This window comes from Silene latifolia, chromosome 10 (genome assembly GCF_048544455.1).
Source record: "Silene latifolia isolate original U9 population chromosome 10, ASM4854445v1, whole genome shotgun sequence".
Classification (NCBI taxonomy): domain Eukaryota; kingdom Viridiplantae; phylum Streptophyta; class Magnoliopsida; order Caryophyllales; family Caryophyllaceae; genus Silene; species Silene latifolia.
The window spans coordinates 122,709,685-122,781,773 of NC_133535.1; the positions used below are offsets into that span (position 1 = coordinate 122,709,685).

The window sequence follows — 72,089 nt, forward strand, 5'->3', positions numbered from 1 at the left end:
TATAATTGCTTAATTGAATTCTTATTAGTTCATCACCATGTTCAGTCTTAATTATCTGGTATTTGTAATTGTTAATCCGACGATTATGAGTAGCTAATTTCCCTATGCTAAGACTATAGGGGATCCATAATATGAAGGGAGAGTAATCGATTTACTAGGTTAATGCTGGTGCCGTCTTTGTTGTTTAAATGCTACAATTAATTGTAATTGCCTAATTGAGTCGGCGCAGTTAGACCCTTATTCTTAGTGAACCTTGACCTGGACCGAAAGGTTGGAAGAGGCAGACTAGTGGCGAACAATAGAGTATTGCAGCGAGGGCGAAAGTTAAACTGTTTACACTTTAGGGTGAATTAAGGACCGAAAGGTGACGTTCGCTACCCCTTAGACCGTCATCGCATTGACTGGGACCTAGATTACTCGACCAGATGATTATGGTGAACCGTTTGTCTTAGCTGTTCTCCTTTATCTGTTAAACTCCTTCCTTTTATTTCTCTTCTCCTTGTTCTTTTTAGTTTAGAAATCACATTTTATAAACCCCCAATTTGGTTACTTGACGAACTTAGATTTAGCCGACAAATTCCTACCTCTCTGTGGATTCGACCCGACTTCCCTAGCTATTTTAGTTGGAGCCAGTTGGTTATTTTTGACAGGTACGCGACAGCCGTGACAAATTTTGGCGCCGTTGCCGGGGAGGTGGCGCAAACTTGTTGCTTTAATTAAGTTTGTCTCTCGTCTCAGGGAATTTATTCCTTGAGGCCGATCTCATTTCTGCAAAGCTTTGATTGGTTTTGCAGGTTAGTTGTTGCTTTGAAAGTTTAATTGCCAAAATGCCTACGATTACAGAGCATATAGAGCCATGTGGTAGATGTGGCGAGGAAGGGCACGACCTTTATGAATGTATGGCAAGTGTAGAGCGCGCCCTTGCTTATAAGAAGTACAAGCAAGGGGTCCCTTTCTCTCAGCTATATGAAGAGATAAAGAGCGTCTCTGCCCCCTCCACGCCAGCTCCTCTACCGATTCCTCCCTCTGCAAACGAAGAAATTGCCGAGTTAAAATCCATCATGTTGAGTATGTCAAAGATGTCACAAAGAATCAAAAGCTTATTATCGGAATTGAAAGAACAAGTCGCGCGATTGACACTCGCGACAGACCAAGCCAAGCTTCTTCCGGTTTGTGATCCGGTCGGTGCGGTGAATTTTCAAAATGACCTCATTCATGAAGAAGACGAGGTTTTGATAGGCGATGATAACTCCTCGGATGATGATTTAGACGAGTTTTTGAAGGAAATACTTGCTGCGTGTGCTGTAACCACTCGATCGAGTGACTCTTCTACTCGATCGAGCGGTTTTAATCATCCAGTCACTCGATCGAGTGACTCTGGCGGTCGATCGAGAAGTGCAGAATTCCAAGTTGGTCGATCGAGTGGTAATCTTACTCGATCGAGCAACCATGCTGAAGAAACCACTCGATCGAGTGTTGAACATGGTCGATCGAGCGATAAAAGTACTCGATCCAGTACTTTTAAGTGGCGGAAATCCTAATTCATTATCTAATACCGCCACCGTGTCATCTTCCCCTGCTGTGGAGACGTCACGCATTGGTAAGGGTAAAGGAGAGGTTGCGGGACCGCTCGTCGCTACCAGGATACCCTTCCCAAGTCGTCTGAAGGACGCAAGGATCGAGCAACAGTACAGTAAGTTCGTGGACATCGTGAAGAACCTCCAGGTAACTGTCCCTTTTTCCGAACTTGTTACTCAGGTACCCACTTACGCTAAGTTTATGAAGGATATCGTGACGCGTAAGAGAAATTTGAGTGAATTTGAGACGATTTCATTTATGGAAGAGTCTAGTAATTTACTGTTGAATAAGGCCCCTCCAAAAATGAAAGACCCGGGCAGCTTTTCTATCACTTGTGTCATAGGCAATATGGTTATTAATAAGGCCCTTTGCGATTTAGGTGCCAGTGTTAGTGTCATGCCCCTTCCTGTCTGCAAGAAACTGAAGATGAGTCATTTCAAAGTGACTAACATTACCCTACAAATGGCTGATAGATCTGTTAGGAGACCCTTAGGTGTCTTAGAGGACGTGCCTGTGAAAATAGGCAAGCTCTACATCCCTGTAGATTTCATTGTTATAGATATAGCTGAGGACACCCGGACCCAAATTATCTTAGGAAGACCATTCCTTTGTACAGCTGGGGCTGTTATTGATGTCGACACAGGGCGTCGACTCTTGCGAGGGGATGACGCTATCACATTCAGTTTGCCCAGTACTTTAGCCCACCCGATGATAGAGGACACTTGCTATTCGGTCGATATCATTGACGAGTCTATTTACGACTTCTGGTCGGGTTCTTTTATGAGGGACCCACTGGAAGCTCTCATGCTTTTTGATGAGTGTGCAGATAGCCCAGACGACGATGACGCTGCGTTGGATTTGCTCCTTGATGATTTAGATGAGCATGAGGGAGAGCAGGTGGAACAAATGATTAGCACTCTTTGCTCCATTGAGGTAAAGGTACCGGAACGTAAGCCTCTCCCTTCTCATCTTAAATATGCTTTCCTAGACGATACAGAGCAATATCCAGTCATTGTCGGTACCAAGCTTAGTGATGAGCACCTCTTTGTTAGTCAGTACTTAAGAAAAACAGGAAGGCAATGGGCTATTCATTGGACGATATCACGGGGATTAGTCCCGATATTTGTATGCACAGGGATAGAGTGGAGGAGGATCACAAACCTTGCGAGACAGGGTCGGCCGCCTGACAACCGAAGATGCAAGATGTCGTGACACCGAGGTAATGAAGTCTGCTGGATGCGGTATTATTTATTCGTCGGTAATTCTAGATGGGTGAGTCCAGATGCAGTGGTCCCGAAGAAAGGAGGGACAACCGTAGTTAAGAATGAGAAGAATGAATTAATACCTACTCGAGTGGTAACCGGTTGGCGGATGTGCATAGACTACGAGACAAATGAATGCCGCCACTAAGAAAGATCACTTTCCCCTTCCTTTTATTGATCAAATGGTAGAAAGGTTAGCTTCTCATAAAATTTTCTGCTATTTAGATGGGTATTCAGGGTTCTTTCAGATCCCTATCCACCCAGACGATCAGGCTAAGACTACATTTACCTGTCCTAAGGGCGTTTTTGCGTACCGCAGAATGCCTTTTGGTTTGTGCAATGCCCCTGCCACCTTCCAAAGGTGTATGATGGGGATATTTTCAGAGTATATTGAGTCTATCATGGAAGTTTTTATGGATGATTTTAGTGTATATGGAAGTGATTTTTCTAACTGTCTGCTAATCTTGAGAAAGTGTTGCGTATTTGTATTGAGGTTAATCTTGTCTTTGAATCGGGAGAAGTGCCACTTTATGGTCAACGAGGGAGTTGTCTTAGGGCACTTGGTTTCTGATAGGGGAATAGAAGTTGATAAAGCAAAGGTGGAAGTGATTCAAAGAATTACCACCTCCTGTTAATGTTAAGGGGGTGAGGAGCTTCCTTGGTCACGCCGGCTTTTATCGCCGGTTTATCAAGGATTTCTCCAAAATTGCTAAACCACTTACACGATTCTTTGCTTAAGGATGCCCCTTTTGTGTTTACGATGCTTGTCTTTACGCTTTTAACAAAGTTAAAGCATGCCTTAGTCTCCGCGCCGATCATACAACCTCCCAACCGGGACTTGCCGTTTGAGATCATGTGTGATGCGAGTGACTATGCACTAGGAGCGGTGCTTGGCCAGAGGAAAGACAAAGCTTTGAATGCTATCTACTATGCGAGCCGAACTCGGATGAGGCTCAAGTGAAGTACACTACCACGAGAAGGAGCCGTTAGTCGTAGTTTATGCCTTAGAGAAGTTTCGTACTTATTTAGTTGGGTCATAAGTCACCATTTTTTACCGACCATGCAGCTTTGAGGCATCTCCTTGCTAAGAAGGAGGCCAAACCACGGCCATCGAGATGGATACTCCTCCTTCAAGAGTTTGATTTGCGATTAAGGATAAGAAAGGAGCTGAGAACGTTGTAGCTGATCACTTGTCGCGATTGATGCGACAAGAAGGGGAAGATTCTCTACCCATTGATGATTCTTTTCCCCGACGATACTTTGATTGCTTTATATCGTCTATTGTTAACCAAGAACCTTGGTATGCAGATATAGCTAACTTCGTTGTCGGTGGCAAGTCGCCGCCGACCTTTCTCATCGCCAGGAAAGAAGCGTTTTACGCTAACGCTAAAGATTCCGGGATGATCCTTACTTGTTTAAGGAATGTGCAGACGGTCTCTACAGACGGTGTATTCCGCAGTAGGAGACCAAAATAGTCCTAGAAGGCTGTCACTCCTCTTCATATGGAGGTCACCACGGTCCATCGCGCACCGTGACTAAGGTACTTCAGTCTGGTTTTTACTGGCCTTCCTTGTTTGCTGACGCTAAGTCTTTTGTTTCAGCTTGCGATGCTTGCCAACGATCAGGGAACATTTCAATGAGACATGAGATGCCACAAAACGGCATCCTAGAGGTTGAGGTTTTCGATGTTTGGGGCATCGATTTCCAAGGACCGTTCCCATCTAGTAAAGGTAACAGGTACATCTTAGTAGCTGTAGACTATGTGTCAAAATGGGTTGAGGCAATCGCTTCACCCCATTGTGATGCTAAGACCATGATAAAGATGTTCAAAAAGATCATATTCCCCCGTTTTGGTGTCCCTAGGGTCGTCATTAGCGATGGGGGGATGCATTTTAAAGAAAAGAAACTAACTTCCATACTGTCTAGAGTTGGTGTCCAACACCGGCGTGGTTTGGGGTATCATCCCCAAACTAGTGGTCAGGTAGAGGTCTCTAATCGCGAGTTGAAAGAGATCTTGTCTAAGGTAGTTTCTAAATCACGGAAGGACTGGAGTCTTAAGCTTGATGACACGTTATGGGCTTATAGGACTGCCTTTAAGACACCAATTGGTGCATCACCTTATAGGTTAGTTTATGGGAAATCGTGTCACTTACCTGTTGAATTGGAATGTAAGGCCTGGTGGGCAATTCGTGAGCTTAATTATGATCCTAAGTTGTGTGGTCAGAATCGTCTTTTGCAGCTAGATGAATTGGAGGAGTTTAGGCTTAATGCCTATGACAGCTCGCGCATTTACAAGGAAAAGACGAAGAGATGGCATGACAAGAGAATCCTACCTCGGGAGTTCCATGTTGGGCAAAAGGTGCTGCTGTTTAATGCCCGGCTGAGACTATTTCCTGGCAAGCTGAAGTCCAGATGGAGTGGTCCTTATACGGTGACAGTTGTTACCAAATTTGGATCTGTGGAGCTTGAAGATTCCGAGGGGCGTAGATTCAAGGTGAATGGCCAATACGTGAAGCATTACCATGAGGCGAGTGAAGTGGACAATCGCGTTGAAGTCTTGCGTTTCGACGAGCTCGACGCGCGCTTAATCGATGCCGAAAGGTCGTGCGGGACCTCTTAAACCGCGCTCTCCGGGAGGCAGCCGGATCGTTTTTTATTATGCTTTTGTCGAACCTTTTATTTTCCCTTGGCTTTACATTGAACTTTAGACACTGCTTTATGAACTTCCTACGTTGTTCTCTTGCTTTTTATGCGTCTTTTGCAGGTCCAGTACTCGATCGAATGATTTTGTGTTCGATCGAGCACTTTCTGACGCAGCTGTTACTCGATCGAGTAATATGCTCCTCGATCGACTAGATTCACACCCGTGCTTACTCGATCGAGTGGTTCTTCACTCGATCGAGCTCTTCTAATGCATCGTTCACTCGATCGTTTGTTCCAAGTGCTCGATCGAATGGTTTCGACCTCCAGCTGTTGTTTTACGTCTATGGAGCCACTGCTTGATTTCCTTTGACCTCCCATGTTCATGGTCGGTTTGGGGAGGTCCCTCCTTACGACGTTTTGTAAGTTTTCCGACTCCACTTTTCCTTTTCCTGTCAGTTTGCATTTCTTTCCCTGTTTTTAGTACAATGAGGGCATTGTACGGTTTGGTTTGGGGAGGTATGCATCCATATCTGTGTTTGCATGTTTTCTTGCATTTATGCTTCCATATTTATTATTTCCGCATGCATTGTTGTTGTTTCATAAAATTCAAAAATTTTCAAAAATTTCATGTTTAATTTGAGTCGGAACGTTTGAACATTGACGCTAGTTTGAACCCTTACTTGAGCCCTGCACATTCTTGACATTTAGCTGGCGTGACTATGTGCATAATCTACGAGTTTTTGTTTCTCCCTTATCTGAACGAATAGACTTGACTCATTATGTCGGCAAGCTACATTACATTCTGAGGTTAGAGCTTTATAAACTGGTGACATTCATGACCGGTTTCATTTAGGATGTGAGTAGTACTCTCTCTAAGACATGTAACATCAATTCGCATAAGCATGAGTCTAGTCTTCTTAATACCTGTATGCATTCGGTCTGTGGATGGTGACACGTGTTAGGAGAGGCAGTCCCCTTTATTTCATTCTACCCATGAGCCTCACATAGCCAAATTGCCCTTTTTGTCCTATCAACTACTTTCTATAATACTTCCTACCCTAGCTGAGCTAGTAACGAGTAGTTCTTGGAATGTTTATTGCAATATGGTTATATTATCTGATTTCCAAAGATGGTGGAAGATTGAAGGGAAAGAAAGAAAGAAGGAAAATGTCGAATTGTTGAGAAAAAAAGAAATGAAAAAAAAAAAGAAAAAAAGAGAACGAAAAATTGCGAAAAGCAAAGAAGAAAAAAAAAAAAAGAAAAAAAAAAGACAGAAAAGTTACATACGAAAAAGAATCAGAATTGTACAATGATTCACACTCCCATGCCTTATCTATATTTTATGGGGAGTCGACGACCTTGGTGTTTGTGAGCTTAGTGCATAATTTTGCACCGTTTCATTTTGCTGCCATGAGTACGAAGTTGGGATGCAGTTTATATTTGGATCCGATGTTGCTAGCCTGGCTACTAACCCCACATATCCAAATTCATTTTAGCCCCTTCTTACCCACTACCTCACTTACCCAAATGTAAGTCCTCAGCACGTGTCTTGGTCATTAGTATGGTTGGAATGCATATGTACGGTTGTAGAGACTTTAATCATGTTAACTGCATGCATGTTCTTATAGGTCGAGTTAGGTGAGTGTCTTACTTCCTTCTATCTTTCACATATATACTCACCTTGTGCCTGATTTTGAGTGACGAGCGACCCGTGAGAGTCCGATATCTTTTGAGTCTTGCAAGGTCGACGGTTCAGTAAGTTTGAAACATTAATTTAACTCGTTTGCACTTTTCACTGCCATTTTGTCATGTTATCGCATTAAATTGGTTCTAGTGGATGATTTGTAGCCGATGCGTTAGTCCCGTTCCACTGTCCATCCTTAGTTACATTCATATTTGCTTGGGACAAGCAAAGGTTTGGTTTGGGGAGATTTGATGCGTGTCTTTTATATAAGGTTTTCACCTCATTTTTACACGCATTTCTGTGTTTTTTATGTAGCATCTAGCTACAAATACCCCCGAATGTTCTACTTTGGTCCATCTATTGTAATTTGCAGGAATCGACCGAAGAGGAGCTAAATCGAGCCTTAATCGTCCCAATTGTATGCATTCATGGAAAATAAGGAGCTGGAGCTTGGAAATCTAACACTTGGAAGACGCGTGAGCTGAGTTTGGGAAGCAATTCAAGGTCTAACGTGCCTATGTAGCTCGATCGAGTGGTTAACTGCTCGATCGAATGCTTTATACACTCAAGATTGATCGATCGAGCTGTTTGAGGGGTCGATCGAGGAATTTATGCAAGTGGTGCTCGATCGAGTGGGTCATATCTACTCGATCGAGTGGTTTGGTGATAATTCGCTCGATCGAGTGGATTACTTCTATTCGATCGAGCGGTTTCCTGTGCTACTGTTAATTTCCGCCTAATTATTTATGGGCTTTTGTAATTAGTCCAGGGATTAGGTTTGGAGAGTGGAATTTTAGTATAAGACTGAGGGAGAACATCACGTTACGCTCTCTCTTCACTTCGTGGGTTTCACTGTCACTTTTTGTCACTGTTCCTTGGATTTACTCTTTACACTTTGCTACTCGGATTCGGTATTATCAATCTAGTTTATTTCTTAATCTTATTTACTGCTTTAAATCCTTCTTCTCTTGTTGCTATAATTGCTTAATTGAATTCTTATTAGTTCATCACCATGTTCAGTCTTAATTATCTGGTATTTGTAATTGTTAATCCGACGATTATGAGTAGCTAATTTCCCTATGCTAAGACTATAGGGGATCCATAATATGAAGGGAGAGTAATCGATTTACTAGGTTAATGCTGGTGCCGTCTTTGTTGTTTAAATGCTACAATTAATTGTAATTGCCTAATTGAGTCGGCGCAGTTAGACCCTTATTCTTAGTGAACCTTGACCTGGACCGAAAGGTTGGAAGAGGCAGACTAGTGGCGAACAATAGAGTATTGCAGCGAGGGCGAAAGTTAAACTGTTTACACTTTAGGGTGAATTAAGGACCGAAAGGTGACGTTCGCTACCCCTTAGACCGTACTGCATTGACCTGGGACCTAGATTACTCGACCAGATGATTATGGTGAACCGTTTCTCTTAGCTGTTCTCCTTTATCTGTTAAACTCCTTCCTTTTATTTCTCTTCTCCTTGTTCTTTTTAGTTTAGAAATCACATTTTATAAACCCCCAATTTGGTTACTTGACGAACTTAGATTTAGCCGACAAATTCCTACCTCTCTGTGGATTCGACCCGACTTCTCTAGCTATTTTAGTTGGAGCCAGTTGGTTATTTTTGACAGGTACGCGACAGCCGTGTCAGATGCTATGAATAACCGTTTTGGTTAAGGGATTGGTCTCCCGGACCTCGCACACTTGTTTTCGGTCAGGTCCCTTGCTCGGGGTCAAGTGACCATTCGGGTTCGAGACGGGGAAAAGAATTGCATTATCTTCCCCGTGAAGCCGGACGACAGCAAGTGGTTTTCCCGCTTTATTTTCGCGAAAATTGAAACTCTTCCTGCTCCTACTGACTACATTGTCAGTGTCTGGCGATCAACAGACGGTATTTGCATGCCCCTTATTCCTGTGTATTTTCCTTTGATGCTCATATTTCCTTACTTGGCTTTTTGTGCAGGTTTGTGTCCCTTGCCTTTATCTCCTGACAAAACCGCATCTCTTTCCAAGCTATTCAGTCCACCTCCAGAAAATAGGACTTTCCCCAATCTGGTTCAGGATTCTGCTGCTGTGGTGAAGAAAACAGCTGCTGAAGAAAAAGACTCAATGTCGACTAGTGCGTTGTTCTTCCTTTTTGACTAGTTTCTGTTTCTGGGCATTTCATATATCTGGTTTTGACTTGATCTTTGCTGCTTCCAGGTTCTGCAAAATCTAGAATTTCGCTGGACGATGTTCTGGCTCAGAAGGTAAAGGAGCAGGTTGCGGTTGCCCCCAAGTCTGCTGAAAAAAGAATGTCTACCCCTGCCCTTGGTTCTGGACCTCGTCCCAAGAGGAGGTCTGCTGCTGCTAGCCAGGCCAAGGAGCAGACTCCTATCGAGGCTACTCCTCTAGCTGTGCGGCCTCCACTACCTGGGCACGGGTCATCTGCTTCTGGGGGTCCCCCGGTTCCTAAGCCTATTCCTGCTTCTGTCCCAGCCAAGTCTGCTTCTGGCCCAATCCCAATGTCTGATGCCCTTCCTGCTTCCGGAGCTACCCCTGCTTCTGGGGCCGTCCCTGCTTCTGGGGCTGCCTCGGGTTCCAAATCTGCTCCCGCTTCTGAGGTTATTGTCTTCACGCTTCCAAATGATTTTGGAAGGGCTAGGTCCGCGAGTAACTTGGACTTAATGAACCAGATGCTTCTTCCAGCTCCTAGGTCTGCGTTGGATAGCAAACCTTTGCTTGACTCGGTGGACCGTGCAGCTGAGCATTCTTTTGAGATAAACGACCGTTGGATGCTGCCATTCTTCTCTTTTCTTTTCTTTCTTTTCTTTTTTTTTTTTGACGCTTGGCTCTGGTGCACCAGTCCTTCCAGATGGCTTTGTACCTGCGGGAGAAGGTGTCTCTCCTGGTAGCAGAAAATGCGAAACTCCAGAAGCTGGCGAAAGAAGCCAATGAGGATAGGCTCAAGACTCAGGCTGATCTAAACAAGTCCCAGAGTTTGCTGCTGGAGGAGGCCACTCAGAAGCAGAGTTTGCGGAACAGTCTCTCTATTGCTGAAGGGAGGATTTCTGGTGCTGAGGGGAAGGTTGCGATCTTTGAGAAGGTGCCGATCTTTGAAAGCGTGCCTCAGAAGCTGAGGGACGTACTTCTGAGGTGGAGAAACGTGCTGCAGATGCTGAGAAACGTGCTTCAGATGCTGAGGCTCGTGCTTCAGATGCTGAGGCTCGTGTTGCTCAGATCCAGGAGGAGAAGGCTTCTGACGTGCAAGAGTTGAAAGAGACTTTGGTGAATGCTCTGTCATATGCTGCTCTGGAGACGAAGATCAAATGTATAAAGATGTTCCAGAAGGGAGAGCATTTGGCCTGGGACTTAGGAGCTGAAGAGGGGAAGCTCGCTACTGCTTTCCCGGATGGTCTGAATCTGGATGTGCTGGCTGGCTTGGTGGAACCCGGTACTACTTCTGTTGATGATCCGGGTGCTGAGGATGAGGTGAAATCTCCTGCTCCTGATACTCAGGCAGCTGCTTCTGAGGCTGTGGAGCATATTGATATAGATTAGCTTTTTCCTGCATCTGAAAGACTTTTGCTATATTTAGTTAGTTTCTGGCCCTACGGGGCATAACATCTTTATTTTAAACAGTTGATGTACTTTGGTCTAGCTCTGGTGCCAGACGTACTTTGCTTTTACAACTTAAGTATTTTCCAATGGTTATCTCTTTGTGTCGTACCGTTTCTGGTGCTCTGATTTGTGCATGCACGTCGTTTGTTTGGCAATCGCTGTTAGATTTCTGGCTAAGGGGTCTAGTATGCCCACTCATCCAGAGAAGCCAGGCTTGCGTGGGTGCTAATGCATCGCGGGAGGCTGGTTGTCCCGGTTGTACGTGCTTAGCCACGGACACACGCCTTCTGTAATGAATACGGGCTCTGCCAGATTAGTTTGCATTTTATTTACTTGGCTTTTTTGAAAAATTTAATTTATTCAGGGTGGTTTTACGACTTAAAACTTGTTAGGATTAAAATACGAGCAAGGCTATTAGAAGCAGAAATGTTGAATTCAGAAATAATGTTTTAGAGCCAGAAAACATTCAGAATCAGGAGATATTCAGACCCAGAAAAATATTTAGGAATAGAAAAATATTTTTAGAAGCAGGAAAATATCTTATGGCCAGAAAAATACTTGGAGACATAAAAATACTTAGAGACAGAAAAATATTCAGAGCCAGAAAATATGTAAGGCAATATCTAGAACCTGGTGAATCAGATCCGTAGACTCGAGTACCCAGTTGTTGACCATCTTTGGTGACTTAAGTAAAATATTTTTTCAAGTGGGTGATATTCCGGGATCGGGAACCATTTGCCCTTCCATAGTCATGAGTCGGTAGGCTCCATTTCCAACCGTGCTTTCTACTTGGTATGGCCCCTCCCGATTGTAGGCAAATTTCCCCTTGCTAGTTCTTGGTGTTCGGAAGACTTTCCTCAGGACCAGATCTCCCACCTGTAGAGTTCTTACTTTTACGTTCTTGTTGTAGCTTCTAGCCATAGTCTGTCGGTAGGAAGCCATCCTGATCTGGGCGCTGGTTCTGAGTTCATCTATCGTGTCCAGGTTGCTTGCCATTTCCACCTGGTTCCGGTCTTCTGTGATGCATCCATATCTGTGGGTTGGGACCCTAACCGGATGGGATGATCGCCTCGCTCCGAACACCAGGCTGAAGGGGGTCTGCCCCGTTGCAACCTTTGGTGTGATTCTGTCAGCCCAGAGAACCAGAGGTAGCTCTTCTTCCCATTTGCCCCCAATCTCCTCTAGTTTCTTTTTCAAGTTTTCAATGATAATCTTGTTGCTCGATTCGGCTTGTCCGTTGGACTGGGGGTTCCTGGGAGTAGATTTCTGCAACGAGATATTCCACCTAGCACAAAAAGCTTCCGTCTTATTTCCAATGAATTGGGACCCATTATCACATATAATCTCAGATGGAATGCCAAACCTGCATATGATATTGCGTTTAATGAAAGATATCACCTGGGTTTCTGTAACCTGGGAGAATGATTCTGCTTCTATCCATTTGGAAAAGTAATCCGTCATGGCGAGCATGTAGACTTTGTTTCCTCGTGCTCTGGGTAGTGGTCCCACGATATCCATCCCCCACTTCATGAAGGGCCATGGTGATATAACCTGGTGCAGAGGCTCTGTGGCCGGTGGGCGACATGGGCGTGCCTCGGCAAGCGTCGCATCTTTTGCGAATTCCATGGCATCTTTGCGCATTGTGGGCCGAGTATTCTGCCTCGGTGCCTTGTTGGACAGGCTCCTGCCCCGCATGGTTTCCACATTCTCCACTTTGTGGAGAGCATGCAAAACACTGAGACTCTTCCCGATCCAGGCATCCGAGGTAGGGTCCAAATGAGGGATTTCTGAAAAGAACATCATCAATTAGTATGAATCTGGATGCTCTCATTTTAAAGTTCCTTACCTCCTTTTATCTGCTGGTAGGACGTCATTCTGCAACCAGTCTAGGTAGGGTTTCCTCCAGTCTGGAGTATTTTCTTCATCGCTTTGGTGCTTTGCACACTTTTTCGCTTCTCTTTGAGATTTTAGTGTTCTTTGCTCCAAAGACGTGGACAATTGGTATCGTGGAGATAGTTCCCGTTTTGAAGGTTGCCCCCGAGGGTGGCTAGTGCGTCTGCTCCCGCATTCTCGCTCCCGGGGATTTGCTTGATGTTGAATGTGACAAATCGATTTTCACTCCTTTGCTACATCTAGATATGCCATCATCCTGGGATCCCCGGCCTCATAGCATCATTAACATGGTTAACTATAAGCTTAGAATCACTGCAGACACAAGGTGTCGATTTTCATATCCGAGCCGCTTCGGACCCGGGATTAGTGCCTCATACTGCGCCGTTGTTTGTGGCTTTGAATTCGCATCGTACGGCCTGGACTATGAGGTCTCCCTGGGGTGATTTGAGGACCAGCCCTACTCCTGCTCCTTTAGCGTTGGAGGCTCCGTCCACATGTAGCTCCCATATTTGCTCTCCTTTGTCTTCTTCCAGATTCAGGATGTCTTGTTCGGCCTGGGTGCAGGTGTTAAGCGAAGTCGGACACAAAGTGCCGCGAGCCCGAGACTTTATGGCCGTACGGGGTTCAAACTTCAAATCGTACCCGCTCAAATGCACGGACCATTTAGCCATTCTTCCTGACAATTCTGGTTTTCTCATGATAGTTTTAAGAGGATAATTAGTTATCACATAAATTGTATGAGACTCGAAGTAGGGACGCAATTTATAGGATGCAGTAACTAGTGCAAGGACAAGTTTTTCTAGTGACGTGTACCTGGTCTCTGCCGGAAGCAGAGACTTACTGATGTAGTATACTGGATGCTGTGATCCTTCCTGCTCTCGTACTAGTCTTGCACCGATCGCTTCTTCGTGACCGATAGATACGAGAACGCAGTGGTTCTCCTGCTCTGGTTTCGACGGGAGGGTGGGGTCTTTGAGATAACGCTTCAGCTCCTGAAATGCCTTCTCGTGGTCATCCGTCCACTCAAATCTTTGGCTTTTTCTGAGTATATCATAGAACAGCCTGCATCTGTTCGAGGATTTGGATATGAATCTGTTTAAGGCTGCCACTCTTCCAGTCAGACGCTGGACGTCTTTTGGTTTCTGCGGTGATTCTAGCTGCAGAATTGCTTTTATTTGCTCGGTGCTGGCCTCTATCCCCCTCTGGGTTACCATATACCCCAAAAACTTTCCACTGGATACTCCAAAGGTACACTTCGTAGGATTCAACTTCATTTGGTATTTCCTGAGGGTATTGAAAGTTTCTGCCAGATGCTGGTGGTGCTGTGAAGCCTGCTTCGATTTAACGACAATATCGTCTATGTATACTTCCATAGTTTGGCCTATTTTCTCTTTGAACATCATGTTTACCAGCCTCTGATAGGTAGATCCTGCATTTTTCAGCCCAAAAGGCATGACATTATAACAATAGATACCTCTCTCGGATCTGAATGTTGTCTTTTCCTGGTCACTGGGGTGCATCTTTATCTGGTTATATCCGCTCCAGGCATCCAGGAATGTCAACATCTCGTGGCCTGCAGTAGCATCCACCATGGCGTCTATGTGTGGTAGAGGGAACAGATCCTTTGGGCAAGCTTTGTTTAAATCCGTGAAATCGACGCAGACCCTCCACTTGCCATTCTTCTTTGGGACCACTACCACATTGGACAACCACTCCGGGTACTTTACTTCACGAATCTTTCCTGCAGCAAGCAGGTTATCTACTTCTTGATTTATGACCTGGTTTCTTTCAGAAGCAAATTTTCTTCTTTTCTGTTGCACAGGTTTATAGCTTGGATCCACACTTAGCTTGTGAGTTATCACACTTGGGTCTATCCCTATCATATCATCATGTGACCAAGCAAAGCAATCTATGTTAGTTCTTAACAACCGAACGAGTTCTTCACGAATTTTACCTGTACACTCAGATCCAATGAGAACAGTTCGTTCTGGGTGCAGCGCGTCCAGGATGACTTCGTCTAGTTCTGCCTGCTGAGGCTCAATGTAATCGTCCTGGATGCGCTGGCTCTGTAATTGCTATGCGGGCGAACCGGTTGTTGGCTTCAGAGCCACCTTGTAGCAATCCTTAGCTTTTTCCTGATCCCCGCGTATTTCTTGCACCCCCCAAGGTGTTGGAAACTTCAGGCATTGGTGGTACGTTGAGGGAATTGCTTTCATCTCGTGGATCCAGGGCCTGCCAAGGATTACATTGTAAGTAGAGGGCCCATCAATAACCAGATATCTTACCTGTTTGTTTACACCCCCGGCGTAGGTTGGGATGATGATTTCTCCTAGGAAGTGCTTTGTTTCGCCGCTGAAACCAACCAAGGGAATTGCCTTCTTTGCTAGATGTTTCTCGGTGAATCACATTCCTTTGAGTGTTTCCATCATGATCAAGTTGACGGAGCTTCCGGTATCCACCAGGATCTTTTTCACCTTGCAATTTCCTATGGGAAGCGTGATGATTAGAGCATCGTGGTGCTGCTCAGGAGCAGATCCTGCGTTTGTTTCGTCGAAGGTGACTGACGGCAGATTCTGGTGGTTAACCCTGCAAGAGCTTTCTGGTCTGTCTCCCTTAGTCCTAGTTGCGTGCCTCTTACCTGCTGAGTAGGTCAGCCCACACAGCTCTGATCCACCTGTAATGACATTCACAGTTCTAGAGCAATGAGGAGGGGGAGATGGCAGAACCTGATCCGCTGAATTTACTCTGGTTGAGTTTCTGGGTAGGAGGTGATCCAGGTTTCCTTGGTCGTAGTGGAATTTGACTTCCTTTCTGAGGGAGTAACATTCATCGATGTTGTGGGTGTTGTTGCCGTGGAACTCACACTTCTTGCCTGTGTCTCTGCTGCTGGGGTTTCCTTCTGGAAGTTTTGGCCATCTGACTCTGCGTCCCAGCTCCTTCAAGGCTTTGAATAGTCCTGCAAGATTGGTAGTGAAACCATACTCACTTACTTTCGGAGGCAGATCTGCTTCGCCCTTTCCTTCAGAATTTCCAGAAACTTTATTCACGCTCCTGCTGTAGGGTTTGGATCTTTCGCTCTTCTTCTCTACTGGAGCCTTTCTGGATACTGGGTCTGAATCATAAGTGCCTCTTACAGGTGCAGAATCTTCCTCCAGCCTCATGACAGCAATTGCCTTCGATTGTACCTCCTCAAAGGTGGTGCACGGATGCATGGTTAGGTCTTTGTATAGCTGTGAATCCTGGTGCAACCCTCGGCGGAAGGCTTGTATAGCGGTTGCTATATCGCACCTCGGAATTGACACCTTCTCTTTGTTGAACCGGTTCAAATAATCACGGGTAGATTCCTCAAACCCTTGCACTATCCGGTAGAGGTCACTGGTTTGCTTCTCTGGCTTTCTCTTCTTTGTGCGAATCTAATCTGGTTGAAGGCATTGACTAGGTCGGCGAAGCTGGATATGCTTTTATTAGGTAGACCGACGAACCACTGCAGGGCTGCTCCTGACAGCGTTGACCCGAAACCCTTGCACATACAAGCTTCCTTTAGAGATCCAGTTGCGGTTATCACCATCATTTTCTGCTTGTAGTGGTTGATATGGTCAAGTGGATCTGTGGTTCCGTCGTAGAGTGTCATAGCTGGCGGCAGACATCCTTTAGGAACACCGATTAGAGCTATATCATCCACGAAAGGTGAGTCTGCGTAGCTATCTCTGGCTGCTTTCTCCAGCGGACGGGCAACGCCTGGTATCTTATACATTAGCTCCCTCAGCTCCTAGTATTGCTGCTCCAGCGAATTACCTGCTCCTGCAAGAGGGTTAGAAACAGGCGGGAAGGAACCAGCAGGTGTACCTCCTAGCCAGGGTGCTCCAGAAAGTTGGCCTGGTGCTGGATGACTGGTTACTGGTATTGCACTAACTATGGATCCAGACTGCCATCCTGGTGTCTGCTGTGATCCGCCGATCCGTGCTCCATCAGAATGAATCCAGTTGCGGGTGGGAATTGCTGCATGCGAGGACAGTCCAGTTGCCATCCTGGTGTCTGCGTGTGCGGGGTACACGAAAAGAGTGGAAGGTCGAACTTGACGGGGTGCTAAACGGTGCGTTACACTGTTGTCTGTTGCAGAGATCGGGTGGATTATCGAATGACGAGACATCCCAATCCTCTTGGCTCGATTGTTTCGCTGGGTGCTACCCCTGCAAGATCCAGCCTGGTACCTAGTTCTGACGGGATTGGTCGACCCGATCCTCCACTGCTGGTTCTGGCTGGAGCCTCTAGTGTTGATGCTGGTTTGGACTGGACTGCTGTCACGATTTGAGCCATCATGTTCTGGTTGTCCTTCCTCAGGTCCTCAACGGCCCGACGCAGTGTTCATCCCCCTGAATCATCACTGCGCATCGGATCGAGCGCCGAGATCCTGCGCCGGAGAACTTCGCGCCGAGCTTTCTGGTCGGGCTTCGGATCTTGCTTCGCCTCCTCTGCTGGGGCTGCTTTCCCTATTGGATCTGGACTGACTGGGTGCACCTGCTGCCTTCGGAATCTGTGGTGGCTTCTGAGGCTGGGGCATGGCTCTGGTCGACATGCTGACGGGGACCGTCTGGCCGACGCTGGGATGCATCACGATCCTGCGGATGCGAAGTAATTCTGCTCCGGAAGAAGATGGGGCCGACATGCTCTGGCTGCTGGATGGGTTCTGGCTGGTTCCAGACATGGTGACGGCTGGTTCGGTCTTGCGAGATTTGGCTATAGAAAATGATCACTATGCCCCACGGTGGGCGCCAAACTGTTTTGGTAAAAATTTACCGGTTATGAATATTTTATGTGAGTGACAGTGATTAATCTAATGCCAATTATGTTTTAAATGCGACGATAAGAACAACGAAATAAAGACGAATGAAAAAGAATGACACGGAGGATTTTTGGTGACGCGGAAAACCCGGTGTGGGAACAACCGCGGGGGGAGTCGGAATCCCACCAAATTTGCACTATGATCGAGAATAATATGCCCAAGTAAGGAAATACAAGAATGATTTTAGCTAGTGAATTATTGCCAATAGTAGACGGGAATTTTGAAGGAATTGTGTTGATTCTGCTCGAGTTCGAATGCCTCCAATGTCTCTTCTCTTTGCTTTATATAGTCTTTAGGAATAGGTTTGAAGTGGGTAAGCTTCCTCCTGCCTCTGCTCCTAGATTCTTGGTCGGTTGCCATGAAAATAGGTAGTGGTTATTTGAAAAGGTCAAAACCTAATCCTTTTCTTTCTTCCATGCGTGTGATTTTACTTGGCCCAACTTGTGTATGTTATTATTTTGATCCTGTGGTCTTGAACGCGCCACCTCAGCTATCCCTCTCTCTTTTCCTCTACCAACTATTGTATGCCACGTCGTCCCTTGATTGCCACCCTTTTCGCCAGTAAAACACTGCCATGTCACGGATAATAAAATTCCATTTTTATCCCTAACAATGGTCTTCACCCCCATGTTCGTCCCTTGTGGCTCCCGTCACAAGGGATGTGCACATTAATGATCTGGGTTCACTCGTTGCGTTGAACGGGGCTTTAGGTGACAAGGTTGTGGTCTACCACTGGCTAGGGTGGGTTAAATGTTGCGATGGGTAATATGGCAGGGCTACTCACTGCGGGGTGTAGTCGTGACCGGGCTGCGGTTCGGTCAATGTTTCTTGAAGTTGGAATTTGTGATTGTTACAGGGTTGGATTGGATTGGCTTTATTTTCTGTTGATTATAATTGATTGTATGGTTGACTGACCTCTTCAAATGTTTTCAAAACTGAGGTGTGAAGGAAACCACCCATATATTCCCACATGTGAGTGTCCCATATTGATAGAATGGGAGATGAGTGACCACTTTATAAGGCAATGGGTTACTCCCTCTATTGCCAATTGGTTTTAATTAGAGTGGAACCTCCTTGGGCTTATGAAGCGAACTCTCTGTCCTTCATTTGGGTGCGGCCCAGGCCTGTTACATGATTTACATGGTATCAGAGCCCGCGGTTATTATCCTGGGTATAATGAATAAACTGGGCCTATTATTCGCAACCGTTGAAAAATAACACGGTTTGCTTTAATGGTTGGAAGAGAGGCCTAATTGTCCCCCATACCGATTTAACTGGGCCTCACATATGAGGGGGGAGTGTGGAAAAAAACCACTCATATATTCCCACATTGATAGAAGAGGAGAGGAGTTACCACTTTATAAGGCAAAGGGTTATTCCCTCTATTGCCAATTGGTTTTAGAGTGGAACCTCCTTGGGCTTATGAAGCGAACTCTCTCTCCTCCATTTGGGTGCGGCACAGACCCGTTACATGATTTAACATGAGGTAATCCATTGGAGAATGGCGAGCAGTGGATTGAGCAGATGTGATATGTTGAGTTAGCTGCGGGCATGGATGGGACACCGACGATTCACTTAACTAGCTTCCACTGTCATGTTAAACATTAGATGATCACTTTATTTTGGAGTTGAATTTCAGTATTAGATTGTCGTATTTTGGCTTTCTAATCGGCTATTTATTTTAATTAAACGTTCTTTTATGATCTATTTGATATACTTTACCTCGGGCAACCGAGATGGTAACACTTTCATTTGCTAAGGTAGGCCTTGGTAAGACACTTTGGTAGATGAGGGTGATACAACCCATGTAAAGCCTGACCCGCCTCAAACCCGAACCCACCGAAAATCTGCAGCGGGAGCTAGGGGCGAGCGCCTTTCTTTTTCAAGCCAAGAGAACGTTCTATGGGACTGTGCAAAACAATGACACACTTGGAAGCATTTTTGGATCAAAGTGAAACTCAGGAAACCTAAAAAACTCACAACAGTCTCAGAATTTCAGGTCTAACTTCAGATAATCATATCTGGAGTTTTACATGGCTAAAATTTATGTTCTTTATATGGATAAAATTTTGAAGAAGTATAATTTCCTATGGAGTTGTAATCAGCAACTTTAATTGAGTATATGTTTTACAATCAAGCTTCAAAGACTGCCACGCAGGAATATAATGCTGTTTTCTGAAATGACCTCTCAGTGTTTAAAATTCAATAACTCAAGATTTACTCAATAATTTTGGTTTCTTCTTTTTTGGAGGGGGACGCTAACTTCCTTATCATTCATTTGAGATATCATGGGTATTTTTAGCCAACGTGAGTTGGGAGATATGAATTTTCAAAGTTGCTGCTACTGCACAAGAGGAAAACATCCAAATCTGACATGTTCTTACACAAAAATCTAAATCTCAAGTTCTAGGCCACTTCTGGGGCTAATTCTTTTTGGAGATGAAAGCTAACATCATTATCTTTCATTTGAGCCATCATAAGATATTTAAATGAACCTGAGAGAAGAGATATAATTTTTTGAATACAAGGCAGATGTGTGAAAGTTGTTGTACAGTTCAGCCCTGACCCGAACTCACTCAGAGGCCTATAACTGAAGATCCAGACATGACCTTTGAATTATTCAAAGTGGAGGAGAGAGCTATTTAATTTAGCTTTCATTTGGTATATGGGAGGCTTCCTAGTTCCTCCTGAAAATCAAGTTATGGCTCCTACAAGAAATGTCTGATTCCAGAATGCTGTGAAAATGTATGTGTGGCATTTGTGTGCAGCAAGGGCCTTCTTGTCCATTTGTCCTAGCTTGAATGTCACGTCCAGGACCCTTAAATAATCTCAAGTATTTGAGCATCAGAAAACAAGAAAAGGAGACTCTTACATGTGATCAAAAGCAGTTTACTTTTGAGGAGACACAATGAAAGTGACAGCTTGTCCTCTTCTTCTCCTTGTCTCCTCTTTTAATTTTTGTTCTCTACTGTAAGTACCAGCTTTGGGTCATAAAAGAAGACACTACAACAGCACTTATTTGTCCTTAATAGTTGACATTCGAATTCTATCAATTTGTCCTCTTACTTTATTCAAAATCAACCCTTAAATTAAAGGAGTTTTACATCAATGGTTAGATTTCTTCTTAAGGTTTTTATAAAGGGTCATTCTCCATTGTAATATTTAGATTATGATTAAATTAAAAAAAAACTGAGAATTTCTTCTCAAAACCAAATCTTTTCAACTTGTGCTAGTTTGTAGTTGAGAGTCAGGTATGATAACATCATGTGCTTAGAATGTGGGTGTTGATCAAAGTCTGTTAGTGAAGATAAACAATTCTGTGCTTTGACTGTGAATTGTTGTTTTAAATTGGGTTTACCTGTGCTTAGTCTGTGGTAAATTTAATTTAATTTGTCCAAATTGTTAACTTATTTTCCTGTGAATCTTCTGTGGAAATTAAGTTGATAATTATATCCTTTTATTTGTTGCATTATATACCAAAAAAATCCCACAAAAAGAGTGTTTTATCTTCTGTTTTCAGCATTCACATTTCAGATTTGCAATAGTCATGTGGATTGTTGCATCCCATTGAGCAAACCTCTTAAAATATAAGAAACCCCCACCATGACACTACAAAAGCCCCTTCTCGTGTCACCTTTTGCCTGGCTGACCCACCCCCCTATCAAGCTGGTTCCAGATCCCCCAAGCCCAGCCCGTCCCCTAGCCCGTTTGGCCCGCATGCTTAACCGCCCCAAGTGCCTATCTCTTCAAGTATATATTATTTACTTTATTTTATATGCTATACGGTTTTCCGAATATAATTCATCCTCCAATAAAAACCTTTGTCAAAAAATTATGGTGAACTATTAGGGTGAGATTATCAGTAAGACTCTTCCAAGTCTTAAGACTCTGTCACATCAGCTTTCCACTAACTTTTATTATTTCTTTATTGTTCAGACTCACCTCGGGCTTACCTTAAACTTTATACATTATCCGTCAGACTCACCTCAGACTCTACTTTTCCACTTTACTCCTTTTTTTCACAAAAAAGAAATGACACATGGGATTCATTCATTGATTAATTTTCCTTTAAGGTGGGGTCATGACTCACCCAAAGTCTTAAGTTGAGTCTTGATTTCCAATACTCAACTTAAGACTTTATAAAGACTAAGGTAGATTATTAGTAGCCTTGAGTGAGTCTTGTCTTAAGACTTACCAAAGTTTTGTCTCAAGATTACCAATAATTTTACCTTTAACTTATGGACTTCATGCAGATTTGTTATTCACCTCTTAAAAGAGAAATAAACAATTATACTCATTTGTTTTTTTATTTTGTGGATTGGAGCTAGTTTCTTAAAAAGAAAAAAAAAGGAAAAAAACAACTATATTGGCCATATTTATTAACTACTAATCATGGTTTTAACATCTATTTGATTGTAATGTTACCCACCTATTGTAAATGAATTAGTAACTACTAATCAAGTACATCTACATGACTACATACAACCTACGTATAAGAATGCACAAATGAGATAGTGGGCTTATAAACAAGTCTACTTCACAAATCGGTAGTATCCCTTAAGATTCACGATTCCTTAGCAAACCACAAAAACCAACCCATATTTGGACCCTACCATCTCCACGTTATTGAAGTACAGTATAAAGTAAAATACACACCAATTACAAAGTTAACCAAAACAGATCATCAATCATCATCATCATTTACTTAATAATCATATGCTCCACGCACTTCAACCAAACAAATTAATTAACACAAATTCAACCCTTAACATAATCCTCATATTTTTCCAAAAATATAGAAACAAAAAAAAAGGATTATGAAAATGGGAAGCCATGAAAGCAATACAGAAACTCCTCTTCTTCATATCCATGATCCTGATAACAAGCAGCACAAATTTTGGGGAAAATTTGTGTTTTTCCTTCTTGCATTGCTAGCTATAACAAGTGAGTTTTTCATTTTATTATTATTTTGTGTTTCATCAAATATACACACTTTTTGAGTATAGTTTGACTTTGGAGTTGTTGTTGTTGATGATGATATAATACATAAGCACTGGTATTAGCTCACTCCGTCCTATTCAGTTGTTACTTTTTTATATTAGGAATGTCTTTGATGGGTAACTTGATCCTACACACTCAAATTGTTCCACAAACCATAGGTAAACAAATAATCGGGATGAAAGGAGTTGGATGTTAAAATTTTAGCTCGAGGTACAACTTCATGATTTTCTCTATTTTTTTCCGATTTACATAGAAAAATTGGAACCCGGCGTATTTAATATCACCCCTTTCATTTCGCCACTGATGTGTCTAGGAATCAAGGGAAGGGAAGAAAAGGTATTGATTCTTTTGGGTTTGGATTTGTGTATATACGTTCCTATATTTTTGGAAAAGTGATGATTATGAATTTCTGATTTTAATTTATGTGCTTGTTTACTTGAGCAAATTGTCATGTCATAGTGCTTTTTATCAAGTCCAGATACATTCTGAGTTAATCAGCCTATCCAAATTCTTCTTTCACACTCATGGAAATAAGACGGACAAATATGTAACTATTCTAAGTTAAAACATACTCCCCTCGGTCCCGTTATTTGTTGTCATTTTTTATTTTGGTAGGTAGTATTATCAATTTTTTTGTTTTGGGTTAAAAAGTGACAACTTTAGTTCTAATATTTTATCATTAAATGTGATAAAATGATCACTTTTTATCATAAAATATTGACATTTTCTTGTTTTATGTTGAGACCGTTTTAAGGGAGACGTAATCCCATAGTATATTGCTGATTAAATTTCTGATGGAATCTGAAATATGACAATCAAGGTGGCAGTTGAAAGTTAGGTGCCAGTCTCCACCTTTTAACCAACTAGTATTGGAGATTCATCAAATTAACCTTGTAACTTTGTAAGTATGAAATACTATACTGTATGAGAGTTAAACGGGTAGTTTGGCGGTTCGGGTCTTGCCTAGGAACGGTTTGAGATTTGGCTACTATTGGGTCGACATCATTGTTAGGGTTGAGTCAATTTAACTTCATCATTTGTGCAAATTCTTGTTTAAGACGGTAATATTCGACTTAAATTTAAACCTAGTCAAATAAGATAGACAAGATAAAAGGAGGATGCATATAGAGTAGCTAGAATCCTCTCCCGTTACTTGACAGTCCAGTACTCATTTAACAAAGGAAGGAAGGGTAAGGTAATCATTTCAACACGTGTGTAATCTCTCCTCTCTCACACAAAAGTATTGGACCTCTCGTTAGACTATCTCCAATCATGATTTTTTCCCTCCTCATTTCACTATGTCTTATCACTTTTTACTCATCCACCTCATTATTACTCAATTTTTCAATTTACAATCAAAACACTCCTTCAACCATAATTTACTCTTATTCCTCATCCAATTATTTTTTATCATTTCTCTCTCTCAAAAATCTATTCCAAATACCATCAATATTGATTTCTATGTGTAGAGAAAAAAGAAATGAATATTTGTGCAATATAATTTTCATAATTTTTATTTACAAATTTTAGAAGTAAAAAAAGATGTAAAGAAAAATAAAAGTCCTACATTATCTCTCCACTGCACACCTCACTCTACTTATTTACTCTCACATATTCTATAGCGGAGCCCCACACACACTGCACGTCCTCTTCAGCTAATTGTTGAGCTGCTCACATATCCTCAACAAAATGAGGATACGTCCTCATGATTGGATGCTGTAATTTAGCATTCCTCAATATTTAGCCTAGTGTGAAACTCATGGTTGGAGGTGCTCCTAATGGAGAGAATCCTATCACCATATAGAGTTATAGAAGATTTGTCTTATATATGCAAGTAAAAGTATATTTGAATCGTTTTCATTTAAAGACGGATACTGCGTGCTAAGTTCAACTTACCGTATCATTTATGGGTTGGTTAATTTTTGTGTTTAACCATTATTGGATCTCCTTACTCTCCAGTTACGGACATGTAATTTGGAATAACATTGGTTAAATCAATTGTTTTCTCAAGATAAAATTACTAGCAAACTCAATTGACTGAAATCTACTTCATTGCCTCGGAACCTCGTCGAAAGTCGGTTCAGCATTGGGCTTACTTGAAAGGGAATAATCGAAACAATCTATTTATATATGCAATTATGCATATGAATTTGCTAAAGTTAAGAGTCCTTAAAGATAAGCAAATTCTCATTGTAGACGAAAACATTGTATCTGGGGCAAAATATGATTCATTTTAATGATAAAATGTTCACAGCTTATATAGTAACTTTTTAATAAAAAAAATGGTATTTATATTTTCTTGTAAATAGGTCATAGTTACTCCGTCTTAAGCTTAAAACTTGTGAAAGGAATCTTGTACTACATGTTACAAAGTTCAAAATGAGCACGTTTATTGCATAAAATCATGTTAAACTAATTTCTTATTTCTGTCACAATCTGGTCCAACATGTGACATAAGTAGTCATATTAGGCAAAAACATTTGTCAGACTAATGAGAATGAGATCCCCACCTTGAATTTCTACATTATCCCCTACTCCTGGAAAACATAGCTTCTGCCGAGGTTAATTAATTCTTTTCCGAGAAACCGAAATTAGTCGGGAAATCGCAAAAAATAACTCATTTCTTAGTATCGAGAAATAACTTCATATTGTCGAGATGAAGATCGTTGGAAATTGTCTTTCTCTGATGTTATACATGTGTGTATTACATCTTTTATGCGACTTCCAATTAGGCCTCGCCTTTACGAGCAGCCGGGCAAGTTTACTGCAAGTCAAGTTCAGTGGGAAGGTACAATATCATAACGCGGATATTGTGGAATCAGAGGTTGGGGTTGTGGCAGCTGATGACGCTCGCTGCTCAGAGGTTGGAGCGTCGATGCTCAGAATGGGTGGACATGCTGTTGATGCTGCTGTCGCAACAGCGTTGTGTGTTGGGGTGGTAAATTCTATGGCCAGTGGGATTGGTGGTGGAGCTTTCATGGTTGTTCGGTCAGCATCAACTTCCCAAGTACTTGCCTTTGATATGAGAGAAACTGCTCCTGCTGCTGCTTCTGAGGTTCACTACTACCACTATCTTCCTTTATTGTTTTTTGGCCTAAAATGAAGTCCAAGCGTCTCTCACAAAACTGACCTTATATGAACCAACCCGACCCAAACTGGAAAGAAAAGCATGAAATAGACACTAACCGGAGTTGACCCAATCTGAAACTAAAACAAAGAATTTAATAGCCATGACTGGAAGATGGCCAAATGACCGCACCAGTAACGACTTGGCCTAAAATTGAACCGCACACTTACAGACTTAAGCCTCTAAATGAACTGACGTCAATAACACACCTCAAAGACCTGACCTGTAATGAGTTAATGACCCATCCAAAACCCGACCCTGGTGACAGAGTGGCCTAGCTGGGTGGCTGGCCGGTCGTGTAACTTGTGACCCCAAAATGATCCTGATTATAAAAGCCTAATCATCTAACATAAGACTCCCTATGAATGGCAAAGAGAAAAACATTACACAAGAACAATCTATAATGACAGTAACAGAAGCACAGGAGTAAATGTGCAGGAAGTCGGAAAAAGTGGTGACAGTCTCTCAAATGACGCTAACTATTGATGTTCATAACAAAACAGAACATGTACGAGAATGATCCTGGGGCCAAAACTTTAGGTCCTCTGGCAATGGGTGTGCCTGGTGAGCTGGCAGGCCTACATGAAGCATGGAAAAAGTATGGCCGTCTTCCATGGCGAACTCTATTCCAACCTGCAATACATTACGCCAACAATGGCTACCAAATCTTTCCCTATCTAGCAACTTACTTGCAAAAATACCAAGACAAAATCATGGCTGACCCAGGCTTACGACATGTTTTCGCGCCAAATGGGAGAATGCTCAAGGTAGGAGAGACGTGCTATAACAAAAAGCTTGCACAAAGTCTAGAGGCAATTGCTGAGCTAGGGCCACAAGCCTTCTATAATGGCATAGTCGGTGAGAAGTTGGTGAAAGATGTGAGAGAGGCCGGAGGTATTCTAACAATGGAGGATCTCAGGAACTACAAAGTCAAAGTGACCGATGCTGTGGGAGTTGATGTTATGGGGTATAAGATTCTAGGGATGCCGCCTCCTTCCAGCGGAACCGTAGGACTAGCCATGGTAAGTTTAAGTTTTGGTAACCTTCGAGGAAATTTTCCGGTCTTCTTTTCCTATGTTTCTTGGACTTGGCTGCAAGAGTCAAATGCAGATGCCTGACAGACACAGCTATATTGCTGCAGCCTCCGAGTGTCAAATACGGAGTAGCATTTTTCACCTTTTGAATATCTGATAAAATCTAAGACATGTTTTTAACATATCTTTTTGTGAAGAACTCAGTTTTAACTTCTTTTATTTTTGGTGGAAAACAGATTGTAAACATTTTAAAGAACTATGGGAGCTCAAAGGCACTTGGAGGATCTCTTGGCTTACATAGGCTGACTGAGGCTATAAAGCACATGTTAGCTATCAGAATGAACTTGGGTGACCCTGCCTACGTTAATGTTTCTAAGTATGTCTCCGAAATGACTTCGCCATCTTTTGCAGAGAAAATTTGGCACAAGATTTATGATAATACAACTTTCCCTCCTCAGTACTACGAGGGCAGGTATGCAAGTATTAATTTCAACTAAATTACCTAGACGCAACTAAACCTGACAAAATGAGCAAACCTAGTGACTAGCCCTAAACCGATCTGACTTAAGACGTGAATAGAATACCTCAAAAATGACATGACCCAAAAATAACCCAAACTAAAATGAAATGGCCGAATTCCTCAGTAGAACAAATGAATAAACCCACCCTTCATAAACACTACCTGAAAATCAACTTATTCCAAATGGGTGGCTAATCTGATCGGACCCCAGAGTGCAATATAGCTGAACTGCCAGAGGAACAGAGGAACACACGTATCTCGCTAAATAACCCATTGGCCAAGCCTAGAGTTAACAACTTGACACCAACTAAATAATCTCGTCTTAAATTACGTATATTTTCACAGGTGGAGTCAGAAGCAAGACAATGGAACTAGCCATTTCTGCATTGTTGATGCAGAGAGAAATGCGGTGTCGTTAACAACAACAGTAAACTATCCTTTTGGAGGAAAGGTGCTATCTCCTTCCACGGGGATTGTGCTCAACAACGAAATGGATGATTTCTCGACTCCAACCGAAGTATCACCAGACGAGCTTCCCCCAGCTCCTGCAAATTTCATACAACCCGGTAAAAGGCCCTTGTCGGCCATGACTCCCCTCATTGTTCTAAAGGTAAATGTCAAAGTTAACATTGTGAAAGGATCCTCACTCATTCCTCGAAAGAACTCTGGCCATATCTTTCATTTTGTGTATTGTCAGGATGGGCAGTTGGCTGGGGTGATTGGTGGTAGTGGTGGATCAAACATAATCGCAGCAGTAGCTCAGGTTTTCATCAACCACTTTGTTCTAGGAATGGACCCTCTTGCAGCTGTTCAGAGTCCAAGAGTCTATCCCAAGGTTTCCTCTATTGTTACTTTTCTTTCTGGGTATTATCACTATTTTTTTTTTACTCGTTTATTTTCCTAACAATTGTAAGGACTAGACTTCTCAAAGTGGTCGGACAGGTTGAATTTAGAATGGGTCAAAATACTGGGTAAAACCATAAAAATACATACTGCTGGTGATTTAAATGGTCAAGCTAACATTTGACAAGGTCTAAGCCCTGAAGTCAGAAAAAACTCGGATCACTTGGTCACCATAACTACTCAATAGAATTAGATTTACCCAACATAGTAAAAATGCAGAAACTAGTACTTGCAGCTTTGACAAGATTGAAATTTGATGTTATACAGCTAATGCCGAACGTCGTGAACTATGAGAATGTGACAGTGATCGACGGGGAGCATATAGAGCTTCCCGAAGAGAGGAGGGCTTTCTTGGAAAAGAGGGGTCACAAACTGAAGCCAGTAGGAATTCAAGCAATATGTCAGCTTATCGTTCAAACCTTCGGAAATCCAATTGATCTGGGCAGGAAACATGGGAGGAAATCTGTTGGGAATGTAAATTTTGGAACCCTAACTGCGGTATCTGATCCCAGGAAAGATGGGAAGCCTGCAGCCGTGTAAAATTGCAGTTTTTCATTCATTTCAGCACCCTCTAATTGGCAGATATTCTCACTCGTTAGTATAAGGTATTTTTCGGGTGCTAAAGCATAGTGAAAATAGCATTCTTGTAACATAATATCAAATCAATTATATAGCATAATTACCAGCAGTACAATAAAAAGGGAGTTTTTGTATCATATATCTTATGTTTCTAGTTTCCTACGAATGTCATATATGGACCATCAATTATGAAACCGTAGTTTTGCTGACATTCTTGAGAAGAATGATTGTTGTACACGCTATGCTCTTAAGAGGGATAGCAGGAAAAATCACTATCTCGAGGAATGTCGTTATCAGACTTATCCCCCTTCAGAGGCTCGGATCATTCAGGCAGTAATGCTAATAATTACCAGTTGCGGTCTATCACGTTACCGGGTCATCGCAGCCTAATTTTGGTTTCGCGCCATAAATGTAGCTCACACCGCCCAATCTGTTGCCATGTATTGTCGTGACTGGCAGCCAAAAACATAATACCATGTTTTAAGCCTTGGACTGGATCCTCTCCAAAACCCTTCCCCACACTAGATTCATGCCTAAATAGAACACAAATGATGATTGTGACCTAGGAGGCTAGGAGTACCCAAGGAGTAGAACAACAAAGTGATTTCCGGGGAAGGAACTCAGACTCTCTCCAGCTAATCAGATATACTTCATATTATCCATTGTTGTGGATTCTAGGCGATTGGGAAAAAAACAATTAAAAAAAAAAAATCTGAGCTAATCAGCTAAATCACCAGGTGGAATCTTCCTCGCAATTAACCAAAATCAAGTGCTGGACACATTTTATGACTAATTTACATCAATAGTAAACTTTCAGCAATTACACTATCCAGTTTCACACAAGTAACTTTATCCAAGACGTCCAACTGAGAGAAAGAAACGACAATGCAAACGAGAATGTAAAAATTGAACAGCGACCTAAATAGTACCTCCTGTAAGCTACATGCTCAAGACGCTTTATCCATTAACTGTATAGGAGCCAAAATGTTAGACTTGTTGGTCTCGACAATACATCCATTCATCACCATCTCTTCTAGCATAAAATGAGCTTTTTCAAGATGGAACATGATGTCCAGCTCACACTGCAATATTATTATCACAAATAAGAACGGAGACAAACAGAGTGAACGAATGTGAAATATATGCACAGGTTTTAAGCTCACCACATTGCCAAAGTGACGGTCCATGGTTTCTACCAACAGATGGATGAACTCCAGAATGGCCAGCTCATTCTGTATCGTTTAAGAGGGCAGCAGAGTGAAGATTATTGAATACTACTAAAGAACTGTTGAATTCGAAAATGTTTGTAACGTGAAGACATAATCATATCACCAGAAGACTATAAGAACATTACAACTAATAAAATTGTGCAAGGAAGCTTTATGAAACACTAATGTTTCGATGCAATACATCATAATATCCTGTCATTAATTAAAAATATGATAGCAAGAAAGAAAGAACTAATACTATATTACAAGCAATGAGAACTTCAATACAAAAGCAAGCATAACATATAACATATTACGATTAGAAACTAACATAACCCAAAAGCTCCGACCAGGCCAAGGTAAGGGTGTTGGTCTGCCAGATGTATGCATCCTTACCCCTATCGTGTGAACAGGACGATGTTGTTTGTAGATAACCCATAATGAATATTGAGACAAATATTGCATTGAGTGAGTTCCACTAACTTCATAACATAAGCAAAGGTAATTTTGTGCGTCATTTTGTTTTATTTATCGTATTCTAGAAATAAAGATTATTTGATCTTTGGCTCCACTGAATATGGAAATATATAAGTCCATTACTAAATAAGTCCTATTTTTCAAAATCCTCCTCCCAAAAACTACCAATGAGGCTAATTAAGTGAAATGAAGGGGGCAAAACTTATAAACATATTATACTTCCTCTGTCTCACAATGTTGGGCCCAAAAATTAGGCTTCTCCTCTTACTGTAAAGTCTACAACTGTCCACCACTGTAATCTGCAATTCTGCCACCTTAACCCACCACACCTCTTCCACGAGATCCGCGGCCACTGACAATTGTCCGTGACAACGTACAAACCACAACCTTGACCCATTCCAAACAACCCTGAGACACCGCTACCCACCTACATACAACAATCGAGACCCACCCATAACACCAACCCACGTCAGCCATGTGGTTGATGCAGACAGACATACAAAATTGAAGATACACCAAACCATTACGTGAAGTCTGCTATTTCAAAGCAGTCCAACAGATTACCATAGAAGTGCTGTGAAACAATACATATGGACAGCTCATGCGCACAAGCTATGTACAAAATAAAGAAACTGCCAAAAGGAAGATGAACCAATTTGAGAACTACATCTTCACATAAAACAATACGGTAATAGAGCAAGTTAATGGGAGCTAAGTATGCACCTCGTCATTATCAACTCCAACCAAGAAAAATAGAGATGCATAACGCCTGTATACAATCTTGTAGTTCCGATGCTCCACGAATGAACACTGTCGGACAAGTAAATAAAAAATAAAGCAAATTTCTAATGAGTAACTAATTACTCCAAAACTAATATAGCCTCTAGCTAACGCTAATGAGCATGATGAAATATATTTTAAATTGTTGTAATCCCATAAGCATTGCATTTAATTTAGGGTTATTTAATGGGAATAATCCAACCTATAACTCCTCTTCCCATATTAATCCATACTAATGATTAACCGAGAAAAGTCCAACTTATGACCTCATTTATCTCTAACTAAACTTTGCCTATTTTTGACCTATTACTACCGATAAGCAATCAGGTCACCTCTTTATTTTTGTTTTCTTTCTTCCTGCATAGGGATTCCCCATTTCTTATTCTTCATTATTATTCTTCCTGGATATATAACTCGTCCATTTTTTTTCTTGGCAATCTTCATCAATACCATCATCAACAATCTTTTCATCATCTAACAACCTTCATCATTTAGTATGGCATTTCGAAACTTATACTCACTAGTATAGGAAATACACTTTACTCATTCCATTAACAACAACAATTCTGACAATCTCACCCAATAATGTGATGATCTCACACTGTCACTAACCCACCACAATCAATCATAGACCCACTTATCAACATTACCACCACCTACTTACAAAGACGAAAGACGAAGTTGTGATTCTTCATATTCAAGACGACATCTCTTTCACTTTTCCGGTTTGATTGCTTGGGTTTTAGTCTTTTAGGGAACCAATGAAGACATTTTCGTTCTTCTTTTAGTGGTTCTTGTTGTTGTTGTTGTTGATGATGTTGAAGATTCAATATAATGATATTTGTATGTTTTAGGTTGAATAATAAACTTCCGATTCTGGGTTCACAATCTGGTTTCTGGGCTCACCCATAATCAATTTCTGGGTTCACTCATGATAAACCCCCAAAAAATCGATTGGGTTCGTTGATGATTAAAATCGATTGGAAAGGGATGGTTAATTATTTTGGCTTGTTAATAATTAAATTTCCATTAACAACGAACAATAATAAGGTATCAGCTTTATGCAAAAAGAATATGTCCCTACTCTGGAGTTTTGATGTTGTTGTGAAGGGAGAATTGGAAATGGCGCAGCACTTTTTTTTTGGCGGCATCGAAAGTTGGGTGATGAAGTGAAGTTTGTATTGTATGAATGATTAAATTTAGAAGTTGTTATTATGGAGGTTATGGTAGATTATTATGGAGGTTATGGAGATGATGGTTGATTATGATGGAGGTGTACTCAGGAGGTGGTATAATGGAAGTAAGTGGGTGAGGAAGGAAGGAAGGAGATGGAAGGGTTGAATGATTTTAGTTTTTTTTTTTTTTTTTTTTTTTTTTTTTTTTTTTTTGAGAATGTGACCTGAAAGATAGGTAGCCGGTTACCCGGTATAATGTGAGAAAAATGATGTCATAAGTTGGATTTTTCTCAGTTAATCGTTAGTACGGATTAATATGAGAAGAGGAGGTATAGGTTGGATTATTCACATTAAATAACCTTTTAATTTACACCAAGAACTAAGCTTGAAATAACACAAACTCAGTGGTCTTCAAAGCAAACACCTCGAAAACTGATTTGCCATACATGAAATGCCAAGAAAGACAACCAACAAGCTTTCAAAATTAAACCTTTCAAGCTACTTAGTCAAATTCAAAGCATAACACCCACCTTATACAAAGTAAAATGTTCCTCATCAACACAAAACAGAACATAACAACCTCCAACACCTGAAGTAAAAACCCGAAATACTCACAGCAATACAGGCCATAGCAATACCAAACACTGTCAAAAGTTGTTTTGACTAAGATTACTTCACTAACAAGAATCGTAATTGGTGTGTAACAATCTTACTGACGACAAAAATGTAACCCAATGCAGCAAAGTCAGTATTTCCATGCAGAAAAATCGAGATCTTCAGATAAATTTAGCTCAATCAAGAGTAACACAAATAATCACAATCATAGTAATACTGTAGATTGCCTAACATTGCACGTACCTAGTGAAACGGAACTCAGTTCAGGAGAGAGTAACAAACATCATTGTATCAAACCAGACCCCAAAAAAATCACCAAAAGTCCCAAAACTCAAATACACACCAACCAAGATGGCGATTTGCCGTTCAATTATCAAAATTGATGACAAGTTCTCCAGCCCATTGCAGCAAAACAAGAACTTCCGCAAAAACTCACCCCAAAAAATTGTAGAAAAGTTATCATTCATGATCCAAATTGACACCTTCCAAGCACTAGCAGAGGAAGAGGACTAGCAAGGGTGGACACCCCAACAATGAAAAATTTGAAATTTTTTGCTAAAATTTCCGATTTCTTATCTAAATTACTCCATTACTTGCTACTTCGCATCCCCTAAAATTTTTAGATCTATTTATTTGCCTCCTAACTTAAAATGCTGGTTCCACAACTACAACCCAGATTATGATTTGAAAAGCAATGATAAAAGTAGATGGCAGTACTGAAACCCTTTTCAGAAAAGAGCAGAATTACATAGAAATTGAGATAAATTAGAGATGAGAGTGATAGAAAAGTATCATTCATGATTCAAATTTATACGAGTAATTTTTAGTTAAAATTACAGATTTCTCCTCTAAATTACTCCATAACTAGCTACTTAGCATCCCCTAAATTTTCCGAGCAGAGCATTCGCCGTCCTAACTTCAAATCCTGGTTCCGCTACTACAACCCAGATCATAATTTCACAAACAATGATAAAAATTGATGGCAATACTGAAACCCACTATAGAAAAGAGCAGAAATAAAATTGGTAAGCTAAATTAGAGAAAGGGTAATAGAGTACCTGCTGATCACTACGAGCAAGGCATTTACGAACGATTTCACCCTCGAGAGCACGACGTTGATCGATAGTAAGGTATTCATAGTATTGGGCTAATCTTGTTTGCCCTTGTTTGTTCACCATTAATACAAATCTTATTGTCATTTTTCTCAATCTCTCTGATCCTGATCCTTTAATTTATTGGAGAAGATGGAGATTGAAACTCGAACCCAGAAGAACAGCAAATATAATGATCTGATTTCTAACTAGACCCGTTAAACGGGTCGGGGGCGGGTTGGGTGTGGTGTATTTCGAGTCGGGTAAAATACAAATCGAATCTATACGATTTTCGGGTCTGATTCGAGTAAATAAACGGGTTGATCAACAACTTTTTCTATCTTTTAAAGAAAAAACATTTTTTATCACATAATTTGTATCATATACAAATTTTGTCTCCTCATCTTAATTGTCATCAGCCTCGCCACCAGCGCCATCATCATCATCGTTATTTTCACTACTCGCAGCATACGAAAGTGAGGCTCAAATGAGGTGGCAGTGATAAGGTAGCACGTGGTTCTCGGTGATGAGATGGCACGTGATCGATGTGGCAACGATGATATGGCACGCGGTTTGGGGTTAGTAGTTGGCATGCGGTTCGATGGTCATGAGGTGGCAATGTTGACATGAATGGCACACCGTTCGTCGTGATGAGGTGCTAGTGATGATGTGGCATGCAACTCGACGTGATGTGGTGGGAATGATGGCGTGACACGCAGTTCAATGTGATGAGGTGGCATGTGGCTCGAGGTGATGACGTAATAATGATGATATGACAAGCATATTTTTTTCACAAAATTTTAAATTGAATACCTATTTGGTATTTGTATTGTCTTGACTCAATGAGTTGACCCGCTACGGGTCGGGTTTTGACCTGCTGTTTACGGGTCAAAACAGGTTCGAGTATTTTTCGGGTTTGGGTAGAAAAAAATGGGCTATTTTGAAGTCAGTTAGAATCGACTTCAGATCGGTTCAAGTTTTGACAGGTTAGTAAAAAAACACATCAACAATGTGACCTTTGTCTATTGTTAGAAGTGAAATAGGAAAAGTATCAAGCACTCTCGAGGCGTTCATTATCATGATCAATAGCTTTTGAAATGGAATGAATTTAATCCATTCTAGTGTTTAGTTTGAGGTTTTTGAAATGGGTTTAGATACTTGATGAATTCCAACTTCATTCAAACCCCTTGAAATCTCATATCCGTTTATACCCCCGTGTTTCTAACTCTGTTCCGTCCTATTACTACTGCTCTATCCTTTCTAGGATCAAACCAAATTCATATGAGCAAGTATGGGGTCCAACTCCGTACCCTTATGGTATCACACTTCATTCCCAATCCATCTAATACTTCGAACCAAACGGTCCCTCAGTAAATTATCGAGTAGCACTTAAGGGTAAGTTCTAATTTACTAATTTAACTTGGTCAAATTTACCCAATGGATAATTACCAATGTTAGCGTACATTATTTCAAACACATTAACATTTAACTCTCCATATTTACAAAGATTGTAATGTAATGGCTAAACTTCAAAAAGCCTTTACATTCAGAAACAGAAGTAGAACACTTCTGATTATCTCAAAGTCTGTTGTTATTAGTCCTTTTCAGCTGGAGGTAAACAGTGATAACAAAACAGAAACTCAGAATGCAACACTTTCAGAAACCGTTGGATGGTCCATTGGACACCGAGTTCGGATGATCAGCATGATTCACTTGGACCGATGAAGAGGTGGATACTGGTGTTTCATCACCTTGTTTGGCAACTACCTGAGGAATGCACTCATTCCCATCACTCGTATTTTGCTGGTCAGTACAAGTCTCGGGTAAAGGCGTTCCTTCCTTGGGACTCATGAAGCATGGCTGATTGGTCGATGATAAGAGCCGGGCCCACATACGGTCTGTTATCACGACCTTGTTCTGTTGCTCAGTAATGCGCTGCATTATATCCAAGTAACCCACGTTAAGTAAGTACTCCGTATGAAGTATCTACAAAGTACACCCTCAGTTCCGTAAAGACAGATCACTTTTGTATTTTAGTTTGTCCCAAAGTGAGCGATCACTTATTAGGTTAGAGTAGACCTGGGAAACAGGGTATTTAGATCAGATTGGGTTGTGTTTCCAATGTGCTAATACTCGTACCTTACCTTACTTGAATAACACAACCAGACCCGATGTGTACGTAACATGAACAGCCCAAATTACGTGACACGATCCCACACACGGCCCGAACCCAAATGGGGAAATGCAAACAACTGAAACAAGACTCGAACCCAAATGCAAACAAGACCTAAAATGACTCTACCCAAATGACGAATTTGCCAGGTCTAGATTCATCTGGTTGTATTGGGTACAATTAAGATTAAAGACAACTCGCAAGAATCGATACGGATCAATATAGCAACATACATAGAAAGGTATGTAGCACTGCCTGCCATTGACAGGTCCGACAGTAAACCCGGTGTAGCCTGCCATAGCCCCATGAACTGCACTTTGAGCAAGAAGTGTGCAGTAAACATTATCTGATGCATTTGCAGGAACAGCTCGGATCATATATGTAGGGTCTGATGCATAAGATTACCGCAGAATATCAATTAGTCGATCACAACCCAACATTTAGCGTAAAACATATAAAGCTGAAAAGTCTTTACACACCTATGTATTTGAGAGTTATAGTCAACTTATCTGCTTTTGCAAAGTGTTCCTGAAACAATAGGAAAGATTACAAATTTACAATCAACTTAAGTCATTGCCAAAGAGGGAGGGTAAAAATGTCTTTTGAGAAGTCCGTACCTTGATCATGTGAGACATCCACAGGCCAACATCTTTGAAGACCTTGTTTCCAGAAGCATCTCTTTCTTCCAACTTCTCACCTGCACCTTCAGCTATGACGATAACCATGTGTCCGTTCTCTCTAAGTCGTTTCTCAATGAACTCAAACATCCCGCCTGGTCCTTCCAGATAGAAGGGTGACTCCGGGATCAGGCAACAGTCAACATCTCTGCTGGCCAGGGTCGCATACATCGCAATGAATCCTGACAAGCAAATCATGTACGTCAAGAAAATAGAAAAGCATGAGCCAAAAGGAAAGTTTTGTTGCTGGCGGATTTAGAGCCCACGTCATAGAGTGGATGCATCATGCATGTTGTAGCATCAGGAATCCCAAGACACTATAAAGCTAGATTTTCCGTTATGCATCTTGTGCATATAATGCTAGAAACAATAGAAAGGTCATGTATAATAATACGCTTCAGATATTTACGAAGTCTCCAAAAAGATAACTTTCTTGATCCGCCACCCATGAATATCACCATTAATGACTCTACCAAGTACCAAGTATAATCCTCGAGCTTATTAACACCATAGCCCAGAATTTCTTGGTCGAGCTATAGCAATTTATTATTCAAAGAGCGCCATCCAATTTATCATTTTCTTGGCTACTCGACAATCAGATCGAGCATCTATAAAGCCATTTATGAAGAAATGGTTGAGAGTATGAGATGTTGAATTAAAAGCCAGTGGCTTACCACTGTCACGACCCATTAACTTAACAAGACCGATTCCATTCTCAACACTCTCGGCTTCAACATGAGCTGCATTAATAGCACGTTGTGCCTCCTCTACCGCAGTGTCAAAGCCAAATGATCTATCAATAACCTAATCAACAAAATTAAGCATCAGATAAAGGAACTTGGCTGGATATTGTCATATTGACATTACGGAGGAGTTAAGGTAAAAATGAAGAGCAATACCGGAATGTCGTTGTCAATTGTCTTTGGAATTCCAACAACTGAACACTTGAGTCCTCGCTTCCTAATTTCCTGATGAAATTAGGCAGCATTAACACACTCCCAAATTTAGCATACTCACATTATAATAATATAATAATGATTATGACTTACGGTACTAGACGAATAAATTGTCACAACTCATAAGTTTCCAAATTGCAAAATTAATTACCTGATATATAACCGATGCACCCTTTTGTGTACCATCACCTCCAATAATGTACACCTGAGACAGGATAAACATGATTTTAACACATTAGAATCAAAATGCAGGTGTAAGCTAAATCTTGAAGTCTTGAACCCATGACCTGGGTTCGATACCCTTTGGTATCATAATTCATAACTGACCTTGTGGGTCCCTTTACACCACGGAAAAATAGAACCATCAAAAAGGATGCCATGATCCAATTTACAATATAGCCAAAAAATAGATCAGCAAATCCTTTCTAGTAGCTAGTGTCATGTTACCTGATTGATTCCCCGGTCCTGAATGCTATCGACAATCTTTGAAAGCACATATCCACCTCTTGATGTGTTAAGGATAGTTCCACCCCGTTTGTGAATGTGGTCAACTGATTTGGGTGTCAATGTAATAGTATTTCGTGAATAGAAGCCTTTGTAGCCTCCCTAAAAGCCCAAACGCATCCATAACTACATTAGTTCGACAGTTCATAATAACATAATTACAAAAACTTAGATGAGAAGATCAGACTTGTGAGACAAATCAATCAAACATTTAATTATATGATCTCACAAATCCGTATTTTTGTTGGTCTCACGTGTGAGGCCATCTCATACAAGCCTCATTGAAACTTAATCACAAACAATACGGCAAAGAAGCAACATCGTATAGACTCACATCAATCCCAATGATTCTCTTAACACCATACATGTAATCCAAGCCACAAACTAATTCCCTGATCACAGTATTGAGCCCGGGACAAAGACCTCCACATGTAACAATACAAGCTGTAACTTCATCTGGCTCAAAGTACACCTAAAACATGAGTTAGTGAACAAAGTCAATTATCATGCACCTCATTAAAACCTAAAGAGCTTGATAAAGCATTAGACAATAATTACCCTTTGGCGGGGACCTTGACGTCGAAAATGGTTTCCCCTTGGACCATTTTTATGCTGAACAGGCTGCAAAAATCAGACAATTTGCAAACTCAAACTCAATTTCGGCTCGATCACACTCATTAACAAATTGATGTTTACAATAAATCCAACAAATATTCATTTTGCAGTCTTGCACAAAGTCAAAGGCTTAAATAAACTAACCCTTTGCACAACAGTGTCATCATCATCCACAAAATATTGCCTGAACACACAAAATTACCATTTATCATAATTCAATCATTGATCAATACCATAATAGACACTAACTACAAATATTTACAAAAGTTGACATAATATTTTTCCAAAAAAAAAAACATTATGATCAACAACAATTACAAAAATACCTTGTGCAAGGCGGTTTTACACAAATTTATCAAAAACAGGATCTTTTGATAACCACTTTTAGCCACTAATAGGGTTGTGATTGGATCCGTTTTACAATAACATTGGGTAAAATCGTCTTACACAAGTCTTTCATGAGTTGAAATTCCAAATTTGCCCTTACTTGACCACCGAATACGAAGGATTATCTTGCAATGGATTAGTGTAAGTCTGCAAATCAAAGCAAAAAAAAAAAAAAAAAAAAAAACACAAAATTAAACAAAATTAACAGAAACCCAACTCAAGTTAATTTAATTTTGACCAAATTAATACAAATTTAATGCATAAAAATTAAAATCCAAAATCATTAAAACCCAAAAAACAGAGAAAATACCAACTTCAGCCATAATTATATATGATCAAGTCAAATTAAAAATACTAAAAAAAAAAAGAAATAGAAGAAAATTACAGGAAGATTAGAGAGATAATCATTGAAGTGAGGAACATCATCAAGAACATAACCAGCATCACCAGTAATGATCTTTGGCTCCATTGATGAACTTAACTATCTTAAACCAAATAAATTTGATCACTTGAGAATAAGAATGCTGGAATCTTATCAAATAAATATATATTTTCAGGGATTATTTGTATGAAAATGATTGACTGATTAGTTGGTTGATTTGTATAGAATCATATATAATATAATAATATTATTATGTGAGTGTATTAAATTACTAGGAGTAAATTTTGATGGTTTTATTGTGACGGAAGAAAGCAAGCACAAAGTTTTTGACCTTTCTTTTTTCGCAAGACTTTCCTTTTTTTTTTTTTTTTTTTTTTTTTTAGTTTTCGGAAAACTTACGTATACTTGGAATTTCAGATTTTGTACAAAATACCCGATTTTTTGTCCGAAAAACTTTAAAAGTCATAACTCGTATTTACCGTTCAAAAAGTGACGATTTTTTTTCAAATCAATCCTTTTCGAGAACTATGATTTGAAAAAACTATTTGTCGTATTTGGTTGGATCTCGTGGCAAGGAGTTTTTGTATTTCAAAGTTTATTGACCGAATAAACTTTGAATGACCATATCTCCTAGTCACAAATTCCAAACTTGACAAATTGTTTTTCAAATCGTAATACTAGGAAAAATGATCGATTTGAAAGAAAAAAATCGTCACTTCCTGAATTCGTAAACACGAATTATGACCTTTTAAAGATTTTCGAATAAAAAAATGTGGATATTTCGTGCAAAATGTCATACTTTAGAGGTACTTCGTGAATTTTTCGTTTAGTTTGAGTCACTAGGCCAATCGAGTCTGGATTCTCTGTTCCATTTTGTTTGACACATAAACATTAAACATTAAATTTAAAAATAAATATTTATATATCATAAAAGGATGATGTGTTAAGACGGTTAAGGCATTGGGACACAAAATGGAACAGAAAAGTGGGACAAAGGCTTGCCGACCACCCTACATAAGAGAATTGTTGAATAAAAAAATAGGAATTTCCTAAAAAAAAGTAGGAATAATATAAGGTTATTTGTCCATTCAACTCCACTCTAGCACTTTCATTTTTTTACACTATTCATAAATAAACATTCAATTTTAATTTTCTCTCAATATATAAGTGAAAATATATTCATGTAAGATCTTGTTTGATTCGTATTTACGAGCACATTAAAAAATATGTAACTTTTATAATTTTTGCAAATACGTAGCTAACGATATTTATCATGTAAAACACGTTTTAGCAAACGTGATAAAATAAAGTGGTAGAGTGGAATTGAATTGGGGTATTTCTTACTAATGAATTTAGTGAGATCCAGTGTGATCAAATAATCAAAAAGACTCTGTTAAAGATACTTTAAGCGAGACTTTAGTTTTTTTTTCGTTTACAGTATTTGAGTTGATCTTCAGTGGAAAAATAAAATTTAAAAGGGAATCGTTTGAAAATAAACATTTTAATTTAAATAAAAATATATCGAGTGGATATTTGTACTCGACTTTTTCTGGCCTGTCAATAATATTTTAAATATTTTTTTGACAATAATGTTCATAATTTCGTCATAAGTGCAATTATATATAATTGTAAAAGCCGGAAAAATTGGTGAAATTAATTTTTGTGCGGATTTATTAATATGATATTTAAGTCACAAATAGGATTATACATCTAGATGTATATAAGCATGGTACAACCAATACAAATCTAATTGAGTTTATATGCAATCTTTTCGAGCTTTTGAAATTTTTGAGTTACATTTTAATTTATTAAGTGTTAAAATTTAACTGAGCTTATATGTATTATTTTTGAGTTTCATTATAATATTTTGAGTTTAAAATGTATATAAAGACGCTCAGATTCTTTTCAATAAAACTCGAAAAAATGTACATATAAGCTCAAGTTCTTATTATAAAGCTCCAAATCTATACGAGAGAGTGGTAAAAAGGAAGGTATAAATGTAGAATGCCTATAATGAATACCAATCAAAATATGAAAAAGAAAATGTTACTCCCTCCGTCCCGTTCAATTGTTGTCATTTGGTTTTGATACAAAGACCAAGAAAAGAGAAATGAGTCAATTACTAAATGACAAATGAAACAAATTGACTATAAATCATCAAATTACTCATCAAGTTCATTCTTAAAATAAAAAGGACAACAAATGATTGAGACACCTCAATATGAAAAATGACAATAAATAACCGAGAGAGAATTCTTGCACTGTTCATAAATTTATAAACATTGAACCGGACTATATTCGGCAAAATGTGGAACACCTTTAGAGATTTTGCACGTGGGTTGAGTTTGTCTTGATATTACTCCCGAAAAAGCTACACATCTATATATCTATATATATATATAAAAGAGAGTTTTTTCGAGCGATCTGAGAGCGTCCACATCATCAAAAATCAATTTAGGAAAGTATAATTTTTGATGTAAAAAATAAAGTAGAGAATCTTTTAATTATTATAATATGTATATTTCCTAAATTATATTCAAGTGATATTTCTAATTTTTATATCAAACTTTTACATTTCATTTGGCAAAAAAATATCGTTAAAAAAATTATGAAAATAATATAATTAGTTTTGTGGTAAAAAATGCTATCATTAGAGTATAGATTTCATATTATTTGCACATATTAAAGATGGTGTACTTCTTAATATGTAAAATTGTGTACTTTTTAGTTTGTTTTGTCCCACATTGGAAAATAAGTAGGTGTGGAGAATATACTACATATAAATAGTAGAATTGTCTCACATCGAAAGATTAGTATAAGGTATTGTGATCCTATGATTATAAATAGGAGACATATTTGAAACTTATGTATCAACCCAAAATTTTTTGAGCTCATAAATATTGTTTTAAAGAGCTCTCTTAAGATTTTCTATTATTATCTCTACAAATTGATATAAAAAAATAAAGTGGAGATTGATGATAACTACTCGGCAAAGAGTTAAGAACATGAACAAGAGAAGCAAAAATCACTTAATATTGGTGTCACATATGCAACCTATAAAGAACAACATTACAACATACACAAAGTTAAAGCACAATACAAAACAAAGAGTTTTACTAATGGTTGTCTTCTAACACAGTACAAAACTAAAGATTTTACTAATGGTTGTCTCCTGAATGCACTAATAGAGCGTTAATGTGTCGTTATATGTATGATATAGAGATCCCTATCTAATGATCGTCGAGTGAGACTAAGTGGTTTTACCTTCAAAGAAAAATAATACGTATAAAATAATGGTTTTTTTAAGAAGAGACATTTACTTCTTGATATGTTATATCTTTCACATTGAAAAATAATGTAGGCATGATGAACATACTACATCTAAATAATTAAATTATATGTATCTCACATCGAAAGAATAGTATATAAAAGATATGTACTTTTTAGTAGGGTGATTCTATAAATTTAAATAGGAGGCATCCTTGAAACTTAGGTACTAACACAAAAAATTTATATATAAAAGATATGTACTTTTTAGTATGTTATATGTCCCACATTGGAAAATAATGTAGGTGTGGTGAATATATTATTTATAAATAATAGAATTGTCTCATATATATACATTTTCTATATTATATTAAAGTGATGTTTATAATTTTGATATAAAAACTTTATATTTCATTTGACAAAAAAGTATCGTATGAAAATTATATAATTTGATGGTGACAAAAAAATGCTATCATTAGAGTGTAGATTCTATTGTATTTTCTCATTATTAAATCGACTTGATGTCAAAGTAGGTGCGAAAAAAAATGGTGTACTTAGTATGTTATTTGTTCTCCATTGAAAAGTAATGTAAGTGTGGTGAATATACTATGTATATATATTAGAATTGTACCACATCGGAAGATTACCATAAGGCAGGGTGATCTTATGATTATAAATAGAAGTCATAACCCAAAATCTTTTGAGTCTGTTAAGTATTATCTTTGAGAGTTCTTAAAAGTTTATATCATTATTTTCTACCTATAAATTTTATATTATATGTCCCATATTGAAAACATATTGAAAAATAATGTATGTGTGGTAAATATACTATGTTTAAATAATATAATTAGAATTATATTAAAAAAATTCTATTATTAGAGTATAGGTTCATATCATTTGCATATATTTTAATTATGATAAAAAAAAAATAGAAAACAAACGTATGAATATTAATAGATAATATAGTATTTGCTTATTATTAAATCGGGTTGGATGTCGAATTAAGTTCAAAAAATATGGTGTACTTTTAAATATGTTATTCGTCTCACATTGAAAAATAATGTAGGTGTGATAAATACTACGTATAAATAGTTGAATTGTCTCACATCAGAAGATTATCATAAGGTGAGGTGATCCAATGATTATAAATAGGATTTATCCTTGGAATTTAGGTATCACCCCAAATATATTGAATCTCTCAAAGTATACTTATTATATAAGACACTTTAAACATAATCTTGAATTAAATGTTAAATTTTTAAAGTTGTAACATTTTTTTAGGTTGGAGAAAGAGCAATAAAATGGTAAATATTATAACAGAAATTTTTCACTGTACCCTCGAATTTTGGTAGATTACACATAATACCCCTAATTTTAAGTTTCTACATATAGTAACATTGTGTTTAATTTTTTCATAATGCCGTTACTCCTATCAGTAACTAGATGAGTAACTGAGCATGCCATGCTATTTGTGTTTTATTATTTAGATATTAAATGTCAGTTTATTAAATAAAATATGGAATTAGGAATTAGAGGATGAAGTGTTTGTGTAATAGATAACAAAAGAAAAAGGAGTCACAAGTCTTAGGAGTAATGACGAAAGCTGTCAAATGGTATTCTGGGAAAGAAAAAGGTGAACACAGGGGTACCATTTGTAGAAACTTAAAATTAGGAGTACCATGTGTAATCTATCAAAGTTCAAGGTTACCATGAGAAATTTTCGATATTATAATGATATAGTTAATTAAATTTTCATTTAAAAGAGAGAGATATCCGTACCAATAAAACAATAAAGGGGATATTATTCTATCTTTAATTGTTATTTTATTGTCATGCCATCAAACTTAACATCAATTTAACAGCCTTTACATTATGGGGTACCATAGGCAAAAAAATGGAACCTTAAGGGTACCATAGGCAGATTCTTAAAAGTAGGGATAACATGGAAAATCTGACAAAATTAAGGGGTACCATGGGACATTTCTGTATCTTAATTATGATAAAAAAAAAATGAAGAAAAACAACGTACAAATATTAATGGAGAGTACTTGATCATATTATTAAATTTAAATATAACTATTATATATAATGAGTAGCAATTGTCCGTATTTGGTATTCGGGATCTGGTTGGATGTCGAACTAAGTACAAAAAAGATGGTCTAATTCTAAGTATGTTATTTGTCCCACATTGAAAAACAATGGAGGTTTGATGAATATATACTACGTATAAATAGTAGAATTGTCCCACATCAGAAACATAATCCAAGTTTGGTGAATATATTACTTATAAATAATAGAATTATCTCACATCGAAAGATTAGTATAAGGTGGGGTGATTATATAATTACAAATAAGAGTTAACCCACGTATATATTAATCTTTTTTTTTTTTGAAAGAGATATTTTAATAATATGTAAACAAATCATTAGACATAAAATGTAAACATTAAACTCTTATAACATTTTTTTTTCATTATAAATAAGTTAATTATCCCGTTGCAACGCACGGGCATTCAAACTAGTACACATTGTGTACAAATTTTTTGTACACAAATCAATAGCTACGTGACACGTGGCAAACCATAGTTAGCTAGGTTAGATTAATTTAGGGTTAGGTTAGTCATTTTGCATATATAGTTAATTAATTTATGTTTAGTTTTATTTCCTTATTTGATTTATTTTGTTTCCATTTAAATTTAGTCTATTACTTAAAAATAGAATTATTTATTATTCAATTAAATCAATTTCGGCAAAATCTAATTATCATATTCAATTGGGTATTGCTCTTTCACATACAATTTTTACTCTATCACATACGTAATTTCTAATTTTACCCTTCACATTTACTAATACACATTTTCTCATCTCTCATTTTCCTTTCAATAGTCAAAAACTTACAAAATAAATTAAAATTGAAAAGCACCCCACCACGACCCCCGCCACCCCATCCTTTGCCGGACAACCATTGTTAGCTGAATGACACCATCCCCTGCCAAACATGTTGTCAACCCATACCGGACTTCCTATAACGTCACCCAAACACCCACCCCGACTACCCCGTTGTTGAGTAGACCGGCCACTCTTCTTGACCCTATCACCTTTCCACCACCTCTAATTGGGGGGAAACCTAAATTAAAAACAAACCCTAACTTGAAAAAAAAAAAGTTAATTCAACGGAAAAAATAGCCGATGTGATTTTAATTTTTAAAAAAGAGTAATTACTTGTTTAATATGCAATTTAGATAACCGAACTCTGAAAACGAGTACCATGAATGACCTCCTAATCAAATCAACGAAAGAAATGCTTTACTGCTTTAGTGGCTTGATATTTGTAAACCATATTCAATAGACTTGTTGGCAATTGGCCAAATCAACGAAAGAAATGAGTACATGAATGACTTCCTAATTACTTGTTGATAATTATTCGATCGGTCTCTACCTCCATTTAGGGTGAAAAAATTGAGTTAAGTTTTGAAAAGGAGAGAAGAGAGAGTTTTGGATTGTTTGGGTAAAGGGTATTGTATGGAAAATTAATGAAAAAATGTATGTGATTGAGTAAAATCCGTATGTGAAAAAGTAACACCGTATTCAATTACATCTGACTAACTTTTGCATCAATCAAAGTTTTGCATCAAATTAACGAAACTCGAATTTTAAATAAGTTCGACTAAATTAGGGTTCATCCAAAAATTGAATTAGGGATCATAATAATGAATTTCGTCAAACATTTCCCCCCTAATTTAATTCTATTAATAAAATTGATGACCCTTTATACAATTAATCTAAGTCGCTCAACATTTTCCTCCTAATTTAAGTTTTTCAAATGTAGCCCTAATTTAGCCCTAATTAAATTAAACAGAAAAATTTATCATTCAATTGACGATGTGTCACAACCCAGTTTCTCTAATGACTTAATTAATGAAAGCGGAAAGAAAGATAAGTCATGAAAATTAGTAAAATTTAAAACCGTCAACTCGTAATGAGTTGCTTCATAAAACTGGATGTTTAGAACATAAAACAAGGTTTAATATCCAAATTACAAATTAAAGCAAGGTCCGACTTTAATAAAAGTTTGCTACATAAACTCATGAAAGATCAACATTGGAAGTTTTATTCTCTCGACAGTCCCCTCCTAAGTCCAAGTCTTCAAGATCCATGTTACCTGAAACATCATTAAAATAAAGAGTAGGTCTCCTGAGAGACGGTCTCTTAATAAGCTTTATTGAGAGACCATTGTACAATTTTAAGAAAAAATGGTACTAAAGGTAATAAAATAGGTACAAATCATGATTAATAATAAATTGGGTATATTTATTATGTAAATAAGTACGAAATTATTATGTTATGATCAACAATAAATGTAACACCCCCATTTATTTAAGGGCCTGAACTAGGACTCCTCAGATAAATGACGGTGTTACCATCTCGGAAACCCGAGGCAGTAGATAACAAAGGAAAGAAACACAGTACTTTATTAAAATGCTTATAGTGAGATTACAACTGGAATTAAAACAAAGCCTCCAAAAATATGACCAAAAGATGAAGTCTGATAAAACTACTAATAAGACTAAGGTGGGCTAGGCACTAAGTCCGTCATCCAAGCTCTCCTCCCGGCCAGCTCCTATCAGTCTCTGAAACACCTGTCAATCTGCTCCCCAATAATTGGATCATCACAGGCGTACACGAATACACAGGGTCAGCCGCGAAGCTGAGTAGGGAAAACAATTAAACAACAAAATATAATATGCATGATCCTCCGTCACCTCCATCTCCATCTCAACTCGTATCTCATATCTCATTTCTCATATCTCATAACCCGGACAACCCAACCATACCGATCCCCGGTAGACTATATATATCGACCGTAGCCGATCTGCCAGCTCGCAGCTGAGGACACCAGGGCAAGTCCTGCAGAACCCGCCTGGGCCTTATCACAATTCACATCGTATCTCAACATCGTCACTCCTACACCATCCTCCAACTCCAATGCATATGAAATGCTCAACAGTAATAATGCAACACAATATGTATATTAATGAATGAAATCATGCCAGCTAACGAATGTTGTGATAACAAACTCAACACGATCAATGCAGTCAATCACCTTCCCGTATATGATTCATAACGTAAATCAACAACCACGAATCAAGTCAACACAATTCAGCAACAACGATAATAGGTCAAGTGTATTTTCCTACCTCGATCTTTACGATCAAAATGGTCGGGTGTCTAGTAATATTTCACGACAATCCGTCCTCTGAAAGATAGTTAAATGATAAACAATTACTCAACTATTCCCGTTCCCAAAATAGAAGTTACTAAAAATAGAATTTCCTAAAATGAACTTTCCCGTTATAGTAGCTTTTCCATTTTAACAACCCGACTCAAAACCCGACTTGAATTATTTAACTGACTCGGAATTAAATTGAATAACCAAAATGATAATTAAAGGTTAAATGAATTATACGATTACGAAAACCCGAATCAAACACTAAAGGAACCCGTCATCAACCACGTCCCTTCACACGCATCCCCGCACTCCCGCGCGCCACCTCACCACCGTGTCAACCACCAGGCCCAACCCCCACTCTGACCCAGCCACCAACGGCCACCCCCACTGGGGTTGACCGTCGCCGGCGAGCCAAACCATGGCCGCCATTTGGCCTGGTTCACCACCACGGCTCACCAAACACCCCCTGTTCTCCTTTTACCACCACCGCAGCCAACACCTATACCCTGCCTTACCACCACCGTGCTGCTCACCATCATCCCACGAACCCAGACACCGTGGCACCACCGTTTCGACCTCCCCCAAGTCCACGGTGGCGCCACCCCAAACATACCCGTCTAAACCCGTCTGAAAACCCGTGACCAATACCCGTTTACCACCCCCTGTCAATGCCGCCTTTTACTGTTACTAAAACCACCAAGAACCACCCTAACCACCACCACGACACTCGCCACATACCACCCATTAACATTACCCCGACACCAACCACCCTTATCCCCTCCCTAAGACACGCAACCCCAACCAAAAACCCGACATCAAAAGCTAAAAACAGAGGACATAGGTTGCTCTTACCTTTTTCCTGCCGCCACTATAGCCACCAGCGCCGCCTATGAACGTCGACAGCCGCCTTATGCTCTTCCTTACAGTGCCGCCAATGCCCACGCTCTCTCTCTCTCTCTCTCGAATTGCTTGAGGGTGAAGTTGGAGCTGATGAAAGGGAGGCGGTTTGAGGGAGGCGGGTTGAGGGAGATTAGGGTGTATTAGGTTTAGGGTTTAGGGTTAGGGCTAAATGGGCTGGACGTGTATTGGGCCAGCTCAAATGGGTCGTTGGTTAATTGTTTAGCTCACCTTTCGAATTCCGTATAAACCCGTCTTAATTAACTTACGATAACTTAACGAAATTATCGACTCAATATTAACTCGACTGAATTAGTAATATAAAATATATAATAATTAATATACAATAATATCCGTTTAATTAATTATATAAAAAAATACGGGGTATTACAGTCTTCCCCCCTTAAAATGAACTTCGTCCCGAAGTTCGCTCCCATACTCAACAACAGAAGGTATTGTATATCGTACTTACGGACGTCCCGCGTTTCTAACACGGTTAACACACACTTTTGACACATCAGTTAAACATAACGATACACGGGATGTTACATTCGCCCCTCCTAAAAATAAACTTCGTCCCGAAGTTTAACTCGTCTTTACTTAACCCAATTAACTACGACTAATAACTACCTGAGAACACAACTGTGTAACAACTAAATAATCACCTGAGAACACCGTCATCTTCCATCTAAATTCCGATCTCAAACTCAACATAAACTCATTAACCATGGTCGCACTGGACCGTAAACATAACTCCCATAAACATAACTCAGTTCATAGGCTAACTCATAACTCATTACCAGTAGTTTAACTACACTCTCTTTTTACACATCAACCAACTAACAGAGGTAGAAGCAAAACGTATATAACTCATTTACATAGATACCCCACAACGAAACATCAACTTGATCAAACTACAATCTACAAACAAGTGCAAATTAAACATCAAGATTTTACAATCCTCCCCAACTAGAAACATGGTTACGTCCTCGTAACCTTCATTATTATAACCAAAGTTCTCAACTACTGCTAACAAGTGAAAGAGGATAAAAGATTCACAACTTACGCTCAAGTTAACTAATCCCTACCAAAGACAATCAATATGCAAGCTCTCTCAAGGAAGCTACCGTTACTGAGAAAAATCATTAGTAATTATTCATCTCACCAATCATTGTAATCTCATACTTTAGAAACATAGGGGATCAAACACCTAAGAAAAGAATTAGGGTCATCACTTTGATAAATCGTTTTATGAAATTTTATAACCTAATAGGTCCAAATCGACTTTCCTTTATATAATTGTACGGTTTAGGTCAAGACGCAATCATCAATAAAATGAAGACAACCAGACTTTCAGCAGATTTATCTGCCTAGAGATATTTTCAATCCTCATAACAAAGGGTTTGATATTTATTCATGAATGACGAATGCACATTGATTGACAAATTTTTATAACCTTATTGGTCGAGTCAAACAAGCGATTAAACAACGATATTGGAAAGACTATCATACATAAAATTTCGTTCTTGGTATTAAATATATATTTAAACTGCACCCAACACCATGACATAAAAGATGAAATGTATTTAACTACACCAATTTTTTTTTTTTTTTTTCAAATATTCCTTACCTATCATGCTACTATCAACATACCGTGTTAACACATAATTCACTTAAATCACCACATTACATTTCCCGTTTTGACATTCATAACTAACCACAACCCACCAATCCACTATATGAACGAACAACATGGCTAATTTAACCCACTACTTATGACTCCGTTCTAGTTTCATTCCTCCAGACTACCAAATATCATGGAACCATACCACTAGACACTGGCTGGAATCTCAATCCGAATTTATACTCATACGACAAGAGTTGACTTCATTTTCAAAACTTTCACTTTCATACTGGACGGTGAATAACTTTCCTAACATAACTCTTATAACAGAGCCGTCCATAGAATCCATTTACAGCTTACTACGAAACTCAAAATCAGATAACTTAATTCAAGTCCTTTAGACAAACAAGTTTAGGTGTTGACTCATATATCGTAATTTGCAGGTTCATCTTATTCATTCCAGTCCTATCTTTACTAATGAACGACTATTACCTCAACGTCAGGATTTTAGTTGCACTTCTTTACTCAGTTATATTCATGGCTCAATTAAGCGTAACTATAACAACTATCATTTAAACCAACACATATCATGTGAATCCTCAAAGGGTTATTTCATTATAATTGCTAACATAGTTATCATAACAATCTTTATTATAATATAATTGATACTAACGACTCGGGAATATAGGTATGTCAAGCGTCGTGTTTTATCAAACAGTTTCCTTTATATCATGCTCCTACAATTGCAAGAATCCCTTTAGTATTTCATGACGATATAATGATGAACATATCCACTAAGAATTAACAACACTGTTTACTATCATGTCCTAGGTTTAGGTCCACTGAAATAGATTAATGCAATGTAAGTAATAAATATAAGTATAGGCACACCGACTCACAAAAAAAGGCATTAGAACTCAGATGACATCCTACACGTGTGAACATTTAGACTCAATCATTACTACCATCCATGTGTAAACTTTTAAACATAACTATTATAATTATTCATGCGAGTATATTAGCACAACTAAATTAATATTTAACGCCATCAACTTTACCAAGATATGACAATATAGTTTAATATTTATATATATCCGACCACCATGCAAATATGATGAACATACTAGAGATATTACAACATGCCAAACGTATATAAAATATGCAAACAACTGGACTCGTATAAAATATTTCACCCTCGATTAAAATCAAATTAAGCTATTCAATTTTACTCATACTATCATGCCAACCATGTTATCGACTAAGTTTTAAATTTATCACTTGTTAAGATACATAACTACTGAACATGCGTGCTACTATCGTCATATAAAACATTATAAATTTACATTACTAAGGCTCATAAATTAATCAAACAATCATATGAAAATTCAACATAGACGCACATTTTAAATGTTTTGATTCACGTTGTAATTTCCAAAAACCACGGACAAATAACCGTTCGATTAAAACTTGATTCATATTACTTTTATAAAATACGGAGGGTTACAAACACAGGGAAAAGAGTTAGGTTTAAAGCATAAGAATTCCATTTTTTACAGAATTTTACAACTCGGTTGGTCCAAACAAACATGTGACAGCAATTGGTCCAAAACTTGGGTCAGTTTGCAAAACTTATTAGTTAATATTGAACATCAAGATTTTTCGTGGCTTATCAATTTGAAAACATATGCGACTCTTTTGATCGATGAAGTTGGAATTATGCAAAAATTATTAATACAATTTAAATGAGGATTTTTTATAAAATCGTTGGTCAAAATATCACTGCACATGAACTTCCTAACCACAGTTCACTAAAGTATTTATTACTCTTAATTTGTATATCATATAAGCATGAAATCAATGCCAAAAGAACACTAACTCACGAGGCTATCTCTCATAAGATTTTCATCCATAGGCAATAAACAGAAAAGAAATGGTAGTAAGGTCAGTTAAAGAGTAACGTCAACCAAAACGAGTTTTATCACTAAGTCATTCCTTTTCTATGTTTCAAACTCTTACAACCATACTATTGATACGAACTCATCCTAACTTAAATCTTATACTGTACTTACGTAAACATCTACCCCATAGAATCCATTCGCATCTCGATTTACTCCTTACATCTAAATCACGATTGCTATGACTAAAACTTGTATTTCAATAGTGTTTCTTATTACTATCACATTACTATACTAGCATGGCTTTGGGATCACATAACCGCATATTACTTAGTCATAGTAGTGTTATCATCACATCATTCATACAAAATACTTACCGCAGCGTTGACCTGCAGAAGGGTTAGAATATATGGGTCTCAAGGTATATATCAACTCGATTATGCAACAATCAATGCATCCATCAATTAACACTTAGGTAACGATATAGGAATTTCAGGTTCAACCTTATGCAACTTTTCTACCCTTTCTCTCATATACACTCGGGTTTCCGGTCAAATCTGGTCAAACGAGAGGGCATTGTTCGGTGTGAGGGGGCCCCTAACTCATACCTTACCTTAGTGTGCTCCTAACAGTTCTATCCCGGGTTCATTTTATTTAGACTCTTCCTATGTTCATTGGGTTCATTGGTTTAGGCCTGAGGATCGTTCGCTCTGATACCACTTTGTAACACCCCCATTTATTTAAGGGCCTGAACTAGGACTCCTCAGATAAATGACGGTGTTACCATCTCGAAAACCCGAGGCAAGAGATAACAAAGGAAAGAAACACAAGATTTTATTAAAATGCTTATAGTGAGATTACAACTGGAATTAAAACAAAGCCTCCAAAAATATGACCAAAAGATGAAGTCTGATAAAACTACTAATAAGACTAAGGTGGGCTAGGCACTAAGTCCGTCATCCAAGCTCTCCTCCCGCCAGCTCCTATCGGTCTCAAACACCACAATCTGCTCCCAATAATTGGATCATCACAGCGTACACGAATACACGTGGTCACCGCGAAGGCCGAGTAGGGAAAACAATTAAACAACAAAATATAATATGCATGATCCTCCGTCACCTCCATCTCCATCTCAACTCGTATCTCATATCTCATTTCTCATATCTCATAACCCGGACAACCCAGCCATACCGATCCCCGGTAGACTATATATATCAACCGTAGCCGATCCGCCACTCGCACCGAGGACACCAGGGCAAGTCTGCCGAACCCGCCCGGGCCTTATCACAATTCACATCGTATCTCAACATCGTCACTCCTACACCATCCTCCAACTCCATGCATATGAAATGCTCAACAAGAATAATGCAACACAATATGTATATTAATGAATGAAATCATGCCGACTAACGAATGTTGTGATAACAAACTCAACACGATCAATGCAGTCAATCACCTTCCCGTATATGATTCATAACGTAAATCAACAACCACGAATCAAGTCAACACAATTCAAAGAACAACGATAATAGGTCAAGTGTATTTCCCTACCTCGATCGCGCAAATCAAATGGTCGGGTGTCCAAAGAATATTTCACGACAATCCGTCCTCTGAAAGATAGTTAAATGATAAACAATTACTCAACTATTCCCGTTCCCAAAATAGAAGTTACTAAAAATAGAATTTCCTAAAATGAACTTTCCCGTTATAGTAGCTTTTCCATTTTAACAACCCGACTCAAAATCCGACTTGAATTATTTAACTGACTCGGAATTAAATTGAATAACCAAAATGATAATTAAAGGTTAAATGAATTATACGATTACGAAAACCCGAATCAAACACTAAAGGAACCCGTCATCAACCACGTCCCTTCACACGCATCCCCGCACTCCCGCGCGCCACCTCACCACCGTGTCAACCACCAGGCCCAACCCCCACTCTGACCCAGCCACCAACGGCCACCCCCACTGGGGTCGACCGTCGCCGGCGAGCCAAACCATGGCCGCCATTTGGCCTGGTTCACCACCACGGCTCACCAAACACCCCCTGTTCTCCCTTTACCACCACCGCACCAACACCTATACCCCGCCTTACCACCACCGTGTTGCTCACCGTCATCCCACGAACCCGCACACCGTGGCACCACCGTTTCGACCTCCCCCAAGTCCACGGTGGCGCCACCCCAAACATACCCGTCTAAACCCGTCTGAAAACCCGTGACCAATACCCGTTTACCACCCCCTGTCAATGCCGCCTTTTCTTCACACTAAAACCACCAAGAACCACCCTAACCACCACCACGACACTCGCCACATACCACCCATTAACATTACCCCGACACCAACCACCCTTATCCCCTCCCTAAGACACGCAACCCCAACCAAAAACCCGACATCAAAAGCTAAAAACAGAGGACATAGGTTGCTCTTACCTTTTTCCTGCCGCCACTATAGCCACCAGCGCCGCCTATGAACGTCGACAGCCGCCTTATGCTCTTCCTTACAGTGCCGCCAATGCCCACGCTCTCTCTCTCTCTCTCTCTCGAATTGCTTGAGGGTGAAGTTGGAGCTGATGAAAGGGAGGCGGTTTGAGGGAGGCGGGTTGAGGGAGATTAGGGTGTATTAGGTTTAGGGTTTAGGGTTAGGGCTAAATGGGCTGGACGTGTATTGGGCCAGCTCAAATGGGTCGTTGGTTAATTGTTTAGCTCACCTTTCGAATTCCGTATAAACCCGTCTTAATTAACTTACGATAACTTAACGAAATTATCGACTCAATATTAACTCGACTGAATTAGTAATATAAAATATATAATAATTAATATACAATAATATCCGTTTAATTAATTATATAAAAAAATACGGGGTATTACAATAAAAGAGGTGCAAAATACAAATAAAAAGGTACGAAATATTGGTCTCTCAATAACTTAGTGAGAGACCGTCTCTCCCAAGTTTTAGTGTAAAATAAAATTGCCCCACTTAGTGGGAGTAACCTAACCGTCCTCTATCAACGGCCTCAATCATGGAGAATATTAGTAATGCAATTAGGCGGTCAAACATACAACTCCAATCACATGACAACATCGACGTGCACACATGTGATATGTACATGAAGTAACACATTGGTTCATATTGTCATATGACATAATAAACATGTGAATATAACGACATTGTTCAACAACATGTTATATCAATCAGCATATGGTAAATCCAAGTAGACGTTATGCGGATAAAAACTTGTAGTCATTTCTTTCTAAAATATTTATTTTCTTCACAAAAAGCACAAGACGTGACTACTAATGTCACACGCATACTCACGGCTTGCATCTCACCTTGAGTACGAGTGGGAGTATAAATCCCGTCGATCATATCAATACTAGGAGGTTTGCATCTCACCCCTAGTGTTCAATAGGACCGGACAACTAAATTGACTTGGTTTAGCAACCAGAAACGTGGGGAAGAACAGACGGCTAATGAATGGACTCAGAGGTCCCATTTAAGTGACATGTCCCATACACTTTGAGGCACCAAGACAATTGTAACTGTCTAGGTCTGCACACAATCGCAACCATGAAATAATAATTGCCAAGATATCTGAAAGGTAATAAAGCCGATCAAGCACCTGTCAATATATGCGCATATACCCACTCCACAACTTTTTGGATCACGCAGCTCCTCGTGGCAGCTGGTCGACTACTATCCTAACGACAATCTCTCCACACGCACCTTCGGGATGTGTTGTCCGTACTTGTATAGCATAAGCTCTCTAAGCATTCTTCCGACACGTCGATCCCTAAAACTTACCAAGGTAGCGCCCAACATATAGCACGAAAGACTCACAGATGTCTCATAGAGACGATGATACATCGATATGCGGACCATCCCAATATATCGACAATACAACGGCACTTGGCTCAGAGGTCCCATTCAAGGGGCATATCCAAGATAACCGGAATTAGCATACCGATTCAGAGGTCCCATTTAAGTGGCATGTTCGACAGCTAGGATAACATGGCGGTAGGATGATACCGGACTTACAGACTCCCGCAAGCCCTAGTCCAAGTTGTGGGAAATGCTTTTACTCCATGAGAATTTCATGGGTATTAATCTTAACCGAGTAGTGTTCGTATTTGAGATTTGAAACATCTTATTCAAGAATATATTAGAAAGGTATTCGTTATTTCTAATTCGTTATTCAAGGATTAAAATTGCTAGATACATTATTTCCAAGTATAAATTTACTTTGACTTAGTAACTCTTGACTAATTTAATTAGTGGATGGTTAACCAAAGTCGTCATAGTCAACTCACAGCTTAACTAATATTTTAATTAGTCAAGGCACGACTAGAGACAAATCCTTAAGTTTGTATTCAAATAAGGTCCTTATAATTATCATATTAATTTACTCAAAATTTAAAGGTGAAGACGAGTATTTTAAAATAAAACCTTCAAAGGCATTTGAGTTTAAAATTTAATAATTTCATCAAAATTGCTAAGAATCACGTTTACACTTGTTAAGATCTCTAAAGGTTATTTCTTAAACGGTTTTTAGAATAAAATTTACTTAAACTCTTAAAACAATTATTAAAATAACTAAGCAAGGTGGTTTTAGTTTAAAAATAATAATTTAATATAATTTTTTTTAATAAGGTATTTGTATATTCTCCTTGCTGTATTACACTTGAATAAAATTTTATTTTTATAAAGTAACTTCACCAAATAAATTTAAGGTATTAAATTCGGATTAGACTATAAAGTGGCCTTTTTGTTTATTTTCGAAAAGGGGTCTAAGCTAAGTATTTTCTAACAAAATCTTACCAGGTGATTCCTCATAATATAAGTGAACTCTTGTAATTTTTTCATGATTTTTAAAAGGGTACATAATTTACTGAATTTCGTACATTATTTAGGCTTGTAGGAATTTTATAAAATAGAATAAAAATCGTATTGATATAAGATTTGCGCCTAAAAATCCTATAAATCAGAAGGTAATACATATAAAATTTTCAACTCCATATCATACATGAAACGAAAAGAGTGCAATTAAGAAGTTTCATCATTTTCCATAAAAATTAGCATACAAATTTTCATTTTGACTTTGTTTTAGTGGGTCTAACATGTGAGTGCATAGTAAATAATTTATTCAAAGGTATATTTTTCATGTGAGGTGATAACACAATTATTAAGCTTATAGACATGATTGGCACATTGTCAATTTTCCACATAATGATTTATTTAAGTGATTTATTCAAGGTGGGCAGTAACATGCATGTAACAAGCAATATTATGTCGTACTAAAATACATATATGACACTAGTTAGAAAGACCTATCCTATCAGGATATGTCTATTTACCTCCTGACCAGATTACTAGTATTCTACAATTACGAGGCAGAGGGTTAGGTTTGGTTACCTTAAAGGTTATCCGGGTCTTGAATGTAATCAAAGATGCTTAGGTCAACAAGCTCCTCCTCTTTCTCCTCTAATTTTTGATTCCATGATGACAACAAAATAACAAGTTAGTAATAAATTATCTACTTAATTAATCTAGTAATTATAATCAAGGAAGAGTTAGGAAAAGAAAAGGGAATGAAAAGTATACAAGTTTTAACTTGGGCATTGTGGAAGATGGAAGATGTGAGTATGCAAATATCGTAATGAGTTTTGAGCAAGTGAAGCAAGGTGTGAAATAAGTGAACTTAGTTGCTTTAAATAGGATGTAAATGTACTCACTCCATGTGTTTAAATTCACGGATCATTTTCATGCAACTGAAATCATCACAAAAGACAATGGTCATGTTTTGTGTAAGAGTGAAAGGTCTAGTCCATGCACAAGAATGAAGAAAGAAACAAAAGCTGATGGAAGATTAGACTCCTCGTAAGAATGGATGTATTGGGGTAGGAGAAAGAGTCACAAACTTCTTAAATAGGGGAGGTAAAAACAAATCCTTGTTTGTTTGCAAGGTCATCATGGAATTAATTATAAACACCATGATTTTATGAAGACTCTTTGCACAACCGAGCAAGTTCGACATTTTAAATTTGTTAATGGCAAAAGAAAATATTACCATTGCGTCGGGCTCGGAAAAATAATAAATTTAGGCTTTTGTTTCGCCTTAGTCGGAGTCCGGATGAGCAAATAGGGGCCAAAATACGAAGATGGATTAAAGTTACGCGCGAATGAAAAGTCGCAACTTATAATGATTGTTTCGAAGGCTAAAAAGGTATTGAATGAAATTTCAAGTTTCTCTTCTAAAATTATAATATCAGGATTAATTATGTAAATATGCGATTAAAAATACGGGGTGTTACACGATGAACCCTAATTGAAATCGTGTAATTGGATTAACCGTAGTTTTATTCGATTTTTTTATTATTAATGATGAACCCTAATTTAATTTTTGTGTGAATTGCATGAGTTAGTGTGGAATTTGTAGGAAAAAAGGATTCATCAATTTTGGCTTACTCTCGGTTGAACGATTTTGATTATTTGTATAAAGATTCATCAAATTTATTAATAGAATTCAATTAGGAATTGATTATTCGAATAAAATTAGGGTTCAAATAATTACGGTTTTTTTGAAAAATAAATCAATTACCCCAAAAAATTACTAAATCAAAAAAAAAAATAAAGTAATTCCTTTAATCATCCCCTAAAATCGTTGAATGTAAATTGGGAATTTAGAAAAATAAATGAAATATAAATAAAAATAACCATAAAAAAAACTAACCATAAAAAAAAACTATCCATAAAAAAAAAAAAAAAAAAAAACTAACAATAAATTAGTTAACTACATTTGCAAAATGACTAACTTAATCCTAAGTTAACCTAACCGGAAAAATTCAAAATTACTCCCTTATATGTACATTTTTTTCAAAGTTACTGCCTTATAAAACAAAATTTCAAAATTACTCCCTTGTAAGAGGATTCCGATCAAAAATTGCTACCAAGACCCAACTCAGGTCATAATTAGAAGCCGTGGACGAAATTACCCTTGTTTTTAACACAAACCTTATTCCTTTCCTTATGTTTACCCTAATTTACTATAGAATCACTCTCAAATATTCTCCCAAATTACTGTGTAAAAATCAATTAACCTTACTGTTGATTTCAACTCCTTCTTTGATCATTGCTAACTAGAGGTAAGTTATTCTTAATTCTTCTATTTTACTGATTTCCATTAGGTAAATTGTTTATTCTGTTTTGATTTCCATTAGTTCAATTTCTTAATTATTCAACCCTAATTTTACTGATTTAGGAGTTTTTGATTTATTTAGTTGTTAGTTGTGATTATTTCAATTTAGGTCTTTTAAAAGCTTAGTTAGTGATTTATTGTTTCATCCCCTCACCCTAATTTATCATTCTTCATCTTACATTTCAGTTTGATTAAATAATTTGGGGCAAAAATGGTGCTTTGATTACTGTTGAACATTTTCCCTTTCTTAATCTGCACTATAATTTGGACTTGTAGGAATGGATACAAATTTTATAGTTGAACTTCGGATATATTATGGTGGAAAGTTTCAGTTTAGTAAAGGTAACATTGAGTATGTTGGTGGAGGTGTCTATTTAGTTTGTGGAATTTGGAATACAAGTCTAAACATTGCATTTTTGAGAGACACAGCTGCTAAATTGATGGGGGGTAGAGAAACTGAAATATGGTATAAAAAACGAGGGAAGAATTTGACAGTTGGGAAGACAGTGATACTTGGTGACTATGATGTTGTTAATGCCATAAAGTCAAGAGATGAGCAGTCTATGATAAGCCTATATATTATCCTACCCACTCATGCATCTTGTACAAAAAATGTCCACAATCCCAGAACAAAAATACCTAATTTTTTCAACACTCAACCCATCATAAATGGGCCTGGTCCATCTGGTAGTGGTGTAAATAATCCCAACCCCACATTTAAAGCACCTAGAGTAAAATCCATTGCCAGTCCACCTTTTTCTAAAAAGAATCAGGAGGGGAATATTGAATCATCACCAACCACAGCAACCCCTATTCAATCAGCAACTACAACTGAAACTCCTCTAGATATACCTCTTATTCAAACCAAACCACCATTATTTGTTCATCTCCCCAACAAAACTCAAAAATTACCTGTCAGAAGAAAGGTCAGGTTTGAGGAATCATTGAGTGGAAAAGAAAAAGAGAGTGAGTTAGATGATAGGCAAAACTTTGAGGATGTAGTGGTTGGTAAGGAAAAAAAGAAAAAGCAAAGTTAGAGTTCAGAAGGAGAAAGGCAGTTGATACCCGTCGTTGTGAGTACCAAAGATAAAATTTATAATCTCCTATTAAGACTAACTTAGGCTAGTGGTAACAGGGTCGAACCACAAGGAGGCAGTTGTAAATTCTAGTTGATTTATATTTAGTCTAAGGTAACAAATGTGGGGGTTGAATTGAGATGGTCTAAAGCTAACAGTAAATAAAGATAATAACTAAAAAGATGGTTTTAACAGATTAAGAAGGGGTACTAGGATGATCGGTTCATTATAGCTTCGGCGGCAGCAAACTAAGTCGGTCTGAGTTAACACAGGTGAGGCGGGAAATAAAGAGGTCCTCTCGGTCCACTCTTAACAAATAGCATCTTTCGATCTCGCTATAGGTCCCTAATATCACTAATACTAACTTTCGTTCTGAAAAGTGACTAATGGTCTAAACTATACCTATCTTTCGATCTTAGCACAGTTTAGTCGGTTCAATTGATGGTCTAACAACTTTCCCTATCTTTCGATCTAATGGGTCAGTCACAAAATAGGTATCTAACTGGTCGCATGCATTCGATTCGTTAAATACAACAATTAAAATCAATTAAAACGAAATAAGCTCACGAGGTCAGTCGATCGACCGGGTAAGGTGGTCGATCGACCAACACGCTGAGTTCAGCCGTGTCTAATCTAATGCCGCCTATGCTACAACTCGCCTACATCCTAGCACAAACTATTTAGCTACTCATGGCAATGATGAAAACTATAACAACATTAAAGATTAAGACTAAGGAATTCATGCTTGAATTGACGATATAAAGAAATTGCATAAGATGATAATTACGGCTTTCGGGAAACTAACTAGCAAATCTATCTCTACGAATGCAATAAAGATGAACTGAAATAAAAGTAAATTGAAATAGGGCAGAGTAATACCAAGATTGCAGAGGAACGATTAAGAACAAGAACAAAATTCCGATGCTCACAATATTCCAAACCCTAATTCGTAAACTAAAACTTAATGTAATTTCTGATAATAAGGCTTCAATAAAAACTTCAGATCCCTAAACTGAAAGTTTGTGTTACGTTATATAGCAAATAAGCGTAACAATTATTCCAAAACCTAAACTTCACGGGCTTCAAGATTCACGGTCTTTTAATTCACGTCAAAATAGCAATCGGTCGATCGATCGATATGATCGGTCGATCGATCGCTTGCAGCGATGAATGAGCTTCGAACTCGAACATTGGTCGATCGATTGATTGACCGGTCGATCGACTGCTTGAGCTGCTACTTGACTTCTATAGACTCGTGGATTTGTCTTTTGGGTCTTGAAATGTGCACCAAGCTCGTTCCTTAAGCAAATACTTCTCGTCACATGCAATGCAGGATACTCGGGGACGAATTTAGCTCGATTTCCGCTGGATTCTTCACATTTCTGCAATAATGTACAAAATACGGAAGTAGACGGAAATAGGGAGAAATGCAGCATAAACTACATGAATGAGCTCTGAAATGCGTGTAAAAAAGGGATGTAAAACATCATATAAAAGACACGCATCAAACTTCCCCAAACCAAACCCTTGCTTGTCCCCAAGCAAGAACTAGACTCGATCTAATGACCTAATGGAACGAGTTCAATCTCAGAGCGAAATGCAAACTGTTAAGCCTAAATCAATTTAATGCACAATCAACAATCAATTAGTAAATGAATCATGCAAACGAGTTATGAAGCCGTCAAAGACATGCTGAACCGCCAACTGTAGAGACTTATCAAATTGGACTCTCACGGGTCGCTCAAATCACTCAATAAGTACAGGTGAATATATGTAAGATAGAAAGAATTAATTTCGTAGTGACTCTCATCTAACTACGACCTATGAAAACATGCCAGCAATAGAATATGAAAGGAATCTCTATGACCGTACATATGCATTCCAACCAAACAGATGAGCAATGACACATGCCGAGGTATATATGGGATATGTGAGGTATGGGTAAGAAGAGGCAAAACATTTTATGGTAAAGTGGAGGTACAGGTGATCAAGCTAGTACCAAAACGGAACCAAGTGGCAACATCCAACTTCTTGCTCATAAACAAACGAAACGGTGCTATATCAAGCACAAATCTCACAGTCTCCAAAATACTAAATCAATAAACTCCCCATAAGATATAAATGAATCATGGGAGCAAAAATCGCCAAAAGATAAGGATTGAATTATGCGAATTGACTTTTTCTTTTTCTCTTTCTTTCGAACTTCAGTCGATCGACTATATTGGGCAGTCGATCGACTGATATGAACAGTACAGAACTCTTTTTTTCTTCTTTTTCGAATCTTTTTTCATCTTTTATTTTTTCATTTCTTTGTTTCTTTTTTTTTTTTCATTTTCCCAACATCATCTCAGCCGAGCATATGCCACCAAAAACGAGTAACAACCCCAAGAACACAGACTACTAGCTTGACAAAGGACAAGCTAAATGTAGGATGTAGTAAATGGGACAAAAAAGGATATTTTTGGCAGTGTGGAGTTTATGGGCAAAAATGAGAAAAGGAAACCTCTACCACATGTGTCAACAAACCACAAACCGAATGCATACAGGTATTAAGTAGATTAAATTCATATTTATGCAAATTAAGGAAACATGTCTCATAAGGAGTACTACTCACATCCTAGATAAATTGGTCATGAATGACACCAGTTATGGGCTCTAAATCTCAGAAAGTATAAGTAGTTTGCCAATTATTAAAGTCAAGTCTCAAGCCCAGCAAAATAATTGACGAAAACTCGTAGACTATGCATATACGATTCTACTAAAAACATGTTAATCTAGCAAGGCTCAGGCAAAACAGATGTAAATGCAAAATTATCATGGAAATACTACCGTTCCGACTCGACCTACATGCTAAAATAAACGTGCATTTTATGGGAATTTTTTTGAAATTTTCAAATTTTTTTGGAATTTTGTATATATAAGAGAAATGAAATGAAACAATGTAAAAAAAAATTAAACGTGAATGCAAGCAAATGATATGCGACGCAAAACCCTTCCCCAAACCAAATTGCACAATGTCCCCATTGTGCAAAATCATATAGTGAAGAAAAGAGAAATGGGAATTTGCGAGAAAGGAAATAAATATGACATGAAGTAAAGAAATCAGGAACTCACAAGACTTTAAGCGCAAAGGAAACCTCCCCAAACCAGCGTGAGCTAGGAGGTTTCAGTAGCCAGCATTGCTACCAATAAGTACCTGAAAGACAGACAAAAACCACGCATAAAACCGAGAAAGACAATAATGAAGCGGTAAAATTGTGTACAAATGAGAAAATCAGAAGAAATAAATAAAACGACGGAAGATAAAGTGGAGTAGAAAACTCCCTCAAGTCCGCAAATCGACCAAACACAGCAGGGGAGAGGTCGTGATCAGGTACAGCAGTGTCTACGGTCGATCGACCTATAGGGCAGTCGATCGACTAGATGAACAGGAACAGAAGCTCCTGGAAAGCGCAACTCAGTCGATCGACCATGATGGCCAGTCGATCGACTGAAAGTACTGCTGTACTCCTTATTTCTTCGTATTTGCTCAATGATTTGAGCTAACAAGCTCTAAATACCTGCAGGTACACAATAATACGCGCCCAAAATTGCGCAAAACCCAGAATAAAGTCTAAAGTGCTAAAAAAAATCCTAAACAAACAAAATAAAATGCGAAGTTTTCGCGCACACAAAAGCAATAAAAAACTGTTCGAAAGCAATAAAATGTTTGTAAAGCTTTTGATCAACTAGTAGTTGATCAAGAAAGGCCAAGGTATGGCCCACTTTGTTGGCTTCTGGCTACTAGAGGTAGCCTCAATGGTGCTCATCTTATCAGCTGCACCCTTCTCATCTTCAACAGTCGGAGAGCTCAATGGATCAACTTTAGCATCTCCCCAATCAAGGGTCTCTTTGGGCTCATCGGAATCCAAATCAGACTCTATGGCCTTGAACGGCTCATTATCAACTTCCTCATCGGTTCCATAGCTGAGGCAACCAAGACCTCCTCTTTGAATGATAGGCTTTCTCGCAGCTAGAGTGACCTGCAGCTCATCCTTCCCCAAACCAGCTCCTGCAATGTCCAAAACAACAGATTCTTCCTCCATTTTGCTCCCAATCTGGGGCGGAGGGGTTAGCACAGGAGTAGTAATAGAGACAGGCAATTCAGGAAGCACAAAGTACGATTTCTTTTCAGAAACCGTATTACATGTAACAGGCCACATGGGGTCCTTCTTTTTAGCGGGTTGGGCAAAAATGATAGAATGTTTCCCAACTTTGAAGGTCAAAGTTCCAGAGCCAACATCAATGACTGCACCAGCAGTGTGCAGAAACGGCCTTCCTAGGATGATCGGTATATGGGCATCCTCAGGCATGTCAAGGACAACAAAGTCAACAGGGAAGAAAAACTTCCCTATTTGGACGGGTATGTACTCTAGGACTCCTATAGGCTCGACCGCAGATCGGTCGGCCATCTGAACTGTCATGTCTGTGATAGCAAAACGGGTCAACTTAAGCTTCCTAGCTAGACTCAAGGGCATGACGCTTATGCTAGCCCCTAAATCACACAAAGCCTTCTCAATTGAGAAGGTACCTATGTTGCAAGGAACGGAAAAACTGCCCGGGTCCTCTAACTTAAGGGGTGCAGTGTGAGACAGATAAGAACAAGACTCCTTAGTAAGTGCGACAGTGTGCACTGTTTCAAGTGACCGCTTTTTGGACAAAAGTTGTTTCATAAATTTAGTATAAGCGGGCACTTGGTTAACTAACTCGAGAAAAGGAACCTGCACATTCAGACTACGTATAACTTTTTCAAATTTGCTGAAAGATACCTGTTCCTTGGTCGGCACTAGCCTCTCTGGGTAAGGGGTCAAAGAAGTACCTTGCCCTCTCCTCCAAATCACGCGCACCGATCCTTGGACTTAGGGCCGGAAGTCCGTCACCTTCTCTTTGTTGAAGCTAGAACCCTCCTCAAACCGTCTCAAATGAGAACCATTGACCGTCATTGGGTCGAACTTGGGACCGGGATCGACCCATCAAAGACTCGGGTCTGGTCCTAACACCTTCGGATCGTGGTACCCCTAACAAGTGGTCTTGCAGATTATTTGGCATTAAAGGACGAAACTCCTCAGCATCAGCAGCGATCTCGGTCGATCGACCACTGTCCTCAGTCGATCGACCGAGATGTACAGTTCCAGAAGCTCCTGTAACCCGTTCTTCAGTCGATCGACTAGGTATATCGATCGATCGATCAAATACCCCCCCGACGCCTTTTTCTTTGATTTGTTCGTTGAAGCTTTCTCTTGACTTGTTTCCGGCTCATCTTTTTCGACAGTGTCCTCGACCATGGCAGGTCCCTCCAGAGTGGACCCACTCCTCAAAGTGATGGCATTTAAGGTCTCCTTTTGGTCAGTTTGAGTCGGCAAGTGTCCGGGAGCTCGAGTGTTGCTTTTGCTAGCCAATTGCGCAATTTGGCTCTCTAGTAGCTTCATCCCGGCCTCTCTTGCTTGGGACTCCTTTAGCAACAAGTTCTTCAGCTCGGAGAATTCAGAATTCTGTGATTGTTGCTTTGCGCGGCACACATAGGGAGGTTTCGATATTGTTCTTGCTTTTGATGAGGGGGTATATAGGGTTGTTTCTCATGGCGGAGCTTGAGTTGGGTTAAGGACATTTTGGCTCCTCCAACTCAAGTTCGGGTGGGTATTCGGCTCATAGTAGGTGTTGGTCCGCCTATAGTGTTGAAAGGCGACAAGATTCAAAGGGACTAGGGCGGTTTTTCGAGACATGGCCCTCGGCTCCACAACTTTCACGAGACAGAAGGGACCGTCGACACAAAGATTTACCTGGTACATCCCACCTTTAGAGGCTCCTCCTAGTTCATACTTGTCAAATCTCGCAGTGAGAGCCTCAAGTGCAGCAACAGAGGAAGATTCAGCAGCTCTCCTCTGGTTCCCTCTAGAATTCCCATATTCGGCCTTGTGGGTAGCTAGATCGTCAATGATCTTCCAACCCTTAGTTGCTCCCAAATTTTCAGCAAAACGGCCATTGGCTGCAGCATCCAAAATGGCCCTCTGATCGTCGTACAACCCATTGTAGAAATGATTGCACAAGCTCCACTTTTCGAACCCATGGTGCGGTATGGTTCGCACCAACTTCTTGAATCGGACCCATGCTTCGTGGAAATTCTCATCTGGCCCTTGTTTAAAGCCCGTGATTTGAGCTCTAATAGCGATCGTCCTTGAAGCAGAAAAGTACTTCTTGTAGAACGCCAATGCCAATGAATTCCAGTCAGTAATCCCATGAACGGCTCGGTCCAGATCTCTATACCATTCCCTTGCAGCATCACGAAGGGAGAAGATAAACATGGTCTCCTTGATCTGGTCCTGGGTCACACCGGCTGGTGGGGGAATGGAGCAAAGAATCAATAAAGGTCTCCATGTGTTTAGCTGCATCCTCATTCGCAGCTCCCCCAAATTGGTTTCTCTCAACCATGTTGATGTAAGAAGGCTTTGGTTCGAACTTCCTGGCATCTCCTGGTAGTTCGAACCCCTTGTGTAAATTGTCGGCTGTCGGCTCAGAGTGACTAGCTATACTCGCTTCCTCAGCCATGATCGGAGTTTCTAGGAAAGTAACTGTCTCGGCTGAAGAGGTGGAGACGGGTGAAGACTGTTGGTCTTCCTCGAACAGATCGTGCTCGAGATAGCTTGACAGAGTACTCAGCTCTTCCTCTGTCGATAATATCCTTCGTGCTCGTCTCAACTCGCGCACAGATTTCTCAATCTCAGGGTCAAATGGTACTAGTTCACCACCCTGTGACCTGCGCATAAGAAGAAACTACAAAAATAATATAAGAAAAGTTTAAGGAACAGAAGTCCCTTAAACTAAGAAAGACTAAAAATAAAAACAACTAAAATTAGGACTATTGCCTCCCCGGCAACGGCGCCAAAATTTGATACCCGTCGTTGTGAGTACCAAAGATAAAATTTATAATCTCCTATTAAGACTAACTTAGGCTAGTGGTAACAGGGTCGAACCACAAGGAAGCAGTTGTAAATTCTAGTTGATTTATATTTAGTCTAAGGTAACAAATGTGGGGGTTGAATTGAGATGGTCTAAAGCTAACAGTAAATAAAGATAATAACTAAAAAGATGGTTTTAACAGATTAAGAAGGGGTACTAGGATGATCGGTTCATTATAGCTTCGGTGGCAGCAAACTAAGTCGGTCTGAGTTAACACAGGTGAGGCGGGAAATAAAGAGGTCCTCTCGGTCCACTCTTAACAAATAGCATCTTTCGATCTCGCTATAGGTCCCTAATATCACTAATACTAACTTTCGTTCTGAAAAGTGACTAATGGTCTAAACTATACCTATCTTTCGATCTTAGCACAGTTTAGTCGGTTCAATTGATGGTCTAACAACTTTCCCTATCTTTCGATCTAATGGGTCAGTCACAAAATAGGTATCTAACTGGTCGCATGCATTCGATTCGTTAAATACAACAATTAAAATCAATTAAAACGAAATAAGCTCACGAGGTCAGTCGATCGACCGGGTAAGGTGGTCGATCGACCAACACGCGGGTTCAGGCCGTGTCTAATCTAATGCCGCCTATGCTACAACTCGCCTACATCCTAGCACAAACTATTTAGCTACTCATGGCAATGATGAAAACTATAACAACATTAAAGATTAAGACTAAGGAATTCATGCTTGAATTGACGATATAAAGAAATTGCATAAGATGATAATTACGGCTTTCGGGAAACTAACTAGCAAATCTATCTCTACGAATGCAATAAAGATGAACTGAAATAAAAGTAAATTGAAATAGGGCAGAGTAATACCAAGATTGCAGAGGAACGATTAAGAACAAGAACAAAATTCCGATGCTCACAATATTCCAAACCCTAATTCGTAAACTAAAACTTAATGTAATTTCTGATAATAAGGCTTCAATAAAAACTTCAGATCCCTAAACTGAAAGTTTGTGTTACGTTATATAGCAAATAAGCGTAACAATTATTCCAAAACCTAAACTTCACGGGCTTCAAGATTCACGGTCTTTTAATTCACGTCTGAAATAGTAATCTGGTCGATCGACTGATATGACTGGTCGATCGACTGCTTGGCAATGAACAAGAGCTTCGAACCGAACATTGGTCGATCGATCATTGACTGGTCGATCGATCGCTGAGCTGCTACTTGACTTCTATAGACTCGTGGATTTGTCTTTTGGGCCTTGAAATGCGCACCAAGCTCGTTCCTTAAGCAAATACTTCTCGTCACATGCAATGCAGGATACTCGGGGACGGATTTAGCTCGATTTCCGCTGGATTCTTCACATTTCTGCAATAATGTACAAAATACGGAAGTAGACGGAAATAGGGAGAAATGCAGCATAAACTACATGAATGAGCTCTGAAATGCGTGTAAAAAAGGGATGTAAAACATCATATAAAAGACACGCATCAACAGTGTTGTTGGTTCTAGTCAAAAAAAAGAAAAAGAAAGACAAAGGGAAGGCGAGTGAGGTACAAGGTGCATCAAAAAAAAATAAAGGAGCAAGAAATATTCTAATAAAGAGGTGGAAAATAATAATGATGAGGGTTCAATCAGTGATGCAGACCATAGTGATTTGGATCTAAGTGACATTGATTGGGTGATTGGTGAGGATGATCTGAGAGGGGAAGAAGATTTGTTTGGTGGGAATCAAGAGGACCTTCTTGAAGAGGTCGAGGAGTCTCTTGGTGTTAAGACAGGTGTTAATGAAGGTGTGAGTGGGAGTTATTCTGATGATGTGAATGAGGGTCATACACGGGGTAATGAAACAGAAGTAGAGGTAGAGGAGACTGAGGTAGAGGAGCCTGAGATACCAGCTAATGAAGCTGAAGAAAGACCTAACATATGGGGAGTTGATGATGTTCAGGTTAATGACTGTGTGGAATTAGAGGAAGACTCAGATGAGTTGAGGAGTTTACAAGGATCAGATGATGAAGGTGATGGGTACCCAACCTTTAACTCAGAGGTTGACTTCAAAAAATCCATTGACTTGAAATTAGGGTTAAAATTTGCAAGTGTTGAAGTATTAAGGAAAGCTTTGATTACTCATGGTGTGGAGAATGGTTATGACTTCTTTTATAGTCATAATGGTTCAGATAGGGTGACAGCATATTTTAAGGATAAGTGCAAGTGTGAGTGGAATAGTAAAAGGTCTAAGTTGGGAGCTTGTATTTGCAATCTAAAAAACAAGTGTAGGTTTAAGTTTCATGCTACAAAAATGAAAACTTCTGACAATATACAAATTAAAACACTGAAATTGAAGCACACTTGTCAGCTTTCAAGCTACAATAGGAAGGTATCTAGTGAGTACTTAGCTGAGAAGTACCTTGAGTAGTTACAATTTATGGTCATACTTAATCAATCTGACTTAGAATGATTGTCTAACACAAGCAATGGGGTTTTTCAGGCTGACTTTGATACTGCTATGGCTGGTATTAAGTTGCTGTCAGATGATGCTTGGGCATACTGATGATGCTTGGGCATACTTAAATGCCATCCCTGCCCAACATTGGTCCAGGCATGCCTTCCAAACCCATTGCAAGTCCAACATGTTGTTGAACAATTTGTGTGAAACATTTAATGCAGTTCTCAAGGATGCAAGAGATAAGCCAATCCTCACACTAATGGAATGGATTAGAAGGTATGTAATGAAGAGGACATGTGAAAAGAGAGAAGGGTTGCAAAAGTATGAAGACAAACTAATGCCTTATGTAAACAAGTACATGAAGTGGGCAACTGATGAAGCAAGATTTGGTAAAGCTCTTCAGTCTAAAGATGACAACTTTGAGGTGGATTTCAAAGGACAAAGATAGGTTGTGCATTTGAACCAAAGAAAATGCAACTGTGGAAACTGGCAGCTTAGTGGTCTACCTTGTACACATGCAATGGTGTGCATCCTCAAGCAAATATTGGTGGGTGATGACTTTGTTGATGTTGCATACACCAAGGAGAGATATGCCATGGCATATGAACCTGCAATCTCACCTATGCATGGGGTTAGACAGTGGGACAAGAGTGGTTTGCCTGAACTTTTGCCTCCTCTAATCCGCAAGATGCCTGGGAGACCATCCAAGAAGAGAAGAAGAAAAGAGGCAGGTGAAGAATCCTCACAAGTTAAGAGGCCAAAGGCCAAAAATAAGTGTGGCAACTGTGGGGGACTTGGTCATTCCAAGAGGACTTGCAAAAATCCACCAGCACCACCAAAGGTCAGAAACAAAGGGGGGAGGCCTTTAGGTAAGTCATCATGGGCAAAAGAAGGAAGGGATAGAGCAGCAGCAAGGAATGCAGTGAAGGCAGCCTATGCTAGTGCAGGCCCAGCACCATCAGTCACAAATGTTCATAGTCAGACATCTTTTGATGTCACACAAACCCCTCCTTTGAATTAAAGAAGTTGTTAATTAGTTGCTACTTTGTAAGGGTTGAACAATTTAGTTTAACAACTATGTACTTTGCAAATGTGAACAATTATGTTTTCTGTTAGACAATGTAATTTGGAAATATTAGAGAGAAATGATCACAAATGCTTCCTTTATTCCACCAAATTATCCAAGTAGATAATACATTAAGACAACTACATGATAAGCTTGGCCAATATTACAATGAGGCAAACAACAACTAAAAACCTAATTGACATGTTTCTAAATCTAACACCAACTAACTTGCAAATCTGAGAACACCCATCTTCATCTTTCTTATTCTCTACTTCATTGCTTTCAATGTTGAATTTTCGAACCTTGATCAATTTCATCTCATTCTTCAACATCTCATTTTCGTTTTTAAGGACTTTTCTCTCAATTACAAGTTCATTAATCACCTTCCTTTGCCAATTGGTTTGAGAATGATCCAGCCAACAAAAATATTTACACCCCCGAGCCTTAGTCACTGGATTGTAAATTTGACATGCTTCAAATATTCTACCCGAATTTTCTTTTGTCCAAGAAGTTAGCTTAGAAGCTACAAGACCACAAAAACACAACCTTGGACCATCACAACTACACTGAGAATTCGGGTGCGAATTAGAACTAGACATTTATTTATACAGTAAATAAAGGAAAAGGGGGCAAGAGATTGAGGAATACAAGAGAGAGAAAGGAGGTGACAAGTGAGATGGAGGAAGAGAAGAGATAAATGGTTGTATGCAAATAAGTAAGGCATAGAGAGATGAG

General features: G+C 39.0%; 4 protein-coding genes and 1 long non-coding RNA gene across 5 annotated transcripts; 1 reads left to right on the plus strand and 4 right to left on the minus strand.

The window, feature by feature from the left end:
* Positions 1–15,056: 15,056 nt before the first annotated feature.
* On the minus strand, positions 15,057–16,681 carry LOC141608136 (uncharacterized). The gene is made up of 3 exons (XM_074427493.1): positions 16,450–16,681; positions 16,137–16,192; positions 15,057–16,052 (listed from the first exon to the last, which is right to left on the minus strand). Exons 1-3 carry the CDS (start codon positions 16,679–16,681, stop codon positions 15,057–15,059), a joined length of 1,284 nt encoding a protein of 427 aa, XP_074283594.1.
* A 5,420-nt stretch (positions 16,682–22,101) lies between these two features.
* LOC141605875 (glutathione hydrolase 3-like) lies at positions 22,102–28,798 on the plus strand. Its single transcript, XM_074424792.1, has 7 exons — positions 22,102–22,441; positions 25,231–25,553; positions 26,129–26,647; positions 26,896–27,131; positions 27,525–27,789; positions 27,877–28,014; positions 28,350–28,798. The coding sequence occupies exons 1-7, from the start codon at positions 22,315–22,317 to the stop codon at positions 28,620–28,622; spliced, it is 1,881 nt and encodes a 626-aa protein (XP_074280893.1). The 5' UTR covers positions 22,102–22,314; the 3' UTR covers positions 28,623–28,798.
* A 581-nt stretch (positions 28,799–29,379) lies between these two features.
* On the minus strand, positions 29,380–34,194 carry LOC141605876 (AP-4 complex subunit sigma). The gene is made up of 4 exons (XM_074424793.1): positions 33,975–34,194; positions 31,070–31,156; positions 29,825–29,893; positions 29,380–29,743 (listed from the first exon to the last, which is right to left on the minus strand). The coding sequence occupies exons 1-4, from the start codon at positions 34,113–34,115 to the stop codon at positions 29,609–29,611; spliced, it is 432 nt and encodes a 143-aa protein (XP_074280894.1). The 5' UTR covers positions 34,116–34,194; the 3' UTR covers positions 29,380–29,608.
* A 1,206-nt stretch (positions 34,195–35,400) lies between these two features.
* LOC141605877 (ATP-dependent 6-phosphofructokinase 6-like) lies at positions 35,401–40,102 on the minus strand. The gene is made up of 13 exons (XM_074424794.1): positions 39,705–40,102; positions 39,420–39,466; positions 39,077–39,116; positions 38,876–38,938; positions 38,652–38,789; positions 38,261–38,419; positions 37,965–38,018; positions 37,757–37,825; positions 37,532–37,661; positions 36,798–37,039; positions 36,660–36,708; positions 36,414–36,568; positions 35,401–35,942 (listed from the first exon to the last, which is right to left on the minus strand). The coding sequence occupies exons 1-13, from the start codon at positions 39,786–39,788 to the stop codon at positions 35,664–35,666; spliced, it is 1,509 nt and encodes a 502-aa protein (XP_074280895.1). The 5' UTR covers positions 39,789–40,102; the 3' UTR covers positions 35,401–35,663.
* Positions 40,103–46,908: 6,806 nt separating this feature from the next.
* LOC141609155 (uncharacterized) lies at positions 46,909–58,287 on the minus strand. Its single transcript, XR_012527254.1, has 3 exons — positions 58,217–58,287; positions 58,028–58,096; positions 46,909–47,161 (listed from the first exon to the last, which is right to left on the minus strand). It is a non-coding gene; the product is annotated as an uncharacterized LOC141609155 (long non-coding RNA).
* Between the last annotated feature and the right edge of the window lie 13,802 nt (positions 58,288–72,089).

Bases quoted from the DNA above. Each gene is read 5' to 3' on its own strand.
- LOC141608136 (XM_074427493.1), bottom strand. From the start codon at position 16,681: ATGGCAACTGGACTGTCCTCGCATGCAGCAATTCCCACCCGCAACTGG. The intron at 16,193-16,449 runs GTAATTCGCTGG...GGATCTCTAAAG, and splicing joins TAACCCTCTTGCAGGAGCAG to GAAGCTTGTATGTGCAAGGG. The intron at 16,053-16,136 runs GTTCGTCGGTCT...CGCACAAAGAAG, and splicing joins TCAGGAGCAGCCCTGCAGTG to AGAAAGCCAGAGAAGCAAAC.
- LOC141605875 (XM_074424792.1), top strand. From the start codon at position 22,315: ATGAAAATGGGAAGCCATGAAAGCAATACAGAAACTCCTCTTCTTCAT. The intron at 22,442-25,230 runs GTGAGTTTTTCA...ACTTCCAATTAG, and splicing joins TGCATTGCTAGCTATAACAA to GCCTCGCCTTTACGAGCAGC. The intron at 27,790-27,876 runs GTAAATGTCAAA...GTGTATTGTCAG, and splicing joins CTCCCCTCATTGTTCTAAAG to GATGGGCAGTTGGCTGGGGT.
- LOC141605876 (XM_074424793.1), bottom strand. From the start codon at position 34,115: ATGACAATAAGATTTGTATTAATGGTGAACAAACAAGGGCAAACAAGA. The intron at 31,157-33,974 runs GTACTCTATTAC...CTTGTCCGACAG, and splicing joins TTGCTCGTAGTGATCAGCAG to TGTTCATTCGTGGAGCATCG. The intron at 29,744-29,824 runs GTGAGCTTAAAA...ATAATATTGCAG, and splicing joins ACCGTCACTTTGGCAATGTG to TGTGAGCTGGACATCATGTT.
- LOC141605877 (XM_074424794.1), bottom strand. From the start codon at position 39,788: ATGGAGCCAAAGATCATTACTGGTGATGCTGGTTATGTTCTTGATGAT. The intron at 38,790-38,875 runs GTAATTATTGTC...CTCATGTTTTAG, and splicing joins GTCAAGGTCCCCGCCAAAGG to GTGTACTTTGAGCCAGATGA. The intron at 38,420-38,651 runs GTGAGTCTATAC...TTGGGCTTTTAG, and splicing joins AGAGAATCATTGGGATTGAT to GGAGGCTACAAAGGCTTCTA.